General features: G+C 38.9%; 1 protein-coding gene across 2 annotated transcripts; it reads right to left on the bottom strand.

The window, feature by feature from the left end:
* Positions 1-52,148: 52,148 nt before the first annotated feature.
* On the bottom strand, positions 52,149-68,225 carry CA2 (carbonic anhydrase 2). Of its 2 annotated transcripts, XM_032316427.1 has the most exons (7): positions 67,700-67,988; positions 66,377-66,574; positions 58,445-58,563; positions 57,854-57,946; positions 56,695-56,757; positions 54,476-54,631; positions 52,149-52,963 (listed from the first exon to the last, which is right to left on the bottom strand). In XM_032316427.1, exons 1-7 carry the CDS (start codon positions 67,731-67,733, stop codon positions 52,844-52,846), a joined length of 783 nt encoding a protein of 260 aa, XP_032172318.1. In that variant the 5' UTR covers positions 67,734-67,988; the 3' UTR covers positions 52,149-52,843. The 2 variants fall into 2 exon arrangements, with proteins under 2 accessions (XP_032172318.1, XP_032172319.1); XM_032316428.1 differs by lacking the exon at positions 58,445-58,563 and having other exon boundaries at positions 67,700-68,225.
* Between the last annotated feature and the right edge of the window lie 3,864 nt (positions 68,226-72,089).

Raw genomic sequence — 72,089 nt, 5'->3', positions numbered from 1 at the left:
GGAGAGTACTTTATTAATATACAAATAATATATTTCCAAAAATCTACTGCATTTAAAAGGAATACCCTAAGAATAGTTCATTTAAAGTTCTACATTACAACATGAATGCCTGCTTTCTTGGACATTTTTTTTTACGTAATGTTGGAGATCATGGGGAACATAAGAAAAAAGAGCATGAAAAGTAATAACTAGTTAAACTTCAAAATAACTGCAAGAATTATAGTTTGCCTTCACCCCATGGACTCGCACATTCTATAAAGAGCAAATTAGTAAACATTTTCACCTTTGCAGGCTACAAGGTCTCTATCACAACTACTGACAATGAAAGCAGTCATAGATAGTAAGTAAATGAAGGGACGTGGCCAAGTCCCAGTAAAATTGTACTTGGGAAAACTGGTAGTGGGCCAGATTTGGTTCCTGCATCACAGTTTGCCAAACCCTATTCTACATCACCAATTACCAACCAGAAAAGGTTTTTCAAAAAGAAAATGATTTTTCTATTTTTAAAATGATTAAATTATTTAAATTAGTTCCTGAATCCAGATATTCACCTGTCACACTAGTGACAAAAACTATAAAGTATTTAGGAATTAATTTAAATAATACAGTATAATACCTTCACAGAGAACATTTAAAAACATTCATAATGATATTTTAAAAGATCAGAATCAGTAGAGAAATATTCCATGTTGACAAATGGGCATCTTTCCTTGTATAGAGGTCAATATTCCCCAGATTCATGTATGAATTTATTATAATCCAAATAGAAATTTTAACAACATTTAAAAAAAATACAAAAATACTTATTCTGGCAGTACCTGGGTGGCTCAGTTGGTTAAGCATCTTCCTTTAGCTCAGGTCATGATCTGAGAGTACTGGGACCATCCGGCCTGCATATTGGTCCCTCCTGCTCAGGAGGGAGTCTGCTTCTCCCTCTTCCTGTGCGCCTCTCCCCCACCCCCAACTAGTGCATGCTCTCTCTTTCTCAAATAAATAAACAAAATCTTAAAAAAATACTTATTCTAGAATTTATATGAACTATAAAATCCATAAATAGCCCAGTAAGGCAAAAAGAAGAGCAAAGAGAGATGCTTTTTCTCCTAGATAATAAAGCTACAAAAACTTAGTTATAAAAATAAAATGATATTGGCAGAACAAACAAATCAATGAAAATTTAAAGAGAGCTGATATGCATGTTTTTATATTACTTATAGTGTGTATATATATATCTACATATGTGTAGATATATATATAAAATTTCACATGTATATAAACCTAATATACGATCAAAGAAAAATCAAAACCAATGGGGAACACTGTTTAGTAGATTGTTTGGAAATCTCACTCAGTATATACAGAAAAATAAACTGGAAAATAATGGAAAATAATGTTCATAAAGATGAACATTAAAGATTAAAATGAAAAATTATGAAGTCAGTATAGCAAATGCAGAGATCTTTGTGACCTCGTGGCCAAAAAAAAAAAAAAAAGTACTTAAATGTTGACTATAGGTTTACCAAATTAACAAATTTATATCAAAATTAGGAATCTGTCTTTTACAAGAATAGAATGGGTGAAGTTAGCAGATGACGGAATGGTAGAAGATACCAATGTCTAAAACTGCCAAAGGATTAATATCTTAATAATAGGAAATGCTTGCAAGCCAAAAGAAAAAGGAAATGGACAAGTACCAGAATAAGAACCACACAGAAAAAGAAAATTGAATGGATAAGAAATCTTCAGACTCATCAGTAACCAAAGAAACGCAGATTAAACAATAATGAGACATCACTCTTAAGCCATCAAATTAGAAAATTTTAAAAACTTGGATACTATCCAATACTGATGAAAACGTGAGTGAACTCAAAGCCCCATGGATTATTAATGTGAGCAAGAGATTCAAGTCACTCTGAAAAGCAATCTGACAGTACTTAGTGAAACTCATCATGCAAAAAGCTGATATACCCAGCATTCTCACTCTTGGCTATAAATCTCAAAGAAATGCTCTCAAAATCCATTATGTAACATTTGGGAGGATATTCATTGCAGCATTATTTGTGTTTCCTGGAAACTGGAGGCATTTTAAGTGTCTACAACAAAATGCCACTTAGGCTCATTTAAAACTCTTAAGATACTGCGTTCTAGAAGGGTACACACATATCTAGAAAGTGGATGTCTAGCAGAGAAGAGAATGTGCTTGGGAGTCAGGAGAAAGGGACATATAGAAAGGGGGACAAGAGAAAGGTCTTGACTCCACCAGAATGATGGGATGTCATTCACTGAGGTCATCAGCAACTCTACACATGAGGTTTAACAGGAGAAAATGGAGTTGCTTTTACATTACAAAAGGAATATTAATAATCATAACTAAGAATTACACAGATAAAAGACCCACAAAAAGTAATGTGTTTTCAATAATCTGGGTTCTGGAACAAATCTTATCTAAAATGTAATATATTTTATATCAGCTGAGTCTGGAATCTGCTAGGTAGATAGGTCTGGTGGGATAGGAGAAAGCCCAGAGTATACAGTTTCTTTTATTAACAAGGTACTGAGCTGAATATCATTCTAGAAATCGTGGATGTCTAGTCTTGCCTGGGGCCAGACTTTTAGAGGCTAATGTACATAAAGTCATTTAAGCATGTGTGCACTATCCAATCAACAACCAAACCAAACTGCTAGACTTAAGGGTTCATCACTAACCTCATCAGATATGCAAATGAACATGCCCAGACACTCAAATATTTATTCTTATTAATAATAAATTACAAAATCTGGACCTAATAGAGGCACTCTGTTTATTTAGAAAGATTCCCAGATAAACCCACTGATCCTCTTATAAATGCACGTGCTTCTTTACATGGTTCATCAGTCTAATCAGGAATTTTAGATTCCACAACTGTGATCTCTCCCACCAGGGCAAATTTCCTTTCTGACTTATGTTGGCTACAACAGTTGAAAAACATAGAGAATATAATGACTATATCCAGTTCAAGAAAAGAAAAGCATAGTCCTGCCTGAACCACATCACTAAAATAAATAACCTAACTGTACTAAGAGGGCAGGGATTTATGTCTGGAGATACTAATATATATATTTTTTTGTATGATGAATTCCAATTTTTAAAAATCTTTTGGTGTTTAAAAATCTCATGCATCTCATTTTCTGACTTATTTTATTTCATGTGTCATTTTCTTGGTATTCCTTCAGTATTTTTTTTTTAAAGATTTTGTTTATTTATTTGACACACTGAGAGAGAGAGAGAGCGAGAACAGAGAGCGAGAGAGATGGGGAACACAAGCAGGGGTAGTGGGAGAGAGAGAAGCAGTCTTCCCACTGAGTAGGGAGTCCCATGTGGGATTTGATCCCAGGACCCCGGGATCATGACCTGAGCCAAAGACAGATGCTTAACAACTGAGCCACCCAGACCCCCCCTTCAATATTTCTTGGAAAACATCTTTGTCCCTTAAGACAAACACCAACAATAGCAGATGAGTGCTATTAGCCTTCCTTCAGTTCTGCCTGATCTGTTGAAAATGCCTCACAGTAATTTCCTAGAGAGGGGAAGAGGTGGAGAGACCGGGATGTCTTGGAGGATCTGATCTTGTTCTTCAGAAATGAAAACCTTGGATGAAAATATACCCACAAAAATGAGACACTCACTCTTCAGAATCATTTACTGCCCTGGAAGATAGCTGGGAGCAAGGGCCGAGGGAAAATACAAGCATCTTTGTAGAGCTTACTTTATTTAACTAATCACGTTTGTGGTCACCAAAATAAAAACAATCACAAAAATAGCTAACCCTGTGATGTTTAATAAAACCCTAGGACAACCACATGATTCTTCATTATTTCAGAATACGTGGAAGTATCACAAAAGGCGTCGAAAATGTGTCCATCTAAAACTCTTCACTGGGTGGAAATGTTTTCATAAGAGCAGGCTTAAGGACTAATGAAACCTCTAGCTTATTGGGATGACCTTTCAGAGGGGGCCAACACTGACAAAATCAAAGAACTCAAAATCTAGAAAGGACAAGCAAAGAAGAAACTCGAAGGATCATACCACATATTTAAGTCAACAAGCCAGGTTTGTTTATACCTTGACAAAATCCCTATCAAACAAAAATGACAATACCTTTTTAAAAATATCTTCAGAGAGTCCATTCTTTCTCTGATCTTCTGAAAAACTGCTTTACGAAGTTCCTAAGAAATCACCACAAGGGATTTCACAATGAAATTTTTAACATGAAAATTCTCTGCATTATTCAAATATATTAAGGCCACTTCTGGTATTTGTCTGGAAGCCATGACATTATACATATATACATTTACATGTCTGTGGACGCATGTATACATACGTATGTAGTATGAATATACATGTGTAAGTGTGTTTATGTGTGTGTATATTTACATGTACCTATACATACGTATAATGTTCGAAATATCTTTAACTACAAAAACAGGAAAAAAAGAGTTAAATGCATGCTCCTTTCGAGCAAAATTAAACCCAGAGTCCCAAGCCTTAGCATATGAACGCCCTCCAGCTAGAAAGATCTCATGTCAGAATAATTACACATCCATGGTCCTTGTAGCCAAATCAAGGCAAAGAGAAATAAGAATTCTTATTACCGATGGATGTGTTGGATGCCTTTCCTTATCAGCACATCTTTTTCAGGCAACTATCCCTTAGCCTGTTATTTAGATTTGCCACCTAAGACATTTTTTTCCCATTTTCTCCCAGGGTCTGATTGCATTTGTTCTGGTAACTTAACTGCAATGTCATTTTTACATGATTCATCACGTAACCAAGGGTCAAACATGTTTTAAAATCTACTGGAGGTTTCAGCTCTGCCCGCGGCATAATAAAAAAAGAGATCCAAGTAAAAGAAAGTGCTATAAATATTTAAATTTGTGAAGGAAGCAGTGGAAGTTTTGGCTTTCTCTGAGTCCTTCAGAAAGGATGTGGTTTTTAAACAAGAGAGCTGTTTCACAACCAAAGCAGTTTTAATTCAGAGCGTGTCACTCAGTGCTCCACACTACACTCTTGTTGGTACATAATTCCTAATGAAATTTCTAAGTGAAGGACACCGCTATCTTTGCCGCTGGAAAATGCTCTGCATACCGTCTCTGCCTTGGCAGCCTTTATGTGACAGCTTAATGGCACTTACTGCTATGAAGTGAGGGCACGAAAAGAGGACCATAATGCCAGCATTGGGGGAGCAAAGAACATTTTTAAAGAAGATGGGATGGAAAAAAATTGGCTGGGCCTAAGGAAAAAGAGTTTGTTTATGACTATTTGAAAAAATACAGATGGCATTATGAAGATAGGTCTTCTGCCTCAATATTAAAAATGAAAGGTATTTCTTAGCAGCTCTGGAGGTCTGCCAGCCTTTTCGCCCTTCTGCATTGTAGTGAGCGACTTCCTTATTCACTGTATATGTACTTCCATTGTCATTACCAGAGCTTTCTTTTTTTAATTTCTACATCCGCTCCCATCTTGAGTTGAATAACTTCCACTCCCTCCCAGGTCTCAAATTAGCTGTCACTTCCTATAGGAAATCTTTCTGGCTCCATCCTCTTTCAACTGTATTTCTCTGCTACAAAGTGTCATAGGTAGTTCCATCTCAACATGCACAGATCCAACCCCATCACAGTCCGCCAAACCCCGCTCATTGTCCTCCTGTGTTCCCAGCTCAGTGAAGGACTCCACAGAGTTTCAAACAGAAACACGGGTGTCATCTTTGGTTTTACTATTCCTGTTCCTAGACCTATTTGGAGACCAAGTTTCTTGGCCAAATTTGCCCCACTTCTCACCATCCCTACTCCAGCATTTCTGATTCTGGTGACTATGTCACCATCCTTTCTCACTTGCTTAGTGACAGTCTTCCATCAGGTTTCCCATTCTCGACTCCCTCATATCCATCTTCTACTCCATCGCCAGTCATTCTGGCATGGGATTCTAATCAGTTACTCTTTGGCTTTAAACCTTTCACGAGTCTCCATTGCTTCAAGATATGACCCAGGCTTCCAATCGCGATTTGCAAGGTACTTCATGATCTCTTACCGTTTACAGCTTACCTCTTCAAATTCCATTCTGAGGTAGATATTATCCACTGAGGTTGTTACTATTATGTTTAAACTAGAAATGATCAAATTAAATCCCTGTGATATAGAAAACACTGATTTGGGTCATACAGCCAGGAACTGGTGGTGTTAGATCTGAATTCACTTTAGAGGTTTGAAGTATTCAGAAATGTAATTCTGACTGAGAAGCTTGAATTTATTTTTCCTCAAAAGGGCATGCATTCTAAGGTACCATTTAACATACTTCTGATTCATGTACAGAACAACATGGTTCAATATCATGAGAATGTTACTGTATATCAATTTTATGAGACCACCCTTACCTGTTAATGTCATTGGGTTCTCCTATTACCTTCTCTGGTTCTCCAGAGTCTGACAAAGGACTTGTGAGTAAGCAATGTGTTTGGGACATGAGCGCAGGGAGCAGGAATGGGGAGGAATATGAGGCACAGAAGGAGGACTAGCCCATAAAAGTATGTGTTAACAATGTCAGTGTCATGACAACAGAGTTCAATTCCCTCAAGGAAAGTGTAATTTCTGGATACCTCCTAGAATTACCTGACCGATGGAAGGCAGAGGGAATTTTCTATCAGCTTCTGGCCCCATTGGTTGAGAGCTGCCCTCAGGGATACTAACTGCCCCAAGGTTTTGAGTCATATATATGTACTAACCAAGCAAAATTCTGCCAGTATTTGGGCCTGTGGAGCACACAGGGAGGATACACATAAAGCCTTTGGGTCAGAGGCTTCTCCCTCCCTCTGAGTAGAAGCTCCATAGACCTGCCTAGAGCCACAGCTGAAATTAGAGATGGCATCATCCAGGATGAATTTGGGCACTAGAGGCTAAGTCACCTATGGTCAGGAAATGAAATAATTAAGAAATAGAATGCTATTCAACTATTATTTTTAGACTCACAACAAATTTCAAGTAATGGGTTACAGTTTAGCATAAATGCAATTTTCACTGATTTTTCTCTCCAGAAAACAAAGATAACTGAATTATGTGTAGGTGGTCCTATTAAGTGACTCATTTGCAAGTAAGTACTAAGTGCTTAGTTACAAAGCTAAGGCTAATCAATAAATAATTCTCCTTGGAGAAGGGATAGAATTCTCTATTTCTATATAGTCCATTTATAGAAATGTTAAATATTAAAAACTCTGGGCCCAAAATTAATCACCAAAGAAATGGTTTTGACCATATTTTAGTACCTTGGAAATCATATGACTGATATTTTCACTGTTTTTTTTATTCTGTGTCCATTCTCAAGCTTCTTTGCTTATTTATGTACTAGAGCATAAGAACTATGTCAGGGTAACCTGTAACTTTCAAAAATGAAATCCTGCATATATTTTTGGAACATGAATTCTTCATATCCATTTCATCTCATTTTAAAATGTATGTTAACATATCTATAAACTAAAGATAGAGATAAGATAGAATTAAAATATTAACAATGTTTATTGCCTTGGAATGAAGTTAAAAGAGTTTTTATTTTCCTCTTTGTGTTATTCAGAATTTTCCAAATTTTCTACAGTATTTACCTGTTACTTCTGTGAAAAGAAACAAGCCTACACTATTTATCATTTTTAAAAAGTCAAATTAAGAAGAAAATACGTCGGGAACCAATTTTAACTCAAATGTGGCCCAAGATGGTTTTCATGGAACATTGCCACCATGTAACACAGGTAGGTAGAAAATCTTCATCACAGTGAAAAAGAATCACCATTTGATGTTTATGCTCAATTAGCTTCTTTCCCATTTGCCATGGATATTAATACTTTTGGCTTACAGGTCATGTGTGGAAAATCTAAGAGGTGCTGAATCACATGTATAAAGAAACCAGTTGGTGGAGGAGGGTACATTTTCCTTTTACTGAGAGAACTTGGAGTAGACCTGTCCAGGCAGGAATGTGGCAAGAATTACAAAATCCCACTAGACTTCATTTTTACTATATATGGAAAAATATACTACTTGTCATTTCATGTCTGGATTGGTGATGACCTTATAGTTACTGGATAGGTTTACACCGTATTATCCTGTTTGGAATGTTCTTCTGATTCTATTGGTCCACATTTCTCTTATACAGATGGAAAATCTCAGAGAGGCACCTGAAACTTCTTACATAAAGGAGTTGGTGAACTCAACCATTAACCGCTATAACCTCACCAACCAGCTAGAAGACATGAGGCTGATGGGCACATCCAATAATTCCATTAGGATCACTGCTTGCCATGGCCAAATTCTAGATGGATCTTTATGTCATTAACCCTGGGTCAGTTCTCATGTCTTTTCTCCTTTTCCAGAAACTCCTAGCATTGGTCAACTGGCATGGCATGTATAGGACTACAGCTCCTTTCTGTAGTACTCTTCCTCAGGACTGCCTGCAGAATGGAGTTCAGTCAGCCCGGTTCCCCTCTGCCATGTTGCATTCAATGTCAACTGCACAGGTCTTTCGATTTTTCTGGGTTTGGTTTTGTTTTTGCTTGTTTTGGTTTTTGTTTGTTTTTGCTTTTAATCTTCGGAAAGTTGGGGACAATTGAAGTAACAAATAAAAAAGAGTTGAGTTTTTTGATAATCATGGTCTTTACCCTGTGAGGCTGATTATATTACTGAGGTGGTTTCTAGTTTCATCCTCTGCTTTCTTTAATCAAGTTGGGGCTCACCAAATATCCTTTCATTTTCTGACTTCCTCATTAGAAAAGGGAATGCAGTCTTCCCTATTTCAAGTTTTTACTTCTGTGTATGTTGGCAAGCAAAAAGGTCAGGACAAAACATGCATGCCCTTTGTCTTTGATGAGTAATTTACCTTTCTGTGAACTTCTACATTGGACAGCAGAGAGACCTTACCTAAATTACCAATCTTCCACCATTATTTTCTCCTGAATACACTATATTTTTCCTTTGTAGTAAGATTTTGCAACCGTGGCATTTTTGACATGTTGGATTGGATGATTCTTCATTGTGAGAGACAGTGCTGTCCTAAAAGCTGAGCAGCATCTCGGGCTTCCACCCATGGTCCCCAACTCTCATCATTTGTGACAACCAAAAATGTCTCCAGACATTTCCAAGTCTTCTGGGGAGACAATATCACCCTTGACTGAGATTGCAAATCATTGATTGAAAAACTTAATATATTTGTAATTATATGCTTATTTGTGTGATTATAAGTAATCATTGCCTTTTCCATTTGACTCAAAATTCCACAGGGGTAGAGATCAACCCTATTCTAAAATATGCCCAATTTCTGTTCCTGGCACATGGTAGCCACTCAGTAACTATACATTTATTTATTATTTATTTATTTTAAGATTTTATTTATTTGAGAGAGAGAGAGTGAGGGAGCATAAGAGGGGGAGGGTCAGAGGGAGAAGCAGACTTCCTGCTGAGCAGGGAGCCCGATGCGGGACTCAGCCCTGGGACTCGGGGATCATGACCTGAGCCTAAGGCAGTCACCTAACCAACTGAGCCACGCAGGATCCCTGGACATTGATATAATTAATAAATAATGATGTGGCTAGGTGTTGAAAATCTTTTTATTTAAATTCTATTTAATAAACATATAGTGTATTATTAGTTTCAGAGGTAGAGTTTAATGATTCATCAGTTGCATATGACACCCAGTGCTCATCACATCAAGTGCACTTCCATTAAGTGTCCACCACCCAGTACCCCAGCCCCTCTATTATCTCATAACAAATTATCAGGAAACTTCAATGGCTTAAGACCAATCATTGTTATCTCTCACTGGTTTCTGCAAACCTGGAATTAGAGAAGGGTTTGGATGGGTGCTCCTGGCTCAGGACCCGTGTGACCGTCAGACCGTGGTGTCAGTGGAACGGCAGCTGGTGGCAGCTGGGGCTGGCAGGACGTCTGCCTCTCTTCATGCAGCCTTGGGGTCCCCTTTACGGGTCTCTGCTCTGTACATGCTAGTTTGGGCTTCCTCATAGTACAGCGGCCCCAGGTCAGCCAGCCGCCTTCCATAGCAGCTCATAACTCTGAAGGCAAGTGTGTCCCGGGAGAACGTGGCAGAAGTGCATGCCGTTTTTATGACCTAGCTCAGAAGTCACATGGCATCATTTCCACCACACTCCACCATTTAGGTGGTTGCAAAGTCCTGTCCAGGCTCAAGGGGAGAGGACACAGACCCACCTGACTGATTAGTGAGAGAAATGTCCAAGTTCCATTGTAAGAAAAACTTGTGAGTCGGAGATATGGCCAGCGGTTTTCTTTTGAAAATGCACTCTACACAGGGGAGAACAACAGAGCTGCAGGCCCTCGGATAAGTTTTGTGGCATCTGGGAGTAGAGAGAACTTGCTCCCCGCTTCCTGTTTGGGACCTGAGAGGCGGTAAGCCCTTCTCAACTCTCAGCTGTACTATGAGGAAGCCCAAACTAGCATGTACAGAGCAGAGATCCGTAAAGGGGACCCCAAGGCTGCATGAAGAGAGGCAGACATCCTGCCAGCCCCAGCTGCCACCAGCTGCCGTTCCACTGACACCATGGTCTGATGGTCACACGGGTCCTGAGCCAGGAGCACCCATCCATTCCTTATCACCCATTCCTTATCACAGCAAATGCAGTAGCAGTTGGTTTGAAGATAACAAGGGTAGTTCCAGGAGAAGAGAGGGCTCTAGGTAGCCCTTAGGTCTCCTGCTGCCTGCACTGGGGAGTTGAAAGAGCTGAATTTTCATAAGCTCCTCAAAAAGAGGGAGAGAGCATGGGTGCAAGATAGACCTCATATTATAAAGGGGCATCTTGGTCATAAAGAGGGAGTGGCTTTCTCTACAGGAAGGCAATGCCACCCTTAAGCTAGAAGCAGATAAGGTCACAGCCATCTTCTGGAAGGTTAGTGTGCTGGGGGCGAGGGTGAGAAAGGGATGAAGTTAGAGAAGCAGGTGTAGCAGAGATGCATGCCTTAAGTATGGTATCATATCCTTCAGCAGAAGCTAGTACTGCAGACACCAAGCCATGTCTACCCCACCCCAAATCCGAAGCTGTCTTAGTACCTGGGAGTTTATATGACATCCCTGGGAGAAGGAAAGAGGAAGAAAAAGTCCCAAATTGACCAAGTTTGTCTGCAAGTGACCAGATTACATTTTCTGCCATCAGACTAAAGGGCAGTTGAATGTAAAACATTTATCCCGAGTGTTAGAAAAATACAGAATGTTACCAATTTTGTCTTCCTATCTGGGGTCTTGGCTTGCAAAAATCAAACCCACTATATAACTATTCCCTTATCAATAGGTATTTAAATTGCTTCCAGTTTTTCACTGTAGAAATTGTGCTGCAATGACAACTTATACGTGCTTATTTGTACACGTCTATTACTCTAAAAAAGATACCTAGAAGTAAAAATGCAATAAATTCTTTGTGCTTTTCCACAAGGACCTGTCCCACTCAACCACTCGCCTGGAACTTTATCATTTTACCAGAATGTAAGCCACTTGAAGGCAGGGGTTTTATTTGTTGTGTCTGTTTCTTTTGCACAACAAATATTTGTTGAACAAATAATTTGCACTTAGGTATAACTTGACTATGCTCTCTTGCAATGTTTATCTTTGAGATAATTTTATGAGCCACTTTTTTTCAAGACAGTTTCCTATTTCTTGAATAAAACTAATGCCACAGCAGTCTCATGAGCCAGCTAAGGAAGTCTGAGTAGGACTTGAAGTAAGACGATGGTCAGGAATCCCTGCTCAAGAATATCCAGTCCAGGGCGCCTGGGTGGCTCAGTGGGTTAAGCCGCTGCCTTCGGCTCAGGTCATGATCTCAGGGTCCTGGGATTGAGTCCCGCATCGGGCTCTCTGCTTGGCAGTGAGCCTGCTTCCTCCTCTCTCTCTCTCTCTCTCTCTCTCTCTGCCTGCCTGCCCTCTCTGCCTACTTGTGATCTCTCTGTGTCAAATAAATAAATAAAATCTTTAAAAAAAAAAAAAAAAGAATATCCAGTCCATCACCGACGAAACAGCAATTTTTCTTGCTGCAGAATTGCTGCAGGTTTGGCTTCTAATAATCCCCTCAGTGGGTAACCCATGGGTCTTTCTCACTCATTACCATCAATACATTGGGCAGTAGTCATCACTGATAATTTAAACAGGGACTGGCAGGAACAGATACAATCCATTTTAAGATTTTTTTAAAAAAAATTTATTTATTTGACAGGCAGAGATCACAAGTAGGCAGAGAGGCAGGCAGAGAGAGAGGGGAAGCAGGCTCCCCGCTGAGCAGAGAGCCTGATGCGGGGTGATCCCCAGGACCCTGAGTTCATAACCTGAATCGAAGGTAGAGGTTTAACCACTGAGCCACCCAGGTGCCCTAGATACAATCTATTTTACCTGAGATTTAGAGAAATAAGGAAGTCAGAAGAGAAGGGATATCAAGCATATAATCTCTACTTTCACCTTGCCCGAGATAAGAGGCGACATAGTTCATCCTTACAGAACTTCAGTAATTTGACAGATTTCATCTGTCAATATCACTTATTCTCTATTCTCAAATTTTCATTTGCCCATCCATCAGTCCAAGTAGAGAAATTCACCTGATAAATGCTATACCTAATCCTACGTGATGTATAAATCTACTTCATTATTAGATGTCCATAGGAGTTTAATAATATCATGATGTTGTCATTGAACTGTTTAAGTTTCATCTGGTTTTTGACCCAGGCCAGTCCAGGCAGACGGAGGCGTATTGCTCTCTCTGTCATGAAATAGCATGATAGTAGAAATTGAGCTTTAAAAATCTTAATCAAATGACTGTAACAAAACAAGGAAAATGCAAATCAGGACTCTTCTCTAAGAAATATTAAAAATCTAGATAACTGTTTTGATGAGTCTGAGATTTAAACTTTGAACTAAAAATAATTATGGAATAGATAAACCTTGGAGGAAAAAGAAGTGGGAAGGAAAAATAGATCATAAAAGTATCCTCAAGGCTGTTCTTTAGACTCTCATGCTTACAGACTGTATTATGTTCTGTTTCTTTAAATCAGTCAGTATAGCAAAGCTCTGTACACATGGTCTCAGAGAAAAAGATGCAAGAAGTCTATATGAAAACTTAAAATGTTTTTCATTTTTATTTATTTCACTTTGTCAATTGACTAATCCACAAAGAATGCATATATTGTAGTTCCCTGCCAGACCAGTAATTTAATTTTTTTCTGGGTTTGTGTTATATGTGTGTTTTTAGTGAGGGAGGTTCTGGGCATTGCAAAACGGTATTAACAATGCAAGACCTTAACAGATTGAACAGACCTAGATGATCCCTTCTGTTCACAAGGCTCATTCTTAGACAATCTTCAGCCTCAGTTTAGATGCCTTCAATAGCTTTTGTATTTTGTTGAGCACTTAATATGTGCTTTATAACTTACATGCACTATTGTCTTCAATTCTCATGACAACTTTATGACTTGGACACCAATATGAATCCCATTTTAGTGTGGGGCAAATTGAGGCATGATGTGCTAAAGTCACATGCCCTTAGCTGTTATACTGTATGTATGGAATTAAAATACAGGTTGCCTGACTCCAAGGCCAATGCCGAGTCAGGGTGTGATTAATCCTAGTCCAGGGTATAGGGCTTGCTGCGTGCCCTTTCTTTTAATTCCCAGGGCTTCTTTCATCATTGCACTTTTAACTTTACCTTGTGGCTGCCTTTTTCAATGCCTGTCTCTCATGCCAGATTGCAAGCAACTTGAAGGCATGAATATGTTTTAGTCATAGTTCCATTCCCAGAGCCTAGCACATCGCCTGCTATATAATACATGAACAATAAACATTTTTGAACGAATAATTTTCCCTCTAATGATAGTAATAGTGAAGAGCCTTGAAAACCAGACGATCTGGGCTCAAATATTGGCACAGGTACTTGCTGTATAATTATGGGCAAATCATTAATCTCTTGTACCTGTTCGCCCAGGGATGATAATAGTACCTGTTTCACAGAGTGATACAGATGGGCAGAAGTACAGAGCTTCAACAATGCCGGGTACATAGGAAACAATTTAATGAGAAACCCTAACTCACAGATCTGTTTCCTGAATGAAGAAGGCAGTACATCAACATAAAAGAAATTCTAAAATTCCATTACTAAGGATCTATTAAGATTCAGAAGGAGATCACATGTTAATAAGTGAAAGAAAAGAATGACATCTTACATAACTGATGACTCTTCTTCACAGTTTAGCTCTAGCAAAATTTTACATACTTGACAAATATCTTTTGCTACACCTTGCGCTTTAGAATCATGACTAATGACATCAGAAAAAAACTACTTATAAATCTCCAAGTATTACAATCCTGCCTCCTCAGGGAATGAAGGATCCCCCTCCCCAAAGGGATCTTAAGAATTACCAGGGAGCTTTTTACAAATACATATATCCCGGCCTTACTCCCAGAGAGTCTGATTCTTCAGAACTGAAGTGGGACCAAAGAGTTAGTATCTGGGGCTTTGTTGGGTTGGTTTTCTTCTTTTTAACCGGGGAGTCATTGATTTAAAAGAGTCCTACACCACTCAGCTGCATTATTCTCCTTTCCCTCCCCTATTCCTTGAGGAATGTCAGGGAAAAAGAGGCCAAGCTGTGAGATCATCTGGCCCCTGACCCTGTCCTGGCTTGCGTTATAATCTTCCCCTTCCCCTCCCTGTGCAAGGATTCCCAACCAACCACACTGAGTCCCTTCCGCTGAGGATTGGTACGTATTGAAAAAAAAATGATTTTTTAAAAAAGATTTTATTTATTTCTTTGACAGAGAGAGCAAGAGAGCAAGAGAGCACAAGCAGGGGAAGAAGTAGAGGGAGAGGGAGAAGCAGGCTCCCTGTCAGGGAGCCCGATGCAGGGTTGGAGACCAGGACCTTGGGATCATGACCTGAGCTGAAGCCAGACCCTTAACCATCTGAGCCACCAGGGCACCCTGAAAAATTTTTAAATACCATATCAAAATGTATTAAGAACTTAATATTTAATTCTGTTCTTGATTAAAACTGTGGTTGAGATTATTGACTAAAAAAAAAGTGTTTGGGTCAACACTGTAGCTTTTTTAGCAATTGGAAGAGTTAAATTATTAATTTCCACGAAATAACAAAAGATGCGAATGTTAGTGAGTTGGTCTCAGACTTCAGCTTATTTTTTTTTCTTACATTAATTCACTCGCTCATCATAACCCTGAGACATAGGCCTTATTTTGCCATTTTGTTGATTAGGAATCCAACATTCAAGACGGTTGAATAACTTGCTCAAGGGCCGGTAGAAGAGAGTGCTTACGTTTGGCCTAGATTTCTGATTCCAGGTCCAGAGCTGTTTTCCTTTCACTCGACCAATAGGCAGACATTTCTCTCCTCTCCAGTGAAAAATCATTGCACTTGGGTTTTTTCTAATGTATTATCAATTTTTCATAACATTTTTGGTAACCTTACTTTTTAGTAGACAGTCTTTTTTGTTAGAATCGCTCCACAGCCCCCACAGTGAGTAGGCAGGGAAAACTGGCAGCACAGTCCAGAGTCTGATTTAGTCAAACATCAATCCACTTGTAAAAGTCCTTGGAAAAGAAAAAAAAAAAATGTCTTTAACACTATGCCAAGCAGTAGAGAGGAGGCTGGCTTGAAGGTTATATGAGCTTTCTTCCCACATCTCAGAACATTCTAGTTCACAGCTCCAAACACTATTACAATTTTTTTTCTCTTGTTTGATCACTTTTAATACCCATGCAGATGAATTTTCCCCCAGAAGATACATCAAACTGCCAAGTAGCTCTCCAGGTAGCCCTCAGTTGCACGAGGCCTGGCATTTGGGGGTAAGTGGCCTTGCCACATGACTCAGGATGTTGCCACCAGAAAGGGGAACATTTCTGTTCTCTGACCAGGCAGCTTCTCTCATGCCAGCGCCTGCTTCTCCACCCCTGCTTCAGCCCCTCGACCACTCCCCATCCAAGAAGTCTCTTGGATGAACCGACTGAGAAAATGCCCTCAAAATAAATGCCTAAGCACTTCTGACCCCTGTTATAAAATCTAGATGGGAGGAGGTGGCTTAGTGACAAAAGTCCTTTTCCAGCTTCATCCCATTTTTCATTTTCATTCATTTATTTACTCATCATTTATTCAACACATGCTGTTTTTATTTTTTTCTATTTTATTTTTATTTATTTGACAGAGATCACAAGTAGGCAGAGAGGCAGGCAGAGAGAGAGAGAGAGGGAGAGAGAGAGAGAGAGAAGCAGGCTCCCCGCTGAGCAGAGAGCCCGATGTGGGGCTCGATCCCAGTACCCTGGGATCATGACCTGAGCCCAAGGCAGAGGCTTAACACACTGAGCCACCCAGCTGCCCCAACACATGCTGGTTTTAAACCTTAAATTTCAGTGTGGTTATTATACAGTATGGTACTAATATCAGGTGTACAATAGCACTTCAACAGTTCCCTATATCCCGTAGTGCTCCTCACGACAAGCACCCTCCTTAATCCCCATTACCTCTTTCACCTGTTCCTTCAAACACACAGTATTTAAGAGGCAGCTGTGTGCCAAGCATACACACTAGGATGATTATGCTTACTGCTTGTCCTCGAGAAGCTGACCAAGAAGAGACTGATCAATCCAGTAATAATGCCTGTGCAGTATTGTGGGGACACAGTGGAGTTTCCTGTACCCTTGCCTGGGGCTGGAGGTGGGGTAGTTCCTGGACAAAGGGCTTCCTGGGGAGGTGACTCCTTTTTTTTTAAATAATTTTTATGTTATGTTAGTCACCATACAGTACATCATTTGTTTTTGATATAGTGTTTCATGACTCATTGTTTGCCTATAACACCCCATGCTCCCTGCAATCTGTGCTCTCCTTAATAACCATCAGCCGGCTCACCCCCCTTCCCAAAAAAACCCTCAGTTTGATTCCTGGAATCTGTAGTCTCCCATGGATCATGTCCCCCTCTGGTTCCCCCCCCCTTCATTTCCCCCCTCCCTCTCCTAATGTCCTCCATGCTATTCCTTATATTCCACAAATAAGTGAAACCATATGAAAATTGTCTTTCTCTATTTGATTTATGTCACTTAGCATAATCTCCTCCTATTCCATCCATGTTGATGCAAATATTTGGAATTCATCTTTTCTGATGTCGGAGTAATACTCCATTGTATATATGGACCATATCTTCTTTACCCATTCATCTGATGAAGGGCATCTTGGTTCTTTCCACAATTTGGTGATTGTGGCCATTGCTGCTATGAACATTGGGGTGCATATGGCCCTTCTTTTCACTATATCTGTATCTTTGGGGTAAATACTCAGTAGTGCAATTGCAGGGTCATAGGGTAGCTCTATTTTTAACTCTCTGAGGAAACTTTGGGAGGCTACCCCTTAGTTGATTCTGCTAGGATGTGTGTGAGGAACCAGAGTGGGGTGAGAGAGAGGTAGACTAGACCTTGATGGAGGGGTGGGTATTCTAGACAGTGAGACATAATGAGCAAAGACTTTGAAGAAAACCCATGTGTGCGTGTTCATGTGTGTGTGGCAGTGTGTGTGAGTGTGAGGGTGTGAGTGTGTGTGAGTCTGGATGTGTGCATGTAGGTGTGTGGGGTGTGTGTGTGAGATAGTTACTGAAGTTGGTTCAGGCATCATTGGGGGGAAGGGCATAGAAGTATGGAATAGAGGAATCCATTCACAGCTGCCATTTACCTCTATTTACTGACTGGAAATCCTGAGATGTACAAAGATATTACAATTTCCTAAATCCAGTAATAATGAACATGTAAGTAAAGAACAACGCTACTCAAAATCCTTGGCAAATTTTAACCAAAGACCTTTCCTCTGGGCTTTTGTTTCTTAAGTTGTGAAATGAAAAAAGTGGTACTTGGAGTGATGGAGTGTGAAGGCTCAGAGATTAACTGTCTGGATCCGAAGTATTTGTGAGTTCTGTAAACTGAGACCAGTTAAATCATTCTCTGGGCCTCCGTTTCTTTGCACGTAATGTGAAGAAGACAATGAGTTCTATCTCAAAGCTGTTTTGTTCATTAAATATACATAAAAAACTTACAAACTTGCCTCGCACAAAAAAAGCACTCAGTGAATTTTAATTATCACTATCTTTACTATTATCATAGAGACTCATTTTGGAACCTAATAATCTAGAACTCTCCAGTGTTCTAGGATATGTACTGCTTGATTCACACTGTAATAATGTTTAACACAGGTTTAAATAAAGAAATTGACTTTTAGGGTTAGAGTGTCCTACATCTACCAAGTATAACTATGTAAACATTTTGTGTCTTGGTTTTCTCATATTTAAAATTTTAAATGTAATTCATAATCTTATAACTCACAATAACTCTGTGTAATTCATATAGTTATTCTCAGGATTAAATAAAAAGAAACATTTAGGGACCCTGGAACCTATGGTACATGTGTTTGATACATTTATTGAAATAAATATTAATTCCATTATCCATTTATGCAAATACAGATGCTTAGTATTTACTTTAAAGGAGAGGAAATATAAAGGTTAGAGCACATGGAACCTTTTGATGAATCCTACAAATGGGAGGGCAAGAAGAAATTAATAAGCATTTTATTAAAAGCAAGGGGAATGGAAATATTTTTACACTCTTTTATCAAATTTGAGATTATTGTCTAGATATTTAATAATAGCTTTAAGAGTAAGTGTTTTATGGATATTGGTGACATCAAAATTATGCATGCTGGAAGACAGGAATAACGATACAAAGACTCTCACCCTTGCTGCCTCAGGATGTACATCTGGAAGGTGGGGAAGACATCCTCCCTCTATACAATGCAAGACTGTGAAAAGGGGCACAGGAAATTAAAAATGGGGGTGGCCAAAGAGCGATTCTTAGAAATATAATACTAACCCATGATGCAATAAACGTGTTAAGAAAAAGTCATTTTGTGAATGGGATAGAATTATCTGTTGAACTGAACCAATGCATGTACTTATGTACAAGAGTTAGCTAAAAGTAGAGGCTTTTAATGTGAGTTTGAATAGAAAGAGAAATAATCATGACAAGGCTTTCCCTGTGCTGTCACTGAGGGCCTGGGGGTGACAACATGCTAGAAAGATGGCGACTGACCACATTAATCGCCAACCCCTTCCATTCCCGTGCCTCAGTCTTCTCTTACCACTTCCACTCTCTCTATTCCATTTCCGTGCTTACCCTTTTTTCAAAATGAGTATAACTAAGCAGACTAGGCCAATACTACCCTGTTCTCTTACACATGGAGGTAGCCTCCAACCTTCCAGCCACAATAATGGAGTGACTTTTCAAGTTAATCAATAAAACCCAAGCAATTAATCAATAAATATTTTCTGTCTTCCCAAGAAGTTTAAGGACTAGAGCTCACGGAGACAGCAAAAAAAAATAACATTCCATTGACTCCATGATGCTCTCAGTTACAAAGAACATTATAATTTTATGTCAACTGAGAAAGGAGAAACACTTCCAAATAACCAAAGAAACAATGCTGTACTGATTGCATGAATGCATGAGTTGGTCATACCAATTCTCGTTGCATAGAATTTTCTTTCATATCTTGGGAGGAAATTGGCAATGTCTCCTTCTTTGATTGCCTTGCTTGTCATATGATAAGCAGTTCTTTGGCCCACATTTTAGTACAAAATATCACAAAGCTTCAACTGCTTGCCTCCCTCTTCCTTTCCTAGACCATTTAAAAAGGCTTAATTATTGCTCTGCAAGAAAATATGAAATTGTAGTCATCACTCCATCACTAATATCTATTTCACTATCATTGAATTTATACCCTACCTTTTTATTTCTGTGCATTTCTACCTATAATTTGTATTTTATTGCTGAACTACAATGTAATCTTTCTATGGACATTTTAAGTGGCAATTAAATTAAACATGTGTATTATTAATCATGTCCATAACTCAGTTGATGTGGTAATATCATCAGGAGCTACAACCAGGTTCACCCATGTGAACCCAAGTTCACCAATGACAACTCTGTCACAACAGTGGTGGTAACAACCTGTCAATTGTAAGACACATCCTGCTTTCAGTGATGTTAAAATATAAAGGCAAAAATTACATCTTAGAATGGATGAAATGCAATAACAAGGCTTCATTCCTGTCTTCCAAGGGTCCATGTATTATAACTTGGAGATAAACACAGACATACCATACGATAATGACTAGTAAGAGACTTACATAATTTTCAAAGGACTGCCACAGACAATAAAATACTCTAGGTCTTCAATGCAGAAAAATAATACTTAGAATTGTTTCAGTTTCCCTCCACAGGGAAAGATGAAGACCCAATTCTCCTTGCTATTAAACCCTGTGATCCTATCCCTGCATGCCAAAATATTGTAGAGCAATGATTTATATAAGGAAATCTGAGTGTTCCACCTTAATTCGCAGGCATTCAAAGAGGTGTGGAAGGTTATAACACAGTTCAAAAGACAGCACACATTGACCATATAGGCGTGAAAGCAACAAATGAAGAAGGGAGTGTACAGCCAGCATGCAAACGCTCTCCACACAGACCTCAGCCAGCCTGGCCTGGGTACTACTGTCTCCCTTATGCACAGAATACATGTGGGTTGCACATATTTATGCTCAAGCCGTTTTCCCTACTTCAGATGGTTTCACCTAGCCTCAAACCACCAGTAACTTAAAGGCTCAGCTCAAATTCTAGACAGGAATAATGAGATTTGAAGATTATTGGCTCACAGGAGAGCAGTTAGGAGCACTGAAAGAGGAGAGGTCTAGGAGGACTGAGAACTGACAGATGGACCATTACTGATGTTTTCACCCAGAGGACATTCGTTTGGTATTATGGGGGCAGCTCTGCGAACTCCCATCCTCTTCCTATTCAAACCCTACAACCTGCTTCCATAAGTAGAGAACATCCTGAAGCTATAAACCAAAGTTTACATGTATTCCTTAATCTGAGCAGAGTATCTTGTGTGTCACAATTACTCAGAAAGATTTTTAGCTGGCATGTGTCGTGGTTGTATTTTGTGTTCCCCAAACAATATGGTTAAGTGCTAACCTTACTCTGTGGCCTCACTAAGGAATAGGATCTTTACACAGGCAGCCACATTTAAATGAGGTCAGTACAGTGAACCCTAATCAAATATGACTGGTGTCATTGCAAAAAGGGGGAATTTGGACACAGAAGTAGACCCACAGAGGAGAGATTGTGTGAAGACACGCTGGGGAGAGCTATGTGAAGACAGAGGTAAGGGTGATGGGGGGACCTACCTCCCGAAGAGCGCCAAGGGTCGCTGGCAGACCCCCAAAGCAAGGAAGAGCAAGGACAGATTCTCCCCAATGTTGTCAGAGGGAGCATGGCCCTGCTGATGTTTTGATTTCAGACAGACATCCAAAGATGTGAGACAATACTTTGTTGTTGTTTTAAGCCACACACCCAATGTGTGATACTCGCCACAGCAGCCCTAGGAAACAGCTCAATACAATGTCTTTTACTTAGTGGATTCTTAAAGATGAGCAAATGCCAAGACTTCATCATTTCTTCAAAATATTTTTAAACATAGGGAAAAGTGTGGAAAGGAAGAGTCAAAATACATCTATTTCTTTTTTATAGGCGACAAGAACTGCAACAGATAGCAACATTCTTGCCTGTGCCTAGTTTCCAATAGCTACCATAGGAAGTGTTGATGTAAATTTGGCTAAGTGGCTGTTTCCCACTGGAATGTGATCAAAACAAAACAATGCTGGATCACACAAAGGATGTCAAGTGTTGTTCCGGCTTTTCCAAGGGAGAAAGTTGATAAGTATTGCAGTGGTTAAGGGACATCTTCAAAATTCTGTGTTTGTTACTATGCAAAGGTCAGAATCACATACAAAGTCCCGATGTCCCAGAATCGTGCATGTGGCCTCCTGTTGGCCCTCCGGAAGTCATTTCTTTCTTTTTTTCTTTCTTTTTTTTTTCAATTGAGAAGCTTGTGTGGGCACCTGGGTGGATCAATGGATTAAGCCTCTACCTTCGGCTCAGGTCATGATCTCAGGGTCCTGGGATCAAGCCCCACTTTGGGATCTCTGCTGGGTGAGGAGCCTGCTTCCCCCATTTCACTCTACCTGCCTCTCTGCCTACTTGTGATCTCTGTCTGTCAAATAGATATATAAAATCTTAAAAAAAAAAAAAATTGAGAAGCCTGTGGCTGAAACCAAACACCAACATCCAAGGCTATTGGTTTTCTTCTTAAGGTATCTGTACACTATTATTTATGCCAACACTTCTAAAGTTTCTGAAATCAATCTAAAACTCATTAAACATTTCTATCCTTCAAAGGAACGCTTAATCTGAGACATATAGTTTGCAAACCACAACATATGCTACACTTAAAACACACTTAAGTGTAAAGTTTCATTTTAACCTCAAGATAACCAATTTTTCCAATGACTCTTTCAAGATCTATTGATTCATACACGCATTCTCCATAATTAACAATTGAGCACCAGTTTCTTTTTAAAAGGGAAGTATTATCAGGGTGTCTGGGTGACTCAGTCAGTTAAGTGTTCGACTCATGGTTTTAACTCAGGTCATGATGTTGGGGTCATGAGATCAAGCCCTGCGTGAAGGTCTACACTGGGGCTCCGGGCTTGGGATCTAGGCTCCAGATCCCTGACTCCCAGGATCTGTGCTCAGCAGGGAATCTGCCTGAGATTCTTTCCCCTCTTTCCTTTCCTTTCCCCTCTGAACCTATCCCTGCTTGCTGCTACTCTCTCTCTCTCTCAATCAGAGAAATAAATAAATAAAACATTTTTTTTAAAAAAGAAAATATCATCATTCAAATATTTGTCAAGATGACATTTTCATCAGACTCCCTGAAAAGTATCCCACGGTCAGACTTTATTTATTAGCTGACATTTCAAAGTAGAAATGTGTTTTAGTGTTACAAAACTACTTGGAGTAGAACCTCTTCTTTTAAAATTCTGTTTTTTTGATTTTTTGAGTGATCTAGAACAACCTAAGAATTAATTTTCTGAGGCTTAATAGAATGCTAAGAAAACTTAGTTTGTATTTTAATCCTAATTAAAAACAAAGTGACAGTCTGATTCTAATTGATCCAGAACCCCTTTTGGTTCTCCTGGAATTTGTTACTATGCAGGAAGTTAGAACTTTCATTTCCTATTCTGTTCTCACCTAAAAACTCTCCTGAACATTTTTTGGGTCACTATTACCTTTGAGCCCAAATCTTTTCTCCATTCAATATATCTGTCTTTGTTCCACAAACCCCTTATGGTATGGAAGTCACCTAGGAGTCTTTAGATGTGGCTGAAAGGGAACAAAATATTCTGCAATGTAACAGTCTTCTTTATACAAAATTGCCTTTTATCCCCAAACAGCTCCTCTTAAAAGATCTCGTAAAGTAACTGAAGCGATGGGCTGCTGCTTGGCCCTGTGTTTTCTTACAGCTCTAATAAATATTTCAGTGATGCAGAGGAATGGGGTATAATCGTTTGCTTTCTTCTGATGAGCTAGTTTGCTCCCCCTTCTATGCTAAATACTTTCCAGTGAATACAGCAAGATCTGTGCACAGGTTTGTATCCTACATGAAATTCCACTTGTTTCTCAAAGGATAATAAATCTCCCTGAGACACCCCTCCATTTGGAAAGCCAGGTTACCTATACCAGGTAAATACATAGTCTTTTCTAATTTGCTGACTTGATTTTTAAAGGCCTTTCGATAGGTTTTAATCTTTGTGAATTTTAAAGTCAATTAGTTGCAAGTAACTCAGATGTGTTCTGTTCTGAGACTGGCCACGTTCATTAAAATTGAGTCAGGTTTTTTACTTGCTTTATTTCTACAGAAACCAACATTTTGGACTCAATGAGTTTTCTTTCACCTTATCTTCAGAAATTTCACTATGCAAGAATTGTCTTCTCTGTCCTCAGCATTTAGACTCCGTGAGACTGTGATGACACACTGCTTACACTCATCTCTCCAAGTCAAGATGAGAGCTGGGATCTGAAACCCATACCCCAGTTTAAAATGTCAGTATTCCCCAGAAGAACTAAGAGTCATGGTCTCAAAGAGATTGGCACAAGAGAGGTAGGGGCCTAGGAAACAGTGTGGCCCTAGGAAGAAATTCAAAGGGCTCCTTCTCCAGAAGTCTCAAGTTTTATTCCAACAACTGCCTGACATGTGGATAGAGTTAACTGAAATCAGAACAACAACAAAAAAAATTTTTTGCCACTTATCCTTCCTTTATAAGTGCCTCTCTATTCAAGGCTTCTGTGACTGACAATAAGGACAAAAATTAACAAACAAATGAATACTGATTTTTTTATCCAGGCCATCTCTTATCTGAGAGGCTTTACTATTTAGCTACATTGTTTAAAAATTGTAGGTGCCATGGGTGACTTTTTGTGAAGTATTTCCATGGCCACATGAACGATGAACCTTTGCTTTGAAAATGATCCAGGACAAATTGTTAGCAGTTATAACGTAGGGCCCAGAACTCTGGGGACTCCATCCTTGCTGATCCACACATTGGAGCAGAGGGACAGCTGTTTTCTTTTTTTTTCTTTCTTTTTTTTTTTTAATTTATTTGACAGACAAAGATCACAAGTAGGCAGAGAGGCAGGCAGAGAGAGAGAGGAAGGAAAGCAGGCTCCTCTGTGGAGCAGGGAGCCCGATGCAGGGCCCGATCCCAGGACCCTGGGATCACGACCTGAGCGGAAAGCAGAGGCTTTAACCAACTGAGCCACCCAGGCGCCCCAGGACAGCTGTTTTCTGAGGAGGATTTGACACTGCCTCCTGTTGGTGGGTGCTTCTGTTGCCCTCCTTTCTGCTCCGTTTCTGTGGAATGGCCATTCCTGTCAGGCATTTCTCTTAGTAAGAGAACTTTACCCCCACTGTCTGCCTCTTGCTCAATAATCAATGACCTATCTGCACTAGCAGAAATGACAACTCCAACCTTCTCTGTACAACTCCTCAATAAAAGCTTCATTTCCGAAAGCTAGTCCTTAAGAAGAAATGTCTGACAGACATATGTTCAATTCTCCGGTTATTCTAAATGTTTTCTTCAGACTATAATGGGAAATAAAAATAAAAACAACAAGTTATTGAGAGCTTATTCTATGCCACTGTGCAAAGACATTCACCTAATTGTGTGTTTATAGTGGTGTCATATACAGGTGTTAATTATAATCATTTTACAGAAGAGGCGTAGCTAGGATTTGAACTAGTCTTCCTATCAATGTATCTGATCCCAAAGTGAGTTCCCTTTATCATCAAAGCAAAGTGTTCTTTATCAAAACACCAAATGCTGAAATTGTTTTGGACCTTTATGAATTCTTTTTACTTAACTACAAAACTGGCAATATTGATGATGATTATTACATCACTGAGGACCCATCAGAAAATACCCCAAGGCCTCTTAGTCCAAAAAAGGCTGAGATTCCTTTGAATAACTGCTTTTGTTTTCTCTCAAGAACACCAAATTCTATGTGATTGCTCCTGTTTCCTTCTTTGCTTTGGTCACTAGGAAGCACTGAGACAATTGTTGTCAACCTCTAGCAACTGTGCATATGTATTTCCATACACCAATCTTACTGTAGGCTTATTACTTTCTTGCCTGTGCTTTCACTTTGCCCTAATTTCCCTCATTTACTTATTTTACTTACCTTTTATTGTGTGTATTTTTAATTAAATTCAATGAATTTGCATATAGTATATTATTATTGTATGTATTTATTTAAATCTTCTCAAATCCTTGATGAAAATAGGCAGTGTATATTAAATGCAATATATTCATTGTGATTCTAGTTAATTTATTTGGCAAGAATCTTTTAAGTGCATATTGCATTACCAGAACTATTTTAGGTGCTAAATATTTACTGAAACCTCCTAAATAAAAACAGTAACATAATCATATATTACCCTGCTGTTTGAAATATAACTTCTTATTTTACTTCTTATTCAAGCAGTGTCTAGCCAAAAATATAAAACTAAAACTCACAGGAACATACTGACTCTGGTGTTCTGTTCTCTTGTACTGTAATGCGCAATGGTCTTTGAATCTATCTTTTAACTCTATTGAATATCTTCAGTTTGAATAGTTTAATGCATGAGGTACGTGGATCAGTTACAACCAAAACATATTCACAAACACAGCCGTAGTAGTGCAAAGCACCAGCAGCTTCTTCAACATCATTAGAGATATTAATTAATCCTCAAAACTATTTTTTCTCATCTGATTAATATGCCAGCCTTTTAGGCCTGAGAAGGGAAATGAATTATACTTTATATAACCCTTTTCATTAGGCAAAAATTAAATGTAATAACAGAACCCAAATGTAAGCCAGAGTTGCCTGATAGGACGACTAATCCAATTCCACAGAGAAAAGAAGAAACAAGGAGATCAGGGTTACCCATAACAGACATGTTTAATTCAGTTTTGTTATCCTCTGAGTTTATCTCCCTCATTGAGTGCTCTGGCCACTCTTGAGAAGGTGAATTAATTATTAAACAACTTCTGTAAAGCTACTTAAGTCAGCTTTTTCTTTTTACCCCAAGAGTAATGATGCAAGCAAATGCATTCACAGAATAGGATGCAATTAAAGCTTCAATTGATTTCAATTATTGACTATATTTCAGCTAAATTAGCAGTTTAGGATTCATTTTCCCATCTAACTTTAATTTTCTACACAAAGGACAGATAGATGTTTTAAACTTGACTATTTGCTTGTAAAACATGCATTTTAATGGTTTTTGTTTTTTACACTATAGCAATTTTATCCACTGTTTTTCTATTAATAGAGACCCTTCCAACTAATAAGTTTATTGATTTTTCATAGTTATTTCCAAAGATGTTTGATGCTTGATTCTGTTAAGGCAAAACAAAGTTCCGGAAAGGCCCTGAATTGTTGTTTTTTAAACATATATTCAACCATTTTTTAAATGTTTTGACTGTCTCTCTGGTTGCCTGCTATAATGATTTTAAAATTAAGATGAACTACATATTAAGAAGAAACCTAAGCTATACTTGCAAGAAAAATCAATGAAAAATCTTTCTACGGAGGGGCACTTGGGTGGCACCTTAGGTTGTATGTGCACTCTTGGTTTTGGCTGAGGTCATGATCTCAGTGTCGTGGGATAGAGCCCCTCACTGGCTCTGCGCTCAGCTTGGAGTCTGCTTAGGTTTCTCTGTCCCTCTTCCTCTGCCCCTCCACACTGAGTACTCTCTCTCTCTCTCTCTCAAATAAATAAATCTTTAGAAAATACATTTTTACTTGGGGCGCCTGGGTGGCTCAGTGGGTTAAAGCCTCTGCCTTCAGCTCAGGTCATGATCCCAGGGCCCTGGGATCGAGTCCCACATCGGGCTCTCCGCTCAGCGGAGAGCCTGCTTCCTCCTCTCTCTCTCTGCCTGCCTCTCTGCCTACTTGTGATCTCTGTCTGTCAATAAATAAATAAAATCTAAAAAAAAAGAAAGAAAGAAAGAAAGAAAATACATTTTTACTAATGTGCAGAAGTCTGTGTCAGTCATCAAATATTAAATTATGACCCAGCTCAGGTTCTACTCAAGGTAGATTTGACCTTTCAAACCAAAGAATTTCCTTGCATGAATCATTTGTGCAACTCTGATCAATGTTAATGACAAATGAAAATTAAGACAAGTATTATAATCACAGTTTACATATATGACATTTAGCATGCTTTCTGTTATGAGTCACAGACAACCCTTCCCAAAGTGGCTTAAAGTGCAACAGGAGGTTGAATCAATCACCAGGTGCTGGTGGCTTCACCATTTTCATTCCATGCTGTATCCCCAAATTTTGACTTTATCTTCAGATGGCTCCCTTCTTAGAAGCAAAATGGTTCATTCATTCCAGATGTCATATTGGTGAGAACTATATTCAAGAAGAGATCATTTTTTTTAGCTACTTTCTGAAAAGCAAGTAAACCTCTCCTTGACAAAAACTCTCATCTCATTAGATTGAATTGGGCCATATGTCCATTGAGAATCACTCTCTGTGGACAAAGAAATGTCATGCTCTGATTGGTCTATGCCTGGATGCCTTAACCAATCATTGTGGCCAGAGGGTAGGACTGACTTGACTGCCTCTGACCAATCAGGACTCCCCATCGGACCTGGTAGAAGAGTAAATCCCACCCAGAGCACAGGCTACTGTACGGACGGAGCAGGAGGAAAAGGGATGCCGGGGTGACACCCAGGTGATCACTTTCAGAGTCCTTTTGTTCTTTTATTCACAAGGTAAGAATGGGGGCATAATATGAAACCCAAGCATACACAAAAGCAGTTTTTAAAAATGGTAGATAAAAGCCTAAAAATTGGTGAGTCCAATTTCCAATTTGTAAGACTTTATCAAAGTCTGAAACACTGACATTTGCTTGAATTCTGGATCAGAGTAAATGTGGCTTTCATAGTATTTTCTTACTGACTTTTTAAAGATTCTATTTGTTTATTTACTTAGAGAGAGCATGAGTTGGGGGGCGGGCAGTGGGGGAGGGAGAGAGAGAATCTCAAGCAGACTCACTGCTAAGCGCTGAGCGTGGAGCCTGATTCAGCTGCATCTGACAACTCTGAGATCATGACCTGGGCAGAAATCATGGGTCAGAGACTTAACCACCGAGGCACCCTAGTATTTTCCTACTGTTTTTGCACACAAGACATTATTGCAACTGGTCCTTAGACTGCCCATTATTCCAGAAAACTCAGCAGTTGTGAGGGTTTGCACATGCCTCACATCTTCCATGAGGCAGCTCCTTCTCAGTGATGTCACTGTGTGGAATCCAAAGGCAAAGAAGCTGCTAAGTGAACTAGAGTCTTCTCCCTGGCACAGAGTCAGGTAATACATCCTTGTCACCAGCAGGGAGACAAAGAGCCCTGCTAAACTAGCAACTCCTTGTCTTCCCAGTGCTAGAAGATAGAAATAGAAACATTGAAGAATGCATCTGAACAAATGAGTAAGTCTGACCTCGTGAGTCCATACAGGCAGATTATTTCTGATACAGAAACGAAGTCAACTGTACGATTAAACTTTGACACTGAAATCTCCTTCTTTCAGTGATTGTTAGAAAAGACTGAAATAGTATGTAAGCATCGAAGTGAAGGAATTCTCCTGAAAGGAAAAAGATGTCTTAACCTAACCAAGCTGGTCAATTTAGAAATTTAGGAATAGTAGTCATTCCTGTAAAACAATAGAATTTACAGTGCTTTCTACTTGAAATTTTTCATTTTAAGTCTCTTAAAACTGAGTCTCCAATAAATCCCGTCCGCTTCACAAAAAAGTCATCACATCCAACTAATCAAAGTCCTTTCAGTAGTGACAAGTGACAAGTTTGTTAGTGCCTAGAGAAAGTTAGAGAAGTAATCTGCTTTGACTTAGGTAAAGTTTTAGACTCTGTCCTACTTGGCATATATTTTAATGATCCACTTCTAAAGTTCCACTGGCTGGAGAATGGAATCTGTCAATTCATTAATTCAGTCAGTCAACAAGCATTCTTTGTACACGTACTGCATGCCAGACATAGTGCTTGGTGCAGTCTGCATTTCCAACATTACCACCAGCAGCTCCAACTGAAGGTTGCAAGAAGAAGGAGTAAGGAATGGAGGAAATTAGGGGGGCAAATGCGCAGAAGAAAGACAGAAGAAGAAGAAGGACAGGATAAGGTAAAAGGGGAAAGAAGGGTTTGAAAGGGGAGGTGAGGAAAAAGGAGAGAAGATTTCTCCTTCTTTGGCCTGTTAATACCAGAAGCTGGCTTCTGTCCTGTTGAGTGAGAATGAAGGGGAGAAAAAGGCAGAGGTAAAATGAGAATGAAAGAAAACTCTGCCCGAGAGCTCTCTACTGTCTTCCCACTCAGTAAGCCTCGGTGCTGTTCTTAATCTACACACCATCCCAAGGGGGTCTGGGGGTATCAGTCGATTAGATTGAGATCCTGAGGTCCTGGGATCGAGCTCCTCATCGGGCTCTCTGTTTAGCAGGGAGTGTACCTCTCCTCTGTCCTCTCTCTCTCTCTCTCTCCCAAGTAAATAAATAAAATCTTTAAAAAAAAAAAAATCTTCACATCATCCCACCACCAACTCTGTATTCAGTGGCGGGTCTCTAGCCCTGCTTCTCTGATCCCAGAATGTTCTAGTGCCTTGAAACCACCAGAGATGAAACAGAAGACATGGTCTTGGCCTCCTAGGATATGACTCTGAATGAATATTCTGCTAGCAGAGTCTCTTTTACTACCTACAGTAGTTCTGTAGAACTAATTTTTTGAATTCACCAACTCACGCTTTGAGGTCCCACTATTGTTAGTCACTATTCTAGGCTGAGGGAAGCAATGATTATATACTAGCAGGGGAACACATATAATATACAAAGAAATTAGGAAGAAAGTATCAAATGGCAGATTTCTGGAACTCTATGAAGAATTAAAACAGGATAACAAAATAAAATAACTAGGTGGCTTATTTACATTGGGTGTCAGAAAAGATCTAATAGTTGAGATAAGTCTACTAGGCAGGTGTACCCAGTGACATCTTTTCTGAACATCTGAAAGATAAAAAGGAACCAGTCTTGCTAAAATCAGAAAGAACACATCTAAGTGAGAAAATAGCAAGTGCCAATGCTCTAAGGTGGGAACAAATCTGACTTATTCAAGGATCACAAGAAAGCCCAGTGTGACTGGAGCATCCAGTGGGAGGGGAGGTGTGAGAGGAAGCAGAAAGCACAGCACAAAAGGCATGATGGGAGAATAAGGAGTTTGAGTTTTAATCCTGAGGGAAAGAAGTCGCTGATTCAACCTGTTGCCACACATTGACATCATATGATGCTAGCATCGTCAGTAACTATTGCAAATCTATTCCATGTTCAGTAAGTTTGTGGACTTTTCTGGGATCAAAACCACCATGAGAAAGACTGCATCCATGAGAAAATGTTTTCTGAATTCCAGACAAAACACAAAATTCCAGCACAATCTCTTCAGACCTGATCCATTTGGAACCTGGGTGAATCTTTCCTTGGCTTGGGCATTGTCCCAATATTCCGTCACTGTTTACTTTATTCTTGATGAAAAAAATTAGAAAATGGACAATTATAGACTATTTGAATCTTCTAGGGCTCAAAGAGAATCTGGTTTATCATTTCTCTCTTTTCCACTGTATGTAGAATCTTGCCACGGAAGAATACATTTGAGAGTGGTCATTTGCATTAACTAGTCTTAAGCCTTGCTTTAATTGCTTTAAAATATTTTCTGAAAAAAAGAAAAATTAACTCATACCATCTTCTCCACAGTTTTAATTAAGATGACTTTCACCTTGAATTTTTTAATAAACCTTTTTGACTTAAAAAGCAATATGAATAAATCATCACCACTTCAAAAATTTCACTGGTAAGCAAAATGTGAAATGCAATTATATATTTAGTTATTTGTGGAAAATTATTCTCTGAGATTCAGTTACGTTGTTTTAGGAAATGTATCTTGTTTTTTAGGATTAAGAGATCACTCTAGTATATGTCATGGGCCCTATCAATAATTTGAAGCAAATTGGGACTTAAATAAATATATAACTGTAAAATGGTGTCCTTCAAAAAGCTTACCATGTGAATCCCACAGACCTATGAGTCTAAACTGATCAAGTAACTTAACAAAATTAAAATATGATTTCCCAATTAGGAATACTCATCACACATAATGCTACCATAACACTTTGAAGAAATTTTATGTTATGGAAACTTCAAACATACTCAAAATTAGAGAAAATAAGACAGTGAACCCCATGACTCAGATTCAATAATTACTAGCATTTTGTCCATTTTGCTTTATTCTCCAGCCCTGCTTCTGACAATTTTAAGAGCTGAAAAAAATGATATGTGTAAACTGGTAGTTATTTTAACATTAACTGTAAGATCACTCTCGTTTCTAACACTACTTACCTCTTTATAATTGTCTTATTTTTATCATAAGTATTAGATCTAGATTTCTTAAGTAAAAATTTAGGTCAATTTAAATAAAGTTTACCATATTTTTTTCACAGCATCACATCTTTAAGTGTCTTATGGGAATTCAGCGCGAGATAAGTACTAGCTGATTCTTTGTTTTTGTTATTGTTTTATTAACACATAATGTATCATTTGCTTCAGGGGTACAGGTTGTTTTGATGTTTCCACACTTTCTACTTCAGAACTGTAGTGGTAAGAGGTTGAGGATGGGGAACAGTGGGTGGCAAATGAGCAAGGGAGTAAGATAATGCTGGTAAGGACAAAACAGGAACTAGTTTATTGCTTGATGATACTTGATGAGTTTAGACTGAATGATGCTAATGATAGGAGAGGAATCTCAGGATCTAGGAATCACTAGGAATAAAATTCTCATGGGCTTGAGTCTGATGAATAATCTAAGATTTGTTTCCCCTACTGTAGAATCCAGTCTTACCAATCTCTGTATCTACAGGCCATTCTTTTATTTAGGGTTTTTATTTCCCCCATGCGTTTCTGTGACTGCCTCTTCCTGACTCTCTTAACTCCAGTACATTTCCCACTTTATCTACCTGCCGCTAGGGAACTACTTCTAAAACTCAGATGGGAACATGTTGGAATTCTCCAGTGGTTCCTCACAGACTTCAGGATAAGGCTCTCTCTTTAGTATGAGAACTAAGGAGAACATTTTAAACCTGACTCCAGCTTACCTCTTTGCCATCACAGTATTTTGAACTGGTTGCATGAACTAGGATGACTGGCCAAGGTGTGTCTTCCCGGTGAAAATAACTTCACACCATCTATTTATTCTTCGAATTGTCCTTTCATTTAGAGTCCCGAGCTTCATCTGTGTGACGTGCTCCTCCCCTGCTCCCACAGCACTAACCCAGGGATGTTGTAAAGTTTGATGACATTTTCATTTCCCAACTAGACAATAATTCCCTGAGGCCAGTGACCATGCTTTGCTCATCAGCCGCATCCTCGTGTGTTTCCCGTTGCTCAGCACATACTAAGTGTTTAATAAGTGTTTGTTCGAGAAATGGCTGAGTGGGTGAATGAAAAAATACACAATTCTGCTTTTTAAAAATTTTTTAGTAAAATGACCCTGCCAGAAAGAAAAAAAAAATAATAATCGTTTGAAGTGTAATTTGTTATAATAAACCATGGTAGAAAACTACTTCTAGTCAAGTATAAAATTCTAGAGCTATTTGCATGAATATATTCATATTCTTTCTATAGTCTTAATTTTTAAATCTATTTTCTTAAGTAAGTGTATTCTAGATCTACAATCTTAAAATATTATTATTCATTGTTATCAAATCCACATTAACAATACACCTCAGTGGGGTTTCAATGGCACATTTTCATTGTGAGCAAAATGTGGGTCCTCCAGCCATTTTTCCCACTGCACATGGGTTACTACACATTATTAGCAGCAACCTGATTATCAGCTATATGTTCCCTAAGAGATCCAAGGGAATAAGAATGAATGAGAAGAAGCTGAGTCTATTTTTCCCCCTCAAGAAAACAAGTAGACATTCTCCCAGAAAGGGAGATAAGAACAGGTTACTTAGGTTTTTGATGGGATTTATTGATTTGTGTTATGTTTCAGTGTTTTATTGCAGCTTCAAGCCACTTATGCTCTGTACACTCAAGTCCTTCAGAAACAGATGGAACATATATTTAAAATAAATAGAAGTACAATTGAATCTATATATAACTATAGAATTGTCAACACTTATACCACATAATATGTTGGTATATTTGTTTTATGTTTATGAAATGAAATAACTGATTGTGTTACCTATAGGATGAATTTAAACCTTATTACCTTATGGAGAATGGATCTGACTATTTCATTTCAATAGCTCTGATCTTAATGCAGTGTAAAATAGAGAAAATAAATGAAAAATTATGCCCCTTTTAAGTGCCTGGGGAGTCTACAATCCTTTCAAATACAGTTAAGAATAACTTGTCTCAAAGGTTGTAATTCAAGCTACAATTTATTTTTACTCCCAGCCTTTTGCTATCATTTTTTTTTATATTGGCTTTTCTGTCCACCCCCTAAAAAAAAGTTGTGTCTGTCTCTAACAATATGTATTTTTAGTGAGGTTATGGAAGTACTTTCAGCTTTCAAGCACATACGATTTTGTAAAGGTCCTCCAGTCTCATTTAAAAATAATAGGGAAAATTATGTGATTCAGATTCAGATTCCACAAACATTTATTGAAAAGCTACTATATGCCAATCATTAGGCCAAGTGCTTTATCATGATATCTCATTTGATCTCTATAACAATGTGGGGAAGAAGATATTATTAGCATTTCTGTTTTACAGATGGGCAACCGAGACCCATGGAGGTTGAGTACTTTACTTACTATTACACAAACAGAATGGAAAATATCTCTAAACAGTTTGATACATGGTAGGCATTCAGTAAATGCTTGCTGCACCTTGAAACAATACTGCCTTTTAAGACAAGTACTGCTTCTTTTCAGCATGCTTAGATTCTACCACACTAAATGAGTAAACATGAGGCTTGGCAAGCATTTTGGATTATTTATGTGTTTATCTTTATAAGTAATCTGTTCTTTCATCTGAACAGAATATTGAACTGTCTGCCATTTTTTAAAACTCTCTAAGCACGATTGAGGCCAAACTTCTCAAATTATATTGCATTGTTAGCTCAACACACTTCTCTCCTTTATTATTATTGAGGTATCTAAAAGAAAATTTTTTTCAGTAGGAAGAGTTTGAGATTCTTTTAGTCAATCTAGAAAATCATCTCCTGTGTTTAATCAATGCTTATGATACTAACATTGAAATTTGGGCTTTAGAAATGACAAATGGCTTTAAAGTTAAGCTTTATGTTTTCCTAATCATTTTCCCCCAGCACCAGATAGTGTCTTATACATCAGAGATATTCAATAAATATCAGATCAATGAAAAAAGTAGATGAACAGTTTCTGCCTTGAATGCCACACACCTTAAAAAACAAACAAACAAACAAAAAACCAAGTAATTCTTCCCTGAAATGTTTCCTTTGGTTGAGTCAATATGGCTAGTTAGGACAATGTTCAAACTCCATCACTTGCTTGCTGCAGAAACTTGATCTAATCATAAACAACCCTAAGCCTCAGTTTTCTTTCTTTCTTTTTTTAAAGACAGTAACAGTGAATTCTATTCACAGAGCAAATTATTAAGTGATAAAGGTAGTTCTTGAAGTTTATACCTGATATAGGTCGGATCATACCTTTCCCCTGGGGGAAAGAAAAATCACATATTTAAGTCCTAACGCCCATTACCTCAACATGTGACTCTATTTGGAGATGGGGTCTTTACAGAGATAATAAGTTAAAATGAAGTCATTAACATGGGCCCAAATCCAATATGAAAATAAAAGGGGAAGTTTAGAAAGAGACACACCCAGAGAGAAGGAACACCATGTGAAGGCAAAGGATAAAGAGATGCTTCTACATAGTAAGGAGTACGGAAGATGGCCGGCAAACCACTAGAACCTAGGAGTAAGGTATGGAAGGGATTGTCTCCCACAACCTGAAAAGGAATCAGCCCTGCTGACATCTTGATTTTGGACTTCTAGTCTCCAGAACTATGAAACAATGCATTTCTGTTAGTTTAAGTCACTCAGTTTGTGGTATTCTGTTATGGCAGCTCTAGAAAACTAAAGTAAACTTGTAATTATTTCTTCCATTAAGAAGAAGTTCAAGTCACATTCTGGGAGGAAGGAGTTGGCATGGAGCTGAAAGCTTGAGACGATGAATATCTTCATTTATTCCACCTACAGTGTGGTGGAATCCCATGTGTCAGCTATTGTGCTTATCAGCAGAGAAGACTTAACTCCTGGTGCTGGTGCTTCTCTGTGAGGTAGATACGCTGGAAACAAACCATTCTATTAGATCACATAATGACAACTTAAAATCTAATTTACAATGTAACATTTCCCAACTTTCCACTGTTTTAACACAAGAGAACTGTCTTTGTACCTTCTTCATCTATATTCATGGCTTCTCAAGGAAACTCTATATAGTTGAAAGTATATTTCGTCTAGATTGCGTAACTTATTGGCATATAACTGTTGATAATAATTTTGATAATTGTTTCTATTTCCTGGCATTTGTCATAATCGCTCCCCTTTCATTCATAATTTTATTAATTTGGGACCCCCTCTCTTTTCTTTTGGACTAGTTTGGCCAGTGGCTTTATTGATCCATTGATTCTTTCAAAGAACCAGCTTCTGGTTTCCTTGATGTGTTCTGCTGTATCTCTAGTTTCTATCTCATTGATCTCTGCTCTAATCTTGATTATTTCCCTTCTTGTACGTGGGGTTGGCTTAATTTTTTGTTGGTTTTCCAGTTCTTTAAGGTGTAAAGAGAGTTGATGTATTCTGGATTTTTCAGTTTTTTTGAGGGAGGCTTGGATGGCTATGTATTTCCCCCTTAGGACTGCCTTTGCCATATCCCATAGGTTTTGGACCAATATGTCTTCATTCTCATTGGTTTCCATGAATTGTTTAAGTTCTTCTTTGATTTTCTGGCTGATCCAAACATTCTTAGCAGGGTGGTCTTTAGCTTCCAAGTGTTTGAATTCCTTCCAAACTTTCTCTTGTGTTTCAGTTCCAATTTCAAATCACTGTGGTCTGAGAATATGCAGGGAATAATCTCAATCTTTTGGTATGTGTTGAACCCTGATTTGTGACCCAGTGTGCGGTCTGTTCTGGAGGAAGTTCCATGGGCACTTGAGAAGAAGAATGGCTATATTCTGAAAGTATAGCAGTTCTTGAACCAACCTTTACCTACAGTTCTTTAGATCTCCACAGTTTTTCCTAAGGTCTCTGCCAATTGCTAAGGTTTTCTCTTTAACTGAGAGAAAGCCTGCCCTGATGACTTCAAAACATTAACCTGATGAGAAGAATCATATAAGAACCAATACCTGATTAACATGCTAAATAGACAGTGTTCTTCCATTTACCATGAGTAAATGGGATAATTAGGATCAAGAAAGCACATTTAGAAGTTGATCAGGGTGTAGTTCTAAACCTTATTTAATTGATGAACAAAATAATGAGATCATGTCAGAAATCATTTTAAATTCCACTGGACAAATGCGTTATGTAGCAATATCCACTATCTCTGTGGAGCCTTACAAATAGTTGTTACAATCACTTCCACTTTTACATTGAAAGGAAACGTGTTGTTAGTTATGGCAACTCCTTCCCTGGCTACCTTCCCAGAAAGTTGTGTGCTAAATATATTCAGGCAAAAACAATGAAGACTTGTACAAATTTTGCTGTTGGGGTTCATTTGTGGTTTTCAATGAACACCTTACCGACCAAATGATTTGGAGGACACATTTCTAAACTCTACAGCTGAAAATGTTTCCATAGCGGTCTGTCACTTTGCTTCCCTCCAGAATGAGGACATTTAAGTACCATTGGGAAAGAACCTTGCTAAAACCTGCATAAATATAAATCATCTCTTTCTAAGGCTACCAACTTGAATCAAAAACTGTTGGAGTATAAATAAGTGTGATACTGGAGTGTATTGTTAAAAATAAAAGGGGTGTCTCATTACAACCAGAATAACTTTAATTTTGCTTTTTAAATAAAATGATGTTTTCTGCAGTTTGGATGACAACTATGCAGTAATTATGCCATGTTCTTATGCGAGGTTACTGCTTTGTGGTAGATATTTGGAATTCTTATCCTTCTGGATTGGTCCTAGGTAAATTTCTATTGTATTAGATGTTATATGCTTTTAATCCATCTACTCCTAAAGTTATAGATTTGCAGAATGTTAGAAGGATTCGACCTTAGAAATCAATTAGATCATCTGTGGTTTCTCTCCATGGATCACAAAGTTGATAGAAGAAATGAATTGTGAGCTATCACAGGATATTGCAAGAGCTATTTTAACTAGGGTAGTAAGGCTAGGTCTTTATAAAATGACATCATTTTAGCTGAGATCTCAAATGAGAGGAAAGAGCCATTTGAAAATCTCAGAGAAAAGCATTCCAAGGGTATAGAAGAGCAAGTATAAAGTCCTTGAAGCACACGCAAAAAGGGAAGTGTCCTGGATTGAAGTGAAATGGAAAAAGAGGGCAACGAGTTCAAAAGGAAAGGCTGAAACCAGCCAAAAATGGCCTTGAGAACAGGGTAAAGAATTTGGATTTCCTTATCAGTTCTCTGGGAAGCCACTTCAGGGTTTCATGGAGGGGAGTAGTATGACCTGATTTATACTTTACTTATTTTTTTTAAGGATTTATTTATTTATTTATGTTAAAGAAAGAGGGAGGGAGAGAGAAAGTGAAAGAGTGAGCAGAGACAGAGACAAAGGGAGATAGAGAATCCTTAAGCAGACTCCCCCACTGAGCAAGGGAGCCCAAGCGGGGGGCTCCATCCCAGGACCCTGAGATCATGACCTGAGCTGAAATCAAGATTTGGATGCTTAACCAACTGAACCACCCAGGTGCTCCTGATTTATGCTTTAGATTGAGAACTCTGGTGTCCATGTGGACAATAAACAGCAGAGTAGCCAGAACAGAGGCAGAGAGATAGGTGGGGATGTTATTGCAGTAGTTTAGGAAAGATTAAATAATGGCTCAGACAAGGGTATATGGAAAGTATTGGGGAAAGAGAGGAATCAGAGGAGGTATCTGTGTTTGGTTCAAGCAGCTGGGTGGGAGGTGATGCCTTTTGCTGATCTAGAGAAAACTAAGAACAGGGAAGACTGAAGGGACAAGCTCAACTGGTCTTGTTGATCGTATTAAAATGTAAGGTGCCTCTTGGACATCCAAGCCGGATAGACAGGAGAGGCTGTGCTTCAGGACAGAGGTCTGGAGTGGGGATAAAAAATTGGGGTTCTTAATCATGTGGGTAGCCTTTAAAGCTGAAATCCTGAATGAGATCACATAGGTAGAAAATAAAACTAGAGGAGAAATGGACACTGATTAGGTCTGCTGGGGACTCAATAGGAGGTCTGGTAGAGAAAAAGTAGCCAGCAGATGAGGCAAATATGGGATAGGCCTTGAACTGGGAAGAAAATGGAGTGTGGTATCGTTGCAGCCAACTGAGCTAAGCATTAAATTCAATGAAACAAAAAACAACAAAAAGAAGGAGCAATCAATTATATCAAATGTATCAAGATACCAAGTAAGATGAAAACAGAGAATGGAGAATTTGCTTTGTTTATATCATGTCTTTGTAGTCTTAAACAGTATCATTTCAATGGTCCAGTGAAGACAAAAAGCTGATTGGAGACCAACAAGGAGAGAAGGGAATGAGGAAACGGAGACAGCAAGTACAGACAACCTTTTGTTGTGAACAAAGACACAGATTTGTAACTGATCTAGTTGATATAACTTCCCAAGTGTGCACAGATAATAAGCAAGCAAATCCTTGCTTTGAATCTGAGATGTTCTGATCCTAAATAGGACAACCTCTTAACCAAATATACTTTCTTAATTTTTATCTGAAGAACATTTTGAAAAGTATTTTCTTCTTTTTTTAAATGATGCCTTTTAAAACATTTTTTATTTTGTTTTGTGTTATTTTGTTTTTGTCTTTGTTGTTATTGTTTTTTTTTTTTTTAAGTAATATCTATACCCAACATGGGGCTTGAACTTACAACCCTGAGATCAAGAGTCATGTGATCTTCTGACTGAGCCAACCAGGTGCCCCTAGAAGTATTTTCTTAACCTTTTTTTTTTTTTAATTTTCATCTTTAACTAAATGTTGCTCCAGTCAATTAGACAGTTGCCTAATACTGAGATGCTGTGAGAGCCAATTCTTTGATAAGAGATATGAGAATACTAGATAGCTGGCAGAGCCCAAAGATGCTGGAATGGGGCACAGATTTTATCACTGAAGATATCCGTATCTGTCCCAGGGGAGAAGTAACTCATTATTGCATACTTTTTTGGGGGGGTCCCATTTCAGAGGAGAAGTATTTCCTATTTCCCAACTGCAGTATTATGTAGAAAGAGTAGAGCTAAAAGTGGTTTCATCATGGCTTCATCTGAAAGCTTTCAATGATACACCAAGAAAATGGTTTCTCTTTGGTTCGTATTTAAGGTCAGCCAACATATACAATACAGGAAATGAAAGTCACATGAACTAGGACTGACTCAGAACAATAAAATATGTTGTCATTCAAGTTTGGGAATGTGGTTCTTGAGGTAAAATTTAAAAGCAGGCTTTTTAAGACTGTATGCCAAGTTTATTGATATTAAGAATTAGAAAGGAAGAAGGGAAAGGAAGGAGGAAACCAAAGAAATGAGCAATTATTGATCAGTCATATGCTAAGCATTATGCTAAGTACTTTAAAATGCATTCTCTTTTTTGATTCTCACATAAGGCCTTTTAAAGTTATTATATACATTTTTCAAGGTGGCAAAAAAATCGAGGCTCAGGAAAGTTAATTGCCTAATATAACATATCCAGGAACCAATGCATAGTCTAACCAAATTCCAGCTCCTGCAGTTAAATATAGTATCACCACCCATGCTAATAAAAACTTCATCACAGAACTATAATTTATCCCTTTATTTCTTACTTAAGTTTATTTTGAAGAAGAAAAGCAATAGCATGGTGTGGGAACTCTTAGAATTCTACTAAATACCGTTCCATTCCATCTTACTGTGACTGTAGGTCTCATGTCATTCATGCGAGCATGACACATGAGGGAAGAAATCCCTGCACTTCTCATTCAAAATGCATTTGTCATCCATCAGCAAAGTCTTTTAGAAATACAGAAATCAAAACTACATAGTTTTGCTCCTGTATTTATGGAAGAGACACATTTAAGTGGTCTCTTGTTTATATTTGTAAAAAAGAACAACCCATTAAAGGTTTCTTCTGTGCACTCCTGGAAGACCGGAAGCTTTTAGCTGAGAGCTCAGAACCTAATAGGAGGGTCTTGATAAATATTCACAGATAAATGGATTTTTGAGATATATGTGCCCCGATGTTTATTGCAGTGCTATTTATAATAGCCAAGATACGGAACTCCCAAGATACATAGTATATAGCCAAGATATATAGGAAGCAACCTAAGTATCCATCGATGAATGGATAAAGATGTGCTATATATACAAGGCAATATCACTCAGCCATTAAAAAAGAATGAAATTTTGCCATTTGCGACGCGTGTGGACCTAGAGAGTATAATGTTAAGTGAAATAAGTCAGATGGGAAAAGACAAATGCCATATGATTTTACCTGTATATAGAATCTAAAAAACAAAGCAAGCAAAACAGAAAGAGACTCATAAATACAGAGAACCCACTGGTGGTTGCCAGAATGGTAGGGGGGGAGGGTGTGAACGGGTGGATGAAATAGATGAAAGAAATTAAGAGGTACAAATTCCTAGTCACAAAATGAGTAAGTCAGAGGGATAAAAATTATAGGACAGGGAATATAGTCAATAATATTGTATTAACTTTGCACAGTGATAGACAGTAACTACATTTATTGTGGTGGGCATTTCAGAATGTATAGAATTGTTGAATCACTGTGTGGTACACTTGAAACTAATGTTGTATGTCAACTATACTTAAATTTTAAAAAAAGAAAGTAGCTCAAAAGTGAATTGTTACTCCTCAAAGATAAGAGTTGATTCATAACCAAATTCATGCATTACTTACTTTATATGACAAGTATTTTTGACAGTTATAACAAAGCTGTTAGAGCTTTATTTTGCCTAAAGATGACAGGGGTGTCTGGGTCGCTCAGTTGGTTAAGCACCTAACTTTTGATTTTGGCTTAGGTCATGATCTCAGGGTTGTGGGATCAAGCCTCTCGTCAGGCTCTGTCCTGGAAATGGAGCCTGCTTAAGATTCTCTCTCCCACAATCCATGCATGCACTTGCACATGCTCTTGTGCATGCGTTCTCTCTCTCTCTCTCTCTCTCTCTCTGAAAAAAAATAAAATAAAATTGATGCACTGGTGGTAGTAGGTCATATTCTGAGATGTATAGAAGTAGCTTTGCTGTCATGGTAAAAGAATATATCTTGTAATTAAGACTCTAGAATAGGGGCACCTGGGTGGCTCAGTGGGTTAAGACTCTGCTTTCAGCTCAGGTCATGATCCCAGGATCCTGGGATCAAGCCCCACATCAAGCTCTCTGCTCAGTGGGGAGCCTGCTTTTTCCCCTTTCTCTCTGCCTCCCTCTCTGTTTACTTGTGAGCTCTCTCTGTCAAATAAATAAATAAAATCTAAAAAAAGAAAAAAGACTCTAGAATAACAAACATGCTGGTGAAACACAGAATATGAGCAAGAAATCCATTGTTTCCCCCTAAGGTGAAGCTTGTTAATAAAATACATTTTAAGACATCAGGGACGTGAGTATAGCTTGATAAGGGGAATTTTTTGTTTTTGTTTCTGTTTTTCCAGTTTGGCACCTATGCAAATATGCTGTAAAAATTTTTGCTGCTTGTCAAAGACAGATTTACATGCAATATTAACACATGGGGAGTATAGATTGTGCATTTTCTCCCTTCTTTTAAAGTGATGAAAACTTGTCATATATATTCCATAAAATCCTTTAGCAGGAAGTTATAATAAATAAAGATAGGCCCAGTAGGAGATATTCAGGAATTTCTGAAGAATATAATTTTGCTTTGCAGTATAACACAAATCTTATATAAAAGGGTATTTGAAGGGTGTCATGGGTTGAACTGTGTCCTTCCCCTTCAAAAAAAGATATGTTGGAGTCTTAACATTTCATCCTCAGAATGTAACCTTATTCGGAAATAAGGTGGGTACAGCTATAATTAGTTAAGATGAGGTCATCCTGGAGTAGTATGGGCCCCTAATCTAATATGATGATGTCCTCATAAAAAAGGGAAATTTGGACACAGACACACAGGAAGACACATACAACCTGTGGAGGTTGGAGTTATATCAGTACAAGTCAAGGAACTACTGGAAGCTAGGAGAGGTCCTGCAATAGATCCTTCGCTAACTTCTTCAGAGGCCCAGACACCGTCTTGATCTTGGACCTCCAACGTCTGGATCTGTGAGGTAAGAAAGTGTTGTTTAAGCCACTCAGTTGGTGGTGCTGCATTACATTCAAAGAAAAAATTCAAAGAACTTTAAGCTTGTACGCTCTGGAGGAGCAGAGCTGGATAGTACCCACCTTCCTATTAAAATGAAATAGCTTATCTACGAGCTGAAACCCCGCTGTTGAAAAAGACACAGGAACACTGACTCCATTGGGATTCAAGTCCATAAACACTTCCAAAGTGAGTGGCATAGGGCTAAAAGCAGACTGAACTATGAAAGTGAAGGTACCACAAGGTAAGAGAGAGTCTGGACCCTGAGCAGCCCATAGTTTGAAAGCCAAATGGTGCCAAAGCTGAGGAAGCATTCTAGAAATGTGTGTGTGTAGTGGAAATAACTATGTTTTTCACCATTTTGGAGCACAGGAAGTTTTTGAGTGGGTGGGATACCCCAAGGAAGTATAATATGTAAGAAAAAGTGATGACTCCACCTCTTTTCCCCAAGAGCATCATAATCTGTGAGAGTCGAAGAAGGCCATGCTAAGGCCATGCAACTATCACGGCTTAAGCTGAAAGCCCTGGCAAAGTTAACAAGACTCCCCAGGTATGTGAGTGGGGGCCCAGCCCCAGTTGCAATGGCAGCTCTCCCATTTCCTCACTGGTAGCAGCGTGATAGAGGGACACAGAGTCAGAGACAGGGGTCCATTACCTGTGGAGTTTGCCCACAAGGGATGTCTGGTTGCCTCTCCATCAGCAAGCAAAAATAGCAAATTATGCCTAAAGAAACTTTGTTTTAAATAAATTTATGTACTTCTCAGGTCTGAAGAAATACTTGGAGGGAAAGAATCTATCTCAAACAAAACTTTCCACAATTCTGTCAGGTATGATTGGAACATCACAAATTTCAATGTTAATATATATGTTCCCTGATTTGTATTCAAATTTGGATATAGCACTTTTACCAGTATATATTTAAAGTTAATCTATGGTCTTTTATACATATATAAAATTATTCACTTCAAAGGCAGTGGCATTTTTAAAAAATTGTGTTGTAAACTAATGGCTATAGCAACTCTTTTGTAATTACTCAGTAAATGTACCTAAAAGGCGGGTAAATGAAAGCTAAGCAAATACACTGAAGGCTTGTTCACTGACGTCATGGAAAAGGCTATGAAGTGCTTGAGAATGCTCCCCAAATGGTGTTGCTTGAGCTCTGTTGGATCAGTTGTAAAAAAAAAAAAAAAAAAAAATGGTGAGCCTGTCAGACTCTGACAGCTCTATCTCTACAGAAGGAAGTGTCAGATACTGGTGTCTTCACAAACTCTTTCCAGGATTGTCATTCCACAGGTGATGGGCTATTTATCTGCTGGGTGGTGTCCGTCTTGGAGATGTCACTGTGGGTATTCCTCAAGTTACCCCTAGAAGAATCAGACATTCCACTGGGCTTATAGCATGACTTAAACAACTTCTTCAGAGTCACACAGTTGGACCATAAGTCTCTCAATCTGACTCTGAAAGCTATACGCCCTGTTCTAAAGATCCTTCTTTTACACACAAAAAATTTTAATTTTATTTATTTGATATGTTACCTGTTAATCCCTGCTGGTAGTGATGATATATATGAAAAACCTTTTTCCTCACAGCTGGTATTTATATTTTCATGTCACATCAAGACTAAGATAAGGTTAAGAAAGTGCTCTCAGTAGTAATTTTTCTCAGGATGGTCCATAAGTAAACCAAGAAGAAATGTCAGTCTGAAACAGAGTCAATATCTCCCTTTCAAAAATATAAAAATGAAGGCAAAAATGAGAGAAAAGAAGAAGAAATCCTGAATGTAGAGAGCTTCTCTGATACCATCTTACCTAGGAACCATGGACTCATTTCTACTGGTTCCCATGAGAGAAACTCAAGTGTGACTTACTTAACCAATAATCCCTTTTAAAACATACCCTTCACCATATTTTGCAGAAGTCACTACAGTAAGAAAGCAATTAGATTTTATTTGCTCGTTACGTGAGGATTTTTCTAGACTTTGAAGCAAATGGGAAAAATGATTGTTCCTTATCTGTCTAGTCTTTATTGGTTTTTGTGCTTAAAAAGACTTCACAGAAGGATCACAGCATAGATTTGTAGGGGGGAATTACCCAAGAATGTACTATAGATGGTACCCCAGACCCCAGGGATCAGAAAGAGAGGAAAAGTGATAGATGAAGTCAGTCGCGGCTGTTTGAGAGCAGCAGCCTGATCTGAATTGGACTCATACAGAAGACTTTTCATTTTTAGTCTCTTTTGGGGTCTTCTTACTAGTCGTAGCTGGTATTTTGGGGGTGCTTTCTAAGCATGGTAGTATTTGTTTGACATGGATTAGCTCACAAGAGTCTTCTGTGATGGCTGGCATTATAATCCTCATTTTACAGAGGAGGAAATGGAGATTTAAAGAGATTAAATAAAGAGATTAAATGCCCCCGTTCATGCAGCTAAGAGACAAGAAGCCAGGCATTGAACGCAGACAACCTCATTCCACACCCCGTCACGATTAACCACAGCGTTTGCTGTCTGGCTTATGCTGGTACCGTCGGCTTGTATAAGTCCCTGTCCACCTTTTAAGTGGGATTTGCAAGTATCTATTTTGTGCAAACCATGCCTCTATTCAGCTGACAGGGAAGAAGTGAGAAACAGAACATTGTATAATATAAAAGTAATTTACATTTGACTTTAAAAAAATAACTGTGATAAAATTTACCATTTTAATCATTTTTAAATTTACCATTCAGTGCTATTAAGCACATTCACGTTCTTGGGCACATGTCACCAGCATCCATCTCTAGAACTCTTCATGATGTTGGACTTTAAAATACATGTATTCATTCATTCGGTAATACCTGTTCAAAGTGTAGCTGAGCTTCTGCTGTGAACTAGACTCCGGGCTGGACAAAGCCTGGCCCAGTCTGCATTCTCAGATTCCCCCCCAAGTCTAACCAGCCCAGCCTGGTGGACCCTATTCCTTGGGGTTTGGGTCCCCAAACCCAGCAGTTTAGAGAAAGCGCAGGCCAGGGGCTGGGGAGTTGTACATTTGGAGAGCAGGTCATGCACCATTAAGGATCATCCTTCACGTTGTGTAGTGGAAAGCGGGCACACAAAAATGGTATTTGCAGCCCCATTTTGCTGCATTTGTTGTGTGGATTAGATATGTGTCCTAGACCCAAGGCTTCATTTGTAAAATGGAAATAATTTTTACTTTATTCTGGTGAGGACATGCAAGATAATACAGGTATGATAGAAGAGTTAAAAATACTACTGACAAGAAAAATAAATATTTATAGGGGTGCCTGGGTGGCTCAGTCAGTTGAGTGTCCGACTTGGTTTCAGCTCAGGTCATGATCTCGGGGTTGTGATTTTGAGCCCCGAGCCAGGGTCCACCTTCAGTGGGGAGTCTACGTAAGATTCTCTCTCCCTTTGCCCCTCCCCTTTCTTGCGCCCACATGCACGCTCTCTCTCTCTCAAATAAATCTTTAAAAATAAATGAATAGATACGTAAATACATAAATAAATATTTATAATTCTCCTACCATATTTATGAAAAGGAGACTTTAAAACTGAAGGCACCTTCCTTTGCTGACCTGTAGGATAGTATCGAGGGATGGTTGTGTGTATGTGTACAAGTGTGTGCTCGTGTTCACCTGTGCATGTGTGTATGCAAACACATGCGAGTGTGCACGTGTGTGTATTAGGAAGGAGGATGGGAAGATGGAAACTAAATTACTCAGAGAGCAAGGTGAAAATGAGGCCCCAGGGAGGCTCCGGCGACAGGGGACCACAGTCCAGGGAGATAGAGTCCTTGAGAGGAAAGAGCATGGAGTTGATGAGTCGCTTTTTTCTCGCTATGCACTATATGATAAAAAACTTCACTTCTGTTCTCTCTGTGATAACTTCAGTCTACACTGCTGAGAAATATTTGAATTTTCTCTTTATTTTTGAGATTACAGGCCAGGGGAGTGACGTGGAAAAATTGTAGCACTAAATTCTATTGCATTATTGGCTCCTGAAAGGACCAGGTGGCTCGCTAAAAGAGCTATAGATAAAGTATCTTATACATCATAAACACACACATTGCCAGCCAGTGTGTGTGTGTGTGTGTGTGTGTGTGTGACAGAAAATTGTTCTGGAGCTCTACATATATGTGTTGCATGCAGAGATCTCAGGCTGAAAAGCACCATTCTTGTTGCCAGAACTCTGAGAATAGACGCCAGACAAAGCCTGCAGACTTGAAACCTTTGAGAAAACAGAAACCCAGGTGAAGGGAGGGAGAGAAAAGACTAGTGACACCAACTGGGGAGACCTGGCCTGGGCGAGCGTGTAGACCCCTGCCAAACAAGCCAGAAACCTCATTCTCAGAGGAGGACCAGGAATAATACCTTCTCTAAAAACATCAGAAACATTTCTCTTTCCAAAGGCAAGGTGTGTGGAGGAAATCTCCAGACACCTGGGGCCATGGGTTTGGATGGCAGAGGGGGGGCAGTTCCAGTCACCATACAGGTGAGTGTGCAAGGGCCCCAGTGTGCACTGGCCCCACTCTCTCCAAACGCAAGTGCAGGCCCCTGTCACCTGAGGGCTGAAAGTTTGTTCCTAGACCTTTTCCAGACATCTCTTCTTATAAAACAAGTCCTTGATAATGAGGCCAGCATGCCACTCTGCAGGATATAATTCCATCGGAGGGTCTGGATGTGGTTTCCAGCCAATATGGCGTGCTCTTCCCCACAGATCCCATAGAAGAACCATCCTGACCCTAGAGTTTCGCACACATAAAGGAAATTGACTAGTTCTCTTTTTATGGAACATGAACTTTCCAGTTTTAGAGCTTCAGGATTTTCTTCAGTTCATTCCACCAACTGTTAAAAATGCCAGATGAGAGGTAATGATACTACCTCTGTTAACATATTTAAGTACTATATTCCCTTGAAATGAAGGCAGGGATCAGAGGCAGAGAGAGGATGAGGAGAAAAGGGGAAGAAACACAAATTAAATTTCTTCCTTTCTACTAGATTTTACGAAACAGACTAAAGAAACTCTCTGAAGCCTTCAGGGACGACATATTTCCAGGTGTAAGGTACATAGGAATTTAAAAATATTTTCTGATGGACCCTCCCCTACCATGAAACTAATTTTCTTTCTGTGCCATGTGCTGTTGTGACCCCTAGAACAGGGTCCAGATGTGCGTGGCCTCCAGAAGGAAGTGGAATATAAGGGAACCTCCTGTCACACAGGAAAAAGGGACACTGCCTTTTCTGACCCAGTGGAAAGTGGTGAGGGGAGAGGAAGCAAAGATGTCAGGTGCTGATGTTGTAATTCTTCACCCCCTCCAACGCATACAGTCTTTCAGGGTCAAGTCTGGGTGGTGAGGGAAATCTAGAGCTCCAGGACCTAGGCTCAGAAGAGATAGGTGTCCCTGTGTCCTCCTGGGTAATAGGGGAGTTCCAGGCTCTGCAACCGGAGGCAGTGGTGGGGAGCAGTTCAGCTAGAGGCATCTCCAAAGACCCAGAGAAATATGTCAGCAAAATCAGATTGGTACAGGACCAGCCCAGGCCACCACTCCACAGCAGAGGCCAACAAGCATCTGGGGACAACATAACCACCTTGACCTGCTCCCCTGTCACCAAGATGCCATCTGTATGGGCTAGTGTGGGAGTAAAGAAATCTTAGGGGTGCCTGGGTGGCTCAGCCAGGGGGTCTGCTTCTCCCTCTCCCTCTGTTCCTCCCTTCTACCCCACTCATATTCTCTCTCTCTCAAATAAATAAATAAAATCTTAAAAAAGAAAAAAAAAACAACTAAAAAAAAAACCCTAAAATCTCAGTATACTGAGATGCCAGTGACCGGATCCTACCCTCACTGCGTGTGGGATTGGAGACAAGTGTGACCCCAGGGAAGAGGGGCTGAGCCATAGTAAGTAGAACTACATAGTCTTTGCCCCTGAAGCATGGAGTACATGTATGAATCACGGCTGCTTCTCGCCCTTCACCCACTCCACTTACTTCAGCTCTGAGACAAAGTTTACGCCCCTCAGAAGGCTTTTCCTGACTAATTCCCCCCAACACGCTCATACGAAACACCAGCTACTTACACGGAGCCCGTGGTTAAACAAAAGCTGCCCTCCAGGAGCTCCCAGGACCATAGGGAAACAGCTGCCATCACAATTAGCACCAAGTTGAGGAGGTCATTGATGTCAGAAGGCACAAAAGCACAAAGTCTCCTGAATGAGAGATACTGGGGTCAGTGGTAAGAGTTGATACTCAAGCTTGGCATCCAGGGATGGTTAAGCTTTCACAATTAGGGATGGAGAGAAAGGACACTCTGGACAAAGGGAATAATCACCACCAGGGCCCAAAGGTTGGGCTGGAAATTTCTGGCTACCCACAGTTTATTCTCCTATGGATTTCTCTTGTTAACCCAGTCTCTCTACTTCTGTCCTATTGCTGTGGTAACAAATTAACCACAAACTTAGGGGCTTGGTCAGAAGTCCAAAAGGAGTTTTCTGAGACTAAAATTAAGGGATCAGTGGGGCTGGTTCTTTTTAGAAGCTCCAGAGGACAGTCTGGTTTTTGCCTCTTTCAGCTTCTAGAAGCTGCCAGCATTCCTTGCATGTGGCCATATCACTCCAGTCTCTGCTTCTGTTGTCTTATCTCTTTCTGCTTTTGACCTTCTTCTTCCTCTTCTAAGAACCCTTGTAATTACTTTGGACCCACAGGATAATCTCCTTATCTCAAGATCTTTAACTGAGTCACACCTGGAAAGTCCCTTTTACCAGCTAAGGTAACGTAGTCCCAAGCTCCGGGGACGAGGATGTAGGCATCTCTGGAAGGCCATCATTTTGTCTACTACAGCATCATTTAGGTCTCCTCCCTTTTGAGTGTGAGTAACTGACATGGGATCTTTTTGGTGAAATTCAAAAGAAGAATTCAAATACATTTTTTAAAAGATTTTATTTATTTATTTATTTGTTTATCTGGAAGAGAGTGAGAGAGAGAGAGAACAAGCAGGGGAGTAGCAGAGGGAGAGGGGGAAGCAGGCTTCCTGCCAAGCAGAGATCCTGACATGGAGCTCCATCCCAGGACCCTGTGATCATGACCTGAGCTGAAGGCAGACACTTAACTGACTGAGGCACTTGGCATCCCTCAGATGTTTTCTAAACATGCTAATACCAGTTTTGATATCCATAAAGGAGGTACACACTTTACTTAAAGTGAACTACTGTCTTTCAGGAGCAAATATAATCACAGTCTTCGATAGTTAATATTGGGTTACACTTCTCAAACTGGGACTTTCAGGGTCTCAGCAGGTACACCCAGTGACCAAAGGTAATAAGTTGCAGGATAAACATTCCCAGAGTGCCAATTTCAGTAATTATAATAAGCTAGTTGAAACATTTTATATTAAAGATGAATGTGGCTATAATATAGACTAGAATGTAAAATTTGAAAACACTTACTAATAAAAATGAGTCGTTAAAGAAGCAATGGTTTGTTTTGAACTGTGCCTGCTAAGTACTAAGACTACTTCTCTGCTTTAAGGAATATTTTGATGGAACATTTGAAAAGCACTTATTTAAATTAAAATAGTTTGTGGTACTTTACAAATATGACAAGAAAATTGCTCAAAAAAATATAATAAATACTATCTCCTGGTTAAATTTAATTTTAGCCAAAAGCAAAATGTTTTCATTGCAGTATTTGGAGATCATCTGTTATATGCTAAGCACATAATAATTCATCTACAAATAGAACTCAGTTATTGATAAATTTCTGGTTCAGTATATAACTGAAAACCCATATGTAAAGATATGCACAAATTAAACTGCTTTTATGTTTAGAAGAGGTCCTCAGCAATTCACCTGAAATAGTAAGTTTACTTTTACTTTACAAACAATTCTAGTTAAGGTTGGCTATATGTCTTCCTTACCCAAAGCAATAACCAGCGAATTAGAGGGGAAGCCTCATTCCGGGAAACTAAGGAAAATTGATGGTACTGTTAAAAAAATAACACACGCGCGCGTGCACACACACACACACACACACACGCACGCGCGCGCGCGAAGTTTGAAAAGTACTTTTGACCAACTCCTATACACCAGACATGATATCATATAATTATCACAATCCTGGCCGGGATTATGGCCAGGATCAGAGAGGTTGAAAAGATTGGGATTCAAAACAAACCAAGCTCCAAAGCTTGTGATCTTTCTCTTACAGAAAACTCAGCATAGTTCTTTAGTAAAGCAAGTGAGGGGTATAAATGAATTTAGGTTACTTTGTTTTGTTTTGTTTTGAGAGAGAGAGAAAGTGAGTAGGGTAGGGGGAGAGAGAGACTCTTAAGCAGGCTCCACACTCAGCACAGAGCCTGATGCAGGACTCGATTTCATGATCCTAAGATCATGACTGAGCTGAAGTCAAGAGTCCATCGCTTAACCAACTGAGCCACCTAAGTGTATTGAGTTTAGAGACTTTTTCTTTTTCTTTTTTTTTTAAATCTCCAATACCAAAGAGGTTTTATTCCATGAAGGGTAGAACTTGAGTTATGTGTTAAACTTGGCTTTCCAGAATAACTCATCAGCCAAAAATTCATTCCATGGTCCAGGCGCACAGCTAAATCCAGAACAGCCATAATAGTGGGAGATTTTTATTTCATGTATTCACTTTTCTTCCTATGTGTAAAGGGTATAATTTATCTTTCTAAGCTTCGAATTACTCTTTTACTTGTGGGTACCACTTAAATTCCCTTCTTTAAATAAAATGGACTTTTATTTGTTTTATTTCCAAGGAATATATATTGATTCTGCGCATACACTTTTCTCTGGCTTGCTGCTCTAGTTTAACCCGTTCCTCTCTCTCTTGCAGGATTCATTCTTGTAGGGTTCTCATGAAGGTCACGTGAATGAGTGCTCAGAAAGCACTTAAAACAGCTCTTGGCAATTAGTACATGACCTTCAGGGTTTTTCCTTTTATGGAAACTCCTACAATTGTGAGTACCCAATTATGATGGCTTATTGTTAATAATGTATTAATAGGAGTTATAAAAGAACACATTTTGCTCTTCCATTATTACCCAATACCCAGCATAGAATAAAATAAGCCCAAATAGAAGTCCAAATTTTATTAGAGAATATATCTAAAATACAATATTTATTAAGTTATGATATATTATTTGAATGGAAATATACTCTGTATTACAACTATAATTTTAACAATTTTACAGATAATACTTCATTTACATCTCTGTAATTCAAAAGTCACTAAATTACAACATAATTCATTTTCCAGATAACATTGCTACAAATATATAAGAATTTAAAATTTTTTTCTTGAATATAGTATCTCGGAATCATAAACATTTATTTCATCTGATTTACATTACATAGAATCATGACTATTTCACCTGATTTACATTACACAGCTCAATTTATCTCATGGAATGGATTTGCACTCAATCATTCTACTTTCCTATGTTTTAAAGTTAGCATTTTTGTGAACAATTGTCTGTGCTCATCACCCCATGTGCTACGAACAAAGTCAAGATGCTTTGTTCTCTTATTCCTTATATTATATTCTCTCCTACAGAAAGGCTATTACCAGAACCAAAGCACCAGTCACAGCAATTCGGTCAAGCACGACAACTGGTCAAGTTCTTCACATTTTACTAATGAGGACAACAGGTGAGAGATAAGGATCTAGAAAACCAGACGCAAAGCAGCCAAGGTCCGATTCACCAAGGTAGATCTGTGCTTAGCTAATATCCCGAATATCCACTATCTGGATGTGGGCTCTGGGGCCATCTTATTTGAAGGACGCATTAATCTGTCTGCTGTGCAGTGGCTGAGCTGGGCGCCAATTGTCCACCATCAGTTCTTCAGGCTCGCCCTCCTTATTGAAATTAAGCTTACGAAATCTCATCATCTAAAAGGCAAAATACAAGAGAAAAGATTTTAAAATACAAGTTTCCCAATAGTATTCACTTATGTGCTTATTCTCCCATATTCACCAATAGTCACTATACTTTGTATGTATCAAAATTCAAAGTCCACTTTGGTTCCCAATAAATATACAATCACATAAACATTATATATGTATGCTTTTAGTGACAAGTCAATTTCTGGAAAATACACACAAGATTGTTGGTGTCGTTTAGAAGGAAATTTTCAGTGGGCTTATTTTATCCCCTCTTAATTTTAAAATCAATCATCAAAAGTCTATAAAACATTTCTGAGATGTAAAATAATAATAAAAATTCTAGATCCAAATTATAGAGTTTTGCTTTCTGCCCCAGGAAGATAAACTATAGCATCTGTACTATTGGAGAAAGTGGTCCAGGATCCAAAAGCCCCAGGAGATAAGTGATTGGTGTGCATCTCTGCTTTAATGTACAGAAACACATAAATGAATTTAATATTAGTTAAATTATCCAGGATCCAAGTTCTTGTGGACCTTACAGAGGACTGTCCGTTTTCTACATTTCAACTGCGGGGGGGGGGGGGGGGGGGGGAATAGAGACAGTCTATGGGACTATTGGTGACCCAGAAGCTGCATTAATAATTTGAACCTCATAAACTATATTGTATGGGAAAGGTAAGAATCTGTGGTCTGGGCTTTAGAGCAACTTGGAGTGAGTTTTGATAGATAATTTTCTCCAAGGGATGGCTTTTCCTTTTGTCAGAATTCAGAAATGTATTCTGATAGAAATAATGAGGAAGTGGAGATGTAACATGGCGGGGGGGGGGGTTAAGGGGGTAGGAGAAGAATAAATGAAACAAGATGGGATTGGGAAGGAGACAAACCATAAGTGACTCTTAATCTCACAAAACAAACTGAGGGTTGCTGGGGGGCGGGGGGTTGGGAGAGGGTTGTGGGGTTATGGACATTGGGGAGGGTATGTGCTATGCTGAGTGCTGTGAAGTGTGTAAACCTGGCGATTCACAGACCTGTACCCCTGGGGATAAAAATACATTATATGTTTATAAAAAATAAAAATAAATTTAAAAAAATAAAAAAATAAAATAAAATAAAATAAATTGAAAAAAAAAAAAAGAAATAAAACTGGGTAAGCTCTCATGTGAGTGAGCTGTTACTTGTGAGTTACCATTGATATCTATGGAACCTTGAATGTGAAATCTCATGGTCCTGGGCCTTGATTTCCTTGTAGCTTATATAAAGGAATTTATTAGGTGACAGACACCTTTCTCACTTAACCCTCACGATTATCCAGTTGTAGAGAGCAAACAAGCTGCCCTAAAGTTATGGCTAATCCCAGCAAATACTTCTTGAATGCTGTTTATCTGCTAAGCACTGTTATGGACACTAGTTCCACATCTAGAAGCAGGAGCAGGAGGATTCAACCCCAGGTCTGTCCGAATCCAAAAGCCACGCTCCTCTGCCTGGACGAAGGGCTCGATCTCACTTGAAAAAACCGACCTGCTCGCTGCTAACGCTGATGGGCTCCTTGAGCACGATCCAGGTCACGCATTCCAGAAGGGGAGGAGTGGTCAGTGAGCCTGGGTAGGTCCAGTAGTCCAGACTTCCAGGAAGGAGGCCACGAGGGTCAAAGTTGGTGAAGTCCGCACTCTTACCCTGGAACAAGGCAAACATACCGGTTACAAATGCCACAAGATCAGAGCGGGAGGAAGGCAGGAGATTAGGAAACAGATATTCCCCTCTGGTTGCCAAAACTTTTTTTTTTTTTTTTTAAGAGGTCCCATGTTGACCAGAAAACAAAGTAAAAAAGAAATTAAGAGGGATATTTGACTTGGAAATAGAGATGAGCAGATATGGGCAAGAGAGCCTGACTCTCTAATTTTCTCATGTCCAATTCTCATCTTGTCCTCTCAAATCATCCCTTATAATTTCCACTCTTATTAACTGATCACATCCAGCACTTACAACAAAACTGCTGCCACTGAAATAATGCAATTTTAGGCCTCAGTACAAAAATATAGTATCTTTGATAAGGAGGTAATTGTCTTCCTATTCTATCTGATCACCAGATCAGGACTAAGGAACCCCTTTCCTTTCTGGACACTACACTTTCAAAGCATTAGATGTACAAGGCAGAGAGCTACAAGTAGAGTGACAAGGTTGTTACAAAGAGAGAAAATTGCTGTATGGGAATAGTTAAAGGGCACTAAAGATAACTAGCCTGAGGGTAAGTAAAATGTTCTTAGAGAAAGGGGTCAAAAGAAAGAAGGACCGTGTTTTTTACTTTGTTTTGTTTTGTTTTACTGGGTATAATTAACACATAATATTATATTACCTTCAAGGTGCCCAACATAATGATTTGATATTTATGTATATTGTAAAATGATCACCACAATAAGTCTACTTGTTAACATGTAACAGTCTGTTACTAAGTTACAGCCCAGTTACTAATAATTTTTTTCTCTTATGATGAGAACTTCGAAAATCTGGTCTTAAAAAAAAAGTCTACTCTTAGCAACTTTCTAATATGCAGTGCAATATTATTAATAGTCACCATGCTGTACATTATATCCCCCATGACTTATTTATTTATTATTATTTTAAAAGTTTTTATTTATTTATTTAAAGAGAGTGAGAGGGAGAAAGCACAAGAGAGTTAAAGAGTGAAGCACAAGAGGGTTAAAGAGTGAAGCAAACTCCCCGCAGGGTGGGGAACCACCGTGGGACTTGATCCCAGGACTCCAGGATCATGATCTGAGCTGAAGGTAGAAGCTTAACTGACTGAACCACCAAGGTGCCCGAGTTACTTATTTCTTAACTGGAACTTTGTACCCTTTGACCCCCTTCACTTACCTCCCCCCACCTCTGATAACCACCAATCTGTTTTCTGTATCTAGAGCTCACTTTTTTGTGTTTTTGTTTTTGTTGTCTGTTTTTTAGATTCCACATATAAGTGAGATCATATGGTATTTGTCTTTTTCTGTCTGACTTATGTCACTTAGCATAATGGCCTTAAGGTCCACCAACATTGTAATCAATGGCAAGATTTCCTTCTTTTTTGATGACTGGACAATATTCTATTGTATATATATAATATATTACATATAATTATATATATTATTATATCATAATATTATTACATATTATACTGTATATAATATATAATTATATAACAATATTATAATATTATTATATATTATTATATTTTATATATATAATAAGTTACATAAATAGTTATATTATATATAGCCCATTTCTTTATCCAGTCATCCAGTTTGGACAGTTAGACTATTTCTGGATCTTGGCTATTGTAAAAAATGCTGCAATGAACAAGAAGATACATATATCTTTTTAAATAAGCGTTTTAAATCAGGTTTATTCCACATAATCCAAAGAGGTCAGCTAGGAGTAATAAGGGAGCCTTTCAGAAGATAAATGTGGCTTCAGTTTGAGGATAAGCTTTATAAAGCCAGAGCTGTCCCTGGTGATCGTACGTAGCAGATGTTCAATGACCTAAACGTGGTTCTGCCGTAGAGAGAATTCAAACATGGGATGGGTTATTCTACAGGCTCACCTCTGTTAACTCCTTATTGAAACACCACATGTCAAACCAAGACTATTCATTTTGATTCAAAAAGTTTCCTAAAGCCGATGGGATATATATATATATATATATATATGAAAGTACTCTATTGAGGTGGCAAAAAATTCAACTGTACCTTTGTCTTTATGGAATCCAGGGCATCGAGGACTTTTTGTAGGCCTGGTCTGGCATCACCAATCTATGAAAGACACGACATAGAAGGTACTGGAATCTTGTTGGTACTACATCAGTGTTGATTTGAGCAGCTCTACCATAAAATTTTTCCAAGTAGTGCACCAAAGTCTCCCACTTGCTACGTGCCACTCAACCATCTTACTCTGACTACACGGACACCACGAACTTCCCCACTTTCACGGACGACTTCCCTCTGAGTTCTGTCCCCCCACCCCACCCCATAGTTCTCCTGAATCTACCCCCTAAAAATCACCAGTGACCTCTAACTGACCTCCAACTGCCAAAACAAAGAACACTGTTCAGTGCTTACCTTCGTTATGCAGGATTTTATACTATTGACTTCTCTCCTTTTTGAAATTCTCTCCTCCTTTGGCTTTCCCTCTGCCCTCCAACTTCGGCAGTTTCCCTTGACTCTTGTATTCCTTTTTAGCCATTTCATTAGCATCTTTCCACTGCCTTAAATGTCTTACATTTTGCAGTTTCTTGGGACTGCATGCTCAGCAGCTTTACCATCTCCCTCTTCAGGCTTTTCTTGGATGATTTCATACTCATGTGTAGCTCCCACCTTGACATATGATGTCAGGCTCCATGAATCTCCAACCTAAACCTATCTCCACTTGCTTTATAACTGTCTGGAGGGCAGCTCAACCTGTAAGTCCCACTGTTGCCTGAAATTCTCCAATATTGGGTCACTGCCCTTGAGCCCTCCAAAACCTGATCTTACTTTAGCAGACTATCATGAAACAGTACTATCTAGTTAGGGACAAATTTTAAAACAAAAACCGGTAGTCACCTGAAGTATACCTCTTTTTCCTTTCACATTTCCCATGTATACACCCTTCACATTTAATATAAATAGCACCTCATGAATACTTCTCAGATTGTTTCTCCACTGCTACTAGCTACTGGGGAGGGGGGAGGCGGGGGGTTGCGGGGGGGAAACAGGTGCCTGAAAATATTTTGGAGCCAAAGGCATTTCCGAGGCTCTTTGGAGGATGTCCTGTTTACTCTGAATGTTCTGTTTGCTTAATCTTTCTAAAATAAAAAAAAATAAAAAAATAAAAAAAAAAGGGAAAAAAAGAACTGGACCATCAACTAACCTGCAAAAAAATACCCAAAACAGCCAGTCCATCAGGTTGCTGCACAGCTTTTCCAAAATCCCCATATTTGGTGTTCCAGTGAACCAAGTGAAGCTAAAGCAGTGGGAGACAAAACCACAATGAATGAGACACATAATAAATCCTACAGGTTTCATCCAGTGATCTTTTTCCTCATAGCTAAAGGTTACTAAAAAAAGTAAACATGTGGATAACTTAAAAAATAAACTTTTCTTTCATTTTAATTCTAATTATTTAGAATTTGGCATAACAGCAAATGACTTCATCAACTTCAAGACAAAGAGTTACATGTTCTTGTGGGAAGACACAAAGCTTATTTCTAGATATATATTAAAACGGGATCCTCCAATTTGAATTTATTTTATTTTTTGATGTCCTTGGAAGTAGTAGAGAATGTTTTGCAGCATTCATTGTAATATCACAAATAAAAGTTATAAGAAGCAAATATGAAGTTCCTTTGTAAAAAAAAAAAAGTTCATTTAGATTGAGTCGAATTTACAAAATTAAGGTTTTGAAATTAAAGCTGAATATCAATTTACATCTTTCCCTGGAAAGCAAAAAAGCGTCTCTTACCTCTGCAGCATATTTCTTTTTATCCACAGTGTGCTCAGAACCTTGCCCATCAGATGAACCCCAGTGAAAGTGAAACTGAATCAATCTGTAAGTGCCAGTGAGGGGTCCTCCTTTCAGCACTAAAATTTAAAATATATATATATATAAAATATATGTATATGTATATTATATATGTGCATATGTGTGTGTTTATATGTATATGAATGTATATACATACACACAATCATGTGTATACACACATACACATACATATGCACATGAAACACACACAGTATTAAATATTACAGTCTAATTTAACCCTGTTTTGTAGGTCTAAATTTATGCCTGTAGCAACATTTTCGCTCTGGGAAAATTAAGTCCAGACTCAAGTTTAGTCTATAGTGCTGAACAAAATCATTTCAGCTGGCTTCTCTCCTCACTCGTGTTGGCTTGAAGGATGGGTGTTTTTCCCGTCTGGTTTCTGAGCACAGTGATACTTCTCTTCTGGATTTGGTTAGGAGTCAGAGGTGCTGGTTGAGAAAGAGGAAATTTTAGGTGGAATTATTAAGTCCTCTGTGAATCACGGAGGAAGTGCCCGTGCAGCTGCTTGCCAGTGCGGGTCTGTGGCCCACACTGACCAGCGTGGGAACCCCTGCTCTACATGGCCCAGTGGCTGTCCTACTACCTGCTTCACTAACCTCCGAGGCCAGTTCTTACCCTCCAGAATTTGTGAAACCATAAGCATTCTTTTGATCTTAGTAGAATATCCAATTCTCCTTGCCCTGGCCTTCCAAATTCTCCAGAATTTGGATTGTCACTGGTATTAACTAGCTTGGTACATTAAAAAAAATTTTTTTTGAGATTGATTTAGAAAGAGAGAGTGGGTGCATGAGTTGGGGGGAAGGGTAGAGGCAGAGAGAATCTCAAGCCACTGACTTGATCCCAGGACCCTGAGATCATGATCTGAGCTGGAACCGAAAGTCAGTTTACTAACTGACTGAGCCACCCACATGCCCCTCCCATTAAAATTTTTTATTGAACATTTCTGACCTTTAATGTCCTCATCTGTAAAGTGTAATACATTCAATTGTTTATTACTTCACTAAGAGTTTGTTGATCATCTAACATATGCAGTACTCTATTGTCTCCAAAACCTTAAAATTCTAACTTTAATGACGGTCTAACGATTCCACTGTTCTGGTATTAATATAACTTTGTTAGAGAAGAACACAAGATGTAAGAATGTGACTAGATGTCATCTTCTTAGGCCACAGTCTGTTTGCAGATAATTAATGATTTGTGTGTTACAGAGAATTAATATAGTATGAAATCAGTTTCCCCATCCTCTCCATAATCTTTTTTTTAAGTTATATGTATTAATGAAATTTTACCAATATATTTAAAAGCTTTAACAATTAGTTTAGTTCTACCATCTGTTTTTATAAGTATATTTTAATAGCTTTGGGTTATAAATCTATAAAACAGTGACCCCAAACTTACTTTGGCTTTGCAAAACAAAGCAACAAAGTCTGTACAATCAAATTTGCTTAACTTCACCCAAATACACATAAACAGTAGCAACATCCATTCATTTACCCAAAGGAAAAAATAGACCTGGCTGGAAGACATTTAGGCCTTTCCTACAGCTCTTGATACAATCTCTCCTTGCCAGCTCTGCCTTACAATACACCAGGAGAAAAAAAGAAGGAATTAAAAAAAAGAAAAAGAACCAATCAGAAGTGGTGTTATATTATAGATCTTCTAAGAAACATCGATTTGGGTATATTCTGATAAAATCACATCTTTTGAACCTTAAAAACAAATTATTATAAAAAATTTTTTTAATCTAATAATCTTGTAAGGAAAGATTTAGCCTTATCTGCCTCCTCCCCTAGGCTTCTTCAAAAGTGAGAAAATTCCCATTTTTCATAATGATATAACCTAAAAACAAAATATATATTTATGAAATAATTGGTACTGAAACAATTCCTTTATCATTACTTTAAAGCTACTAACTGGCTGATCCTAAAAAGCAGATATCCTAAGATCATTAATTCTATCAAGTGGCAAAATAAATGAAATAAAACCATATTGAGTAACCAGTGTAACTTATCATTTTAAATGAATCTCCTTTCCCTTACAAAGAATCATATCAGAATCTTAAATTTTAAAAATAATAAAGCTTACTGGCTATTTCTTATTCTTATTCACTCTCTTGAAGACCTTAAGATTCCAGCCTAATTTATTTATTTCAGAGAATATTTAGAATTAGGCAAGAATGTATTTGAGCTTTTCTTAAATAAGCTTTGTTAATTAAAAAAGAATGCTCTAGGTTCAATGATTAAGCTTACTCAGTGCTAATCTATTATTACCAGACACCTGCTTTAGCTTTTGTTAAAATAAAACTATGTTGCTATGTAGATTAGAAGCCCATCATACCTAGGAGAGATTATTAAATTCTTAAAATTTAATTGCTACAAAAAGAAGCATTTCTTGTCTTCTTCAGCTAGTTAGTTATTTCTCAGCAAATTCTTAGCATGGAGTTTTGTCAATGAAGTCCCCCTGAAAACATCTTTATAATAATAAATCACCACAAACCCCAATAAAGGTAGCATATATATATATATATATATATATATATATATATATATATATATATATATATGTGTGTGTGTGTGTGTGTATATTTGCGAAATGAAAAAGATATTTGGTTGAGAGATATGGAGTTTGCACTTTTTCCAGATCTACTTACTTATTTACTTATTTGGATTGCTACTTGCCATTTCTAAACTGTTCCAGTTTAAAATGAAGTCTGTTTTTCTGATGCAAAAGTAATTTGAAAAGGTAATAGAAACTGCAGACTCTGTTTTTCCTCTTTAAAATCCAGCCCTGCTGGTGGGGGCCCTGAAGAGTCAATAATTTATTGTATCATAGAAATGTGTTCCACAGGGATGGGAGAGATATAAATGGGGTTTTCTACCAGGATATCTTTTTCAAGATTCCCCAAACTTAATTTAAATCCAAATCTCAACACCAGCTATTTTTAATTTTGATGATCTCCCGTCAGTTATACATACTGCATACATAACACAGAAAATAAGCACTAATTATATTATAATCTGTCTTCCTATACGTATTACTTAGGGAAGTTATGTAAATTCTGTTATTTGTGAAAATTAAGACATCACTCCAGTAATAAGATGATCTATGCATATTAAAAACTGAAAAATTAACATTTTAAAATTTTTTCTTCCCACTTTATTATTACTTAACGTAAGATGTATCCAAATAACCAACTAAAGATCTTAATGAATATTGATAGTCTCTCTTAAATCCAATATACAGATATACAGATCATTTTCAATAATCTTTAGTTTAAAATTCAAATTTGAGGGATTTCTTATTAATGAAGTAAAGGACTAAGTCTACTAAAACTGCGGCATTTCCCAGCAGGTAAACAATCTTCTTTTATGAATACTTTTAAAATTATTAAATCATACATTGCTGTTTTGTTTTTTTAGCAGTAGCCAATAATCCTAGGGTTGACATACTAAAATCAAGAAAATAAATGAGGACAAGATGTCGACAATCCATTTCTTTTAAATAGTGAGATATTTAGCTGTCGCTTTCACTACGGTAAACAACAATTAAAAATCAACAGAACAGAAATTTTTAGTTACAGGTATATGGAAATCATAGAAGAGTATAAAAAAAGAAACTCTTTTGACATGAACATAATTAAATACAGAACTTAGAATGCTTTGGTCAGTTTTATAAATACTTAGGTTTCTGCTTATAACATTAACAGTATGCACAACAAACCCTTTCACTTGTTGCTAATATGCTTCCTTTTAACTTAAAATTATTCATGGAAAGATAATTTTTAAAGTTTCAAAAGCAAGTCCTTGAAAATCAAGCAAGACTCATGTATGAAGCTCTATTATGTCATATAGACAGTGATCTGCTTCAAATGAGCATAGGTAAACTGTTTCCTTCCTTTTTTCTTGAAATAATATAAACAGATAAAAATATTTCCATTTCTGCAGAACAGAAATGATATGAGAGTTGTATATAGACTGGCTCAATAATTTCAGGCATTGGTTTTTCAATATTTGCATCTAATATTGTAATAAAGCAGGAGAGTTTTAAACTCTTCCCTAAAACTTAATGAGTTAGCAGAAGTTAATAATTTGACTAGTACTTTTTTCTCCCAGATAAAGCTAGTAATAAAAGAGCTCAAGCAGAGAGAGTTATTTTTTAATAATTTTTTTGAAAGCCTAACAGGATTAGCAACTTTTCATTTATTAAAGGTGGTTTATTTTTAAAAGAATTTAGAAGATTGATGAGGGCTTCCAGTTAAAGCCTATTAACCCCGCAATTTTTTTTATTAACTCCACACTTAAAAAGAATTATCTCAAGCTCAAATATACTAATAAACACAACCAGCTCATTTCCTGATAATTTAGCACTTAAGTTCAAGTCTAAGATAATATTTAGGATGTATTTGAAAACTTAAATCTATGAGAAATTCTAGAAGGCTGAAACCACACTAAAAATAAAAATAAATCAATTAAAATGAACTGAAGCACTATCAATGTAGAAAACAAGACATAAAAGATATCTAAAAATGTTAATGCCATAAAAATGACTCCTAACAAAAAAAGATGTTAAGTTGTCGACCTAAAATATCGAGTGACCAAAATGAAGAAATTATTTTTAGACTTCAGTGTATAGAAAAGCATATCAATTTTTAAAACCATGATATGTACACATTAAATATTAACTCTGGTTATCATTCAAAGATTCTTATTCAACTTCTATTTCTAAGTGATGGGCATTTAAATTCCTTAGCATTCTGTTTCCTCATGTCTAAGTGAATTTGAATGGAATACCTCCATCATTTGTTCTAACTTGAGGGTCTAGGATTCTTTAAAAAAAAAAAAAAGTCAAAAGGGCGTTTCCCGGCATGGTATGATTGTTCGTTTTATTCTATAGATGTGTTTTTCCTTAATGCCAACATTTTAATATAGTCTGCATCCTGGGGGAGCGGGGGGGAAACGCTTCCTTGTTTAACCAGAACAACTGACAATGTTGAAGAGGTTTGGGCAAAGTTACAAAGGGATCTTTCATACATAAAGGAGAGCAGGTCATTCTAACATTAACTCTTCCTCATCTGTCAGAGTAAATACTGCACAATTTCAAATCGCAGGGTCTTTCCTACTTTTCCTGGCCTGGAGTCTCCTCCAAGACACCAAAATCCTTCAAGCCTCACCACAAGTTTTATTCACCCTGTAAAGTCTTTCCTGACTTACACAGGATGACTCCTAAGTCTCTTTCATGTTTCCATTTTTCCTTGGAATGGAACAACATATGTCCTTCTTGGACTTGCCAAAGTCATGGTCAGCATCTGTTATTTCTCTGCCTTTCCACCTGAGGCTTGCCCAGCATGAGTTCAAGGGATACAAGAAAGAGACCAGGCCTCAATCCTGCCTTCATGGTACCTAGCTGATCTTGCATTCAATTGGCGTTAGGAAGGGTTTTCTTGTGGTGGTGGTTGGCTTTTTTATAAGAACTGAGTGAAGAACACATGTGTCTCTAAAGACATAGGTTTGAGACCCCATTGGAAACACTTTCTCCACAATCTAAACATGGCTTTAATAATATATGTGTTACTCACCAGGAGAAGTACTTAGAAATGTGTGCCTAGCTCTAATCCGTACTGCTTGTGTAGAAATCCATCAGGACTTGACATATCCATGCTAAAATATGTAACTATATAACATCTCATATAAAATAAGTATATACTTTAATATGATAAATGGGATGTCCAGGAACATATAAAGATAAAATGTTTAAATCCCATTAAGTGATGGCAGGTAATCTTACAGCTCATTAGAAACTTTCTTCAGAAATCTTATCACAGGTGCAATCCCTACAACAATTGCCTAATAAAAGCAGTCAAATGGTATGAAGACATGGAAACAGCAATGGTCACTTACTGTGGAATTATTACGTGCCAAGTGCTGGGCTAGGTGCTTCATATCTACTGTCCCATTTAATACTTCCTCCGTGGTAGAAACTATTCTTACTCCAATTTTACCGTTAAGGAAACTAAAAATTAAAGAGATTAAGTTGCTGTTGTTCCCAGGGCCACTGAGCTGGTTAGTGGCAGAGATGGAACTTGAGCCCATGGCTATCCGACCCCATTCCATGCTCATAGTTGCTATTCTAAATGCTGAAATCCATTTTCCAGTAATAATATACTACTGGAGCAATTACTTCATGACCAGATTTGTAAGGAATACAGGGAATTATCTCATCTGGTTCTATTTGTTAGACATTTGTTTCCTCATTGCTCCAAAAAAAGTATCCAATGTCTATGTTGCACCAAAGGAGGTATATACTGGTAGACTTGACTCTCATTGAAAACGATGATCTCACTGATAACACTGAAACATACATTCATTGCATCTCTTTTTGTAGAAGTTGATAGGTACAGACTAAAATAGCTCACTTTTTTTGGTCTTTGAATAACTAAACATGAACTTTTATAGCATCCTTTCTGTATGTATAATACCACCAAGACCTACGGTCTTGTCCTATTATAATCAAAGTATACAATATTTTTAACAGGAAGGGAAGAAATGTGTTTCCCTCATATTTAGCCTAATCATTTGAGCATTGTTTCTTTGGAGTGGGAGGCTTATTTGGGAAGGCAGTGTAGCAGAATGATTGAAGGAATGTCTTCAGGAAACATCCTCTATTAAACCTAATAATCAAAGTCTAATTACTCATTATACTATGCCAGAATGTGTGTGTGTGCTTGTGTGTGTACTGGGGGGAGGTGCACCCAGGGCACAGGTAGGTTGAAGACATTTCTCAGATGATCTCCACATCACCCTCCGTCAAGTTGTCTTCCAGAATCACTATTTCAGAAATCCAAGTGTCAAAAAAGTGTTTGAAGCAGGGGGAGAAGGGATTTTTTCCAAATTGGACAGAATATATAAGAGAGCTACCAAAAAAGAATGGTCAACTAGGCTATGGCAATTATAATCACACTTATATATTAGTACTATCCGTCGTTACTCCAAAATTTTGACAGCATTATTGAATGCATCCCTGTTTCTCTGTGCTTTCTTTTTGCCTCATGCTTTCCCTGCTCCCATACCATCACCGCTCATCATGTGTTTGCAACGACCTTCAGAGGAAAGCACTCAGGAAAATAGGGCACTGGCAATTAAACCAACCAGTGGGCAAAGAAAGCTGCTACCATGTCTGAATGGGATTGTTCTCCTGTTTCTAAATAAGAAAAAAGCATTCAATGGGCATCCTGTAAACAGCCCCGCTACAGATAAATTACAGTAATTGGTTTTGTCAGCAATGGGCCAGGTGGGCCAAGGCCCACCCACTCTAAAACATCTTCATTTTTGGAATGAATTTCTGGGTGGATACCAAAAAATACTGCCTCCTCTTAGCACATTTGGACCCATAAATACAATGTTTCAAAAAATTTTCACTATTTTAAATAGTGAGGTTTTCATCACTCCCCTGTCTGCTGCCTTGAAGAGAGCACTAAAGAGGTACTTTTTATTGGATAGGATCCATTCTGGAAGGCAAATATTTTAGAAAGAATCTTAAAAATTTCAGTTTTTGCAAATCTCCTCCTTGCTGATCTTCACATCGCAGCGACCTTGCCTTCTGTGACTTGTCACAAGCAGATCACCGTTATTCGGTGCCCTACATAGAAACCAGGAGTTGTACAGAGGAGCAACAGCCCTGGGCCACTTCAAAGTAATTGGCCTACTTCTCAGAGCCTGGGACCTAACAAAGATTAGCAAAGTGGCATCTTTGAGTACTGAGACAAACTGTAGTATTAAGCCACTGCTCCTGATTCCTCTCATTAAGCTGGGAAAGTACTGGGTAAAAGGCTCGTGTTATTTTTTAAACACTGACCTGCTTTGTCCTGGGAGTCATCGAATTCCACGTTGAAAGAGTGACCGTTGTTGATGATCCTGCGAGAAACCGCTTGCTCATAGGAAGGAGACAAAGCCTTCAGGGCAGGGTCATGAATGGCTGCTTTGGTGTCGATGTCAACAGGGGACTGGCGCTGTCCCTTGGCAATGGGGAACTCCTTATGCCAGTGCTCGGGTCCTAGCAGTCAGAAGAGATGTGTGAATCCCCCAGTGTGGGGAAGGGCACAACCAGAGCCCTAGAAAGGGGCAATAATTCTGGAGCCAATATGATCTGTTGCAATTTTGGTGGCCCCATTTAGCTGAATACCTCTGGGAAAACAATGTGTGCCTCAGTTTCATCATTTGTATTATGGGGTCATAACATCGGCATCGGAGAAGTTGTGAGAACTGGAATCAATACACGAAAGGTCATCGAACAAACAGAGTGCCATATAAATATTACCTATTTTTACCCTCATTTTACTGAATTCGCAACTGAAATTGGGCAGACACTACCGCAGCAGGGCTTGTGGTTAGCATTTAGGATATTCAAGCTCATTTAAGACCTTGGAGCCGGTTGGGATTTCTCCCTGGAGTCCTCCTACTAAATGTAAAGGCCGAGTCACTGCTCAGACCCGGGCACCTCTCTTGTAAAGATCAGGGAAGCCCCACGCCACCCCCAGATGCGCAAGGGGCGCCAGACGCATCTTTATTTTGCGTCGGTTGGCTTTGGAGAACCCAGATCAGTAGCCATGATAAACCCGGGTTCCTGGTGACCCCCTAACATTAAGAGATGAGAGATGATGGGTAAACTCAGGAATCACCGCGATGGATTCAAACCAGCCCATGAAAACGCCCCGGGACAGTATGTGCTGAGCGCCTTAGCCACAGGTGGTGCTGAGAATGAAGTGTGTAGGGGGAAGGGAGAGTCCCCTAATTTTTCTGCAATCAACAACTAAAATTTTCCCGTTACAACCCTTCCTCGCTTCCTCCTAGGTCTGGTTAGGATAGTCTCCGCTCGGGACCCGAGGGCAGCTGTCCTCCAGTCCCGAGGCTGAGGCTGTGCTCCTCCTCCCTCCCGCCCTACGCGCCACCGCTGGACGCGGGGATTCCTCGACAGTGACCCCGGGGGCTGCGGCAACGGGGGCATCCCAGCGACAGGGAGCAGCGGGCGGGGCAGGCTCGGGGGCACACCTTGCCTCGGGTGCTCCGACTAGCCGCGGTAAACAGCAGGTGCGGGCGCTGCGGGGCCGGGGCCCGGGCCGGGGCCGACACTGGGGCCCCGGGCGCCGCCGCCGCCGCGCCGCCCTCCTGCTGCACTCACCGTTGTGCTTGCCGTATCCCCAGTGATGGGCCATGGTCGTGCGGCTGGTCGAGGCAGGGCAGGAGTTGGCGCCGTTCTAGAGGCGGCTGCTCCTCGGGCGCCTGCACCGTGTGTCCGCGGGTCGCGCCGTCACCGGCTTTTATAGGCTCCCGCCAACTTCGCGTTTCGGGGGCGGCCCGGGGGAGGGAGCCCCGGGTGGACCTGGATGAGGGGAGGAGGAGGTGACGGGCGGAGGTGATCTCCCAGTGCTTGGGGCGGGTCAGGCGGGCGAGGCACCGGGGGCGGGGAGAACGCCCTCTCGGCGGGCGCTCTGCCGGGCTCAGGACCTCCTCTCCTGCCCCCCGGCTCCCCTCGGCCCGCGGCCCGGGCCCCGGGTCCCTGGGCTGGCAACGAGGCTCCAAGCTCTGGGCGCGCGTGGTGGCGGCGGCGGCGGCGGTTCCCGGGCTCCTGGATGGGACTGGGGCTGGCAAGCGTCTAGGAGCACCCCATCCCCCTCCTGGGTGCGGAGTCTGGCGGCCGTGCTGACTGCTCGGGACCCGGGCCCCTGGTTCTTTTCATCCGTCGTCCGCATTGTGATCGCATCCCCGGCCTCAGAGCCCTCCCGCCCCACCCCCTAGACCCCACCGGCGCCGGGGTCTCCAGCCCCGAGGGTTTACTGCCGGGTGTCCCCGGGCGGGGACTGGCAAGCTAGGTTAGGAGCTATGACCTTGGGGCAAATAGGGATACGGTCCTTGAGGCTCTGGGGAGCGAGCAGCTTTGCGTACCGAAAGCCACGCGCCCCCTTCTGGACGGCCGTGGAATAAAGCGAGCAAGAGGAGCGAGAGTCTCTTCTGCCCTTCGTCCACGGAGGCGAGCAGGGGAGATTGCATTTCCTTGATGCCGTCAGGGCTGTCAGCGTCGAGTATGAAGAAGGGCTTATCTCCTCCCACTTTCCTCCTTCTCTTTAAAAAATTAACTTTGGGGGAGAGACTTCCTCGCTGAATACATATTAATTTAAAACTTGTCCCCCAAAACTTCTAAAACAAATTTCTTTTCTCAGAGAAATTAGGTAAAAGCAAGCATTTCTTGCGAAGAGGTGGGAACTTTCCCTAGCTGAAAAAGGAACTTGGCATCTGAAATACGTAAGAAATAATTAAAAAGAGAGAGAGAGAGGGGATTTTTTGAGGCAAAATGGGTCCCCTTCTTCCTATACCTATACACATATATTTATGGTTATATTGAAATGAAGATTAATATTTTAACATTATGTATTTCAACATTTTCTTTGATTTCTTTTTTAATGGTCTGACTTAAAAAGAAAAAATTTGTATTGCCATCTAAAAGGGTTGTGGGCTTGAAGCACTGTCCTTACTATACCTAATAGATAAGTCAGGACTGTTGGGGGGGAGGGCAGAATTCATTTCCTTCAAAGGAATTTGCCACAAAAAGGGAGGAAGATTTTCTGTCTTGTGGATCTCTGTGATCTTTGAGAGAAACAAATATGATTCATGTTCAGATTTATCTAAGAATCTAGAATCTAAGAATCTAGAAAAGTGTATACCTCTGGTTTTGCAGGGAGTTCTCTTTGTTGATATCACAGTGAATTTTTAGGCAAGACTTAGAATGAACTATTTTGGTTTCTAGGACCATCACAAAATGTAGTTAGTAGTTACGAAAACCTTTTTATTTATGGCTCTCTAACTACATGGACTCTCATGGGGTTCAGTGAAATAATCCTGATTCTTTGCACAATTTTAGGATATTTATTTAACTCAAAAGGAGAGGGCCTTGCAGTTGCTATGAGCCTCTTCTCTAGGCCCTGGTGATGTAAAATTAACAAGTACCAAGAGTTGAGAGTTGAGTAAAGTGAGTTCTAAAGGTTCTGTGATGGTACCCAGGCTATTAGACAGGCTGGCATCCTTGCTTTGTCAATTTCTGCAAAGCAGGAGGCCCAGGACACAAGTGGTAACTACCCAAGAATTCTCTTTGAAATTATCGTAGTCACTAATCCAAATGGAGGTAACCTTAGTTTCTCTTTACATAAATCAATCACTTAACGAATAACATTGTGCTGAAATTAGACTTACCTTTGAATCTGGGCTAAATCAGTAGTCTTCTGACCTTGGACAAATTGCATGGTCTTGCAAAGATTCAGATTTAGTACAGTGCCAATAATTAGAGCTTGATGAACATTGGTTATCATTATTACTATTACACATTTTTGAGCTCCAATTACATGCCTAATGTTTTTAGGTACGACGTAAGGTGTAAAAACTTTAGTCATCTCTCCATTCATTCATTCAACAAATCTATTAAGTACTATAAAGTGCCAGGCATCAGCCCAGGGGGTACAGCCATGAACAAGATCAACAGGATCCTTGGCTTCATGGAACATGGAGATGGATGGGATTAGTATACAATAAATTAAAAAGCAACAAAAAGTGAACTTCCAACAGTGGTGATTACTACAAAGAAAATAAAACGGGAATGAGGTAGAAAATTATGGGGGGGGGGGATATTCCTTTAGATGCAGTCGGTGGTTATGGAAACTGTAGTGAGGTGTCATTTCAGGAAAGATCTAGGGAAAGACATTTCAGGCAAAGGAAACAGTAAGTGTAAAGGCCCTGACTGAGGACATTTCTGGAACAGAAGAGTTTGTGCCGGGAGCGTTGTGAATGAAAAAGAGACAAGTAGGTATAGGCCAAAATGAGAGAGCAGGGGCGGCAGGCAGCAAAGGCTTGAGACTGTGATACCAGGAAGGGTTTGATACCAGTTAATTACATAGGGAAGCCACCAGGAAGCTGTAAGAAAGGGAATGATACAAACTGCAACAATATAGCGTTTCATAAGAAAAGGGAGTTGAGAGATATATGTGGCCCAATTCTTCATTCTATAGATGAGGAAATTGGCAGAAGTTCCCAGAATGCTCCTTGCTATTCCCCCACCTCCTTGTTTTTGATCATCTGACAATGACCTTTCACAAAATGATCCAGACTCCAATTCTTGACATATAAAGCCACTTTAATCCAGCCTCTGGCTTTCCTCTCTCAGCCTCTGAGTTTCTGGACATTCTTCTGCAGTGGGATGGGAGGGAATATCACATAGTTGCTAAGGGCTAAGCTTTTGTGAGTTTGGATTCAACTTCTAGGACTTCTCTTCTGTATAACCTGGGATGATTTATTTCGGAAGCTCTCTGAGACTCAGTTTCAACAGCTGAAATGTACAAAAAAGGTACCTTGGGCTGTTGAAATGTTAAATGGACTAATTTGTGTGATTTTGTCATGTAAATTAAGTCTGATGCCTGGTACGCTACTAGCTGCTCTATTAGGATTCTTGTTCCTGCAGCAGAGACGTAGAATTTTGTGATGGGGATCAACTTTGCAAGAAGACAGACCTGAGTTCAGATTCTAGTTCAACACTCACTTGCATCACTTAGGCAAGCTAGGTAATCTCTCTGAACTTCACTTCCTTATTTGTAAACTAGGTGGGAAATTAAAGCTGTGGATCATTATGATAAGAACTAATATCTGGAAGATACCACTTATGGTTTTTTTAAAAAATTGAATAAATAACATAATTATTATTTAGTACTTTCCATTGTAAAATAATAGATTGGCTTTTCTGTTTCTCTAGCTTACATGAAAAAAAAAATCACATTTGCTTCTTGATTTTCGGAGTTCCTACTCTTAAAAAAAAAAAAGCACTTACTGAAAAGTGATTATGCTTCAAGCACAGTTCTAAATGTCTCACATGGGCCTACATTATAGCCAGGGATGCTGGTGCATAGATATAAGTCAGTTTACCCCAGGTGACCACTAGGAAGTGATGGGCCAGGTGTGTAACCAAGTGGTCCTACTTAGAAGTTGGAGCTCTTAGCGATGAGCCTCACTGAGGGCAGGCTACGTGACTTTAAGGAGTGTGTAAAGTCTCCTTCTCTTGCCCTTATACTAAAAATGCCTTAGGATTTTGTCTGCAACACTGCTCTGTAAAACGGAAAAGTTATCTCAACCTGCTGCTCATTTTTAGGGTTTCCTACCAAACGCCTTCTAACCATTAAAGTGGCAGGAAATAACATTAACTCTGTTCCTAATGAACAGATAAATTCACTTTTCTTAGTAAACTGCTTTTCAGACAAAAAATTTGGTTCTTCAATGTGTCTTTGTTATTTTTTTTTATGACAACTAGTAGCATTTAAACTTTCCTATAAGTAATTAAATTCATTTAGGTTTTAAGAGTCATTGGGGAATTCAAACATTGCTACCAAGTTTCAGTTTCAACTGGAACTAGAATGGAAATATTCAGTGGGACAATTACAGGAAAAAAATATAAATTCTGCATTTTAAATATTTTATGGTCCAGGATAGCTACCACATGCAGCACCAAGAAATATTCAGTTTAATAAGAATAAAAG

Source organism: Mustela erminea, chromosome 16, assembly GCF_009829155.1.
Source record: "Mustela erminea isolate mMusErm1 chromosome 16, mMusErm1.Pri, whole genome shotgun sequence".
Lineage (NCBI taxonomy): Eukaryota > Metazoa > Chordata > Mammalia > Carnivora > Mustelidae > Mustela > Mustela erminea.
Note: the sequence above shows the minus strand (reverse complement) of the source record. Positions and strands in the feature narration are given on the sequence as shown.

Coding starts and splice junctions, on each gene's coding strand:
- CA2 (XM_032316427.1), bottom strand. CDS start 67,733: ATGGCCCATCACTGGGGATACGGCAAGCACAACG. Junction 66,575..67,699: donor GGGATACGGCAAGCACAACG/GTGAGTGCAGCA, acceptor TCTGACTGCTAG/GACCCGAGCACTGGCATAAG. Junction 58,564..66,376: donor TGACTCCCAGGACAAAGCAG/GTCAGTGTTTAA, acceptor TTTAAATTTTAG/TGCTGAAAGGAGGACCCCTC.